The 72,089-nt window shown below is 41.4% G+C and overlaps 2 protein-coding genes and 3 pseudogenes across 2 annotated transcripts; 4 read left to right on the plus strand and 1 right to left on the minus strand.

The window, feature by feature from the left end:
* Positions 1-6,655: 6,655 nt before the first annotated feature.
* LOC112180429 lies at positions 6,656-7,357 on the minus strand (annotated as a pseudogene).
* Positions 7,358-7,483: 126 nt separating this feature from the next.
* On the plus strand, positions 7,484-12,781 carry LOC121050623 (annotated as a pseudogene).
* Positions 12,782-12,972: 191 nt separating this feature from the next.
* Positions 12,973-13,960, plus strand: LOC112177556 (annotated as a pseudogene).
* An 11,185-nt stretch (positions 13,961-25,145) lies between these two features.
* On the plus strand, positions 25,146-29,067 carry LOC112179853 (cytochrome P450 716B1). Its single transcript, XM_024318343.2, has 9 exons — positions 25,146-25,399; positions 25,865-26,189; positions 26,285-26,434; positions 26,751-27,008; positions 28,030-28,116; positions 28,241-28,319; positions 28,436-28,542; positions 28,690-28,814; positions 28,887-29,067. Exons 1-9 carry the CDS (start codon positions 25,146-25,148, stop codon positions 28,984-28,986), a joined length of 1,485 nt encoding a protein of 494 aa, XP_024174111.1. The 3' UTR covers positions 28,987-29,067.
* Positions 29,068-30,148: 1,081 nt separating this feature from the next.
* Positions 30,149-31,398, plus strand: LOC112179661 (60S ribosomal protein L23). The gene is made up of 2 exons (XM_024318117.2): positions 30,149-30,744; positions 30,835-31,398. The coding sequence occupies exon 2, from the start codon at positions 30,838-30,840 to the stop codon at positions 31,318-31,320; it is 483 nt and encodes a 160-aa protein (XP_024173885.2). The 5' UTR covers positions 30,149-30,744; positions 30,835-30,837; the 3' UTR covers positions 31,321-31,398.
* The last annotated feature ends 40,691 nt before the right edge of the window (positions 31,399-72,089 follow it).

The raw sequence follows: 72,089 nt of genomic DNA on the forward strand, positions 1-72,089 counted from the left end.
TAGCATAGATGGAAGAGGAACTCCCGCTCACCATCTGTCATGAACGCCGCATACTCGGCAAACGAGTCCAGCTCACTAACGGCGGGCGCCTCTCCCTCCACCGCAACAGTTTTCAACGGAGCCTGTCGGGCCTTCTTCTATCGGCGGGCCCCGACCACCTCCACGTCCTCCCCCTCTTCCTCGGCTGGAGAGTCAACCTGCTGACGTTTTCTCTCCAGCGCCCTTTGGTTCCCGGCGGCGGTCCTTGTCACCCTCACCGGCGGTTCCTCCCTTGGCACAATGACAGTCTCCGCCGGTTGCACCACCTCCTTTTGAGGGCCACGCCTGTTGGCAGGCATCCGCTCCTTCTGCTGCCCAGCTGCAACACTTTCCCTCTCCCTGCCAGCCACTTGAGCCACCGCCTGCACTACTGGCAGACCATCCTCACCAAGATGGGAGTGGTGCGGCATTGGCAGCACCACCGGAACCTCTGACTGGCTCAGCACCAATGTCTCGGGGTTTACCAGTGTCTGTTGGGCCGCCAGCCCCTCGGCGTACATGCTCTCCAGAAAGTTGTCTATCTCCGCGCGGTCCATTGCTTTTTCAAAAGCGACACGACTCGATTTGTTACCCGGCGGGATTTCTAAAAAAATATATACCAGTCAGTCCGGATCACTTATTACAAAAAAAAAAAAAAAAAAAAAAACGGTCCGGCGGAGATTTCTCACCAACAGAGCGAGTTAGCCGCTGTTCGACCAGTAACTCCCAACCAGTCAGAAGTCGGAAGTCCAGCAAATTGCGGTTCCGCCAGCAACCTCTGATCCTCGCTACGCGACACTCCTCTTCGCGCATTAGCGTATACCGCAGTCCCGCTGCACAAACACAGTAATCGTTAGTAAGAATACAAGTCTGCAAATACGTGAACCCGCCAACTACGTTCAGCGGAAACCGGTTACCAACCTCGGATGGGTTGGAACTCCGACTTAATCTTAAATGTCGGCCCTTCTTCGTTCGATCTGGCATGGTACTCCCAACCCTCTGTGGCGACGCAGAAGGTCCCCCGCCAGTAGGACATTGAGTCCCTTAGATTCTCGATCAGCTTGGGCGCTCCCTGATGGCGGCTCAGGTTCACTTGCCCTCTGCAACCTCAGGGCTTCACATACACCAGCTCGTAGAAGTGAAGCACTTCCGCCACAGTAGGCCCCTCGCACCCGGACAACCGCCACAGTGAGTTCATCGCCAACATCAACCGCCACATGTTGGGGCAAATCTGACCGAAGGCAAGGCCAAATTCGCACACCAGGATTTGGAGATTTGGCACAAGCGGGAGTGTCACTCCTTGGAGGAATATCGCCTCATGAACGGCCGCAAATCCCACTGGGAGAATCGATGCCTTCTCATCCGCCGTCGGCGGGCGCAGCTTCACCGAGCCCGGCAACCGGAACGTCTGCTTCATTCGAGTGACAGCGGCGGCGTTCATCCGCCCTCCTGCCTCGTCGACGGCAGTGCTATCCTGGAGGAACCACGCCGACTCAGCATTCTGCCCCGCTGCTTCTTCTTCCCCAGCGGAGCCACTGGCAGCACTATTGCTCGCCAAACGCTCGTCGCGCCTAGCTTTGGCAGCAGCGGCCTCACCCGCCCTAGAGCTCTCTGGACGCGAACCACGACCCATAGCTACTTCCCAAGGGATGGTCTGTAGCGGCTCAACTTCTAGCGGTTCTGGCAGTGAGGTTCCTCCATGGGCAGACGGACGCAACGAATCATTAAAAATCCTATCCGCCGCGCTGAACGACACGTCAGACCCGGAATCCTCACTGCTCGAAATCTCTATGACGTTAGCCATCCCAAACCCTAAAACCCACACCAGTTAGCACAAACACAGATCTAGCCTATTCTTACATCAGTTATAGCCAAGGGCATCAAGAACAAAACCCAGAAAATGCCAAAATAGGAACAAACACACTCAACCCAGATTCGACCATCTAACAAATCCCTAAACACTAACTCTTTGCCAAACACCATAATCCAACCCCCCCCCCCCCCCCCCCCCCCCCCCCCCCCAAAAAAAATATCATTCTACACCTCAGAACAGGCCAAAGAAAAACAGGAATCACCCCAGAAAGACAAAAACAACAAAACCCAGAAAATAGCAGATCCAATGAAACAGGAAATAGGGAATCCAGATACCAACCTCGATGGTGGAGCCTACGATACGATGGTGCACAGTAATCTTAGGGGGATGCGATCGTCGTTTCTCCGGGAACGGTATCTCAAAACTCCGGCAACTTCCTCAAAACTCCGGAAACTTCTTTCTTCAGTCTCGGACAGGCAGAGCGAGAAGAACACGACTGTGGGTTTGAAGCTTTTACCAAAGTGTCAAATCTCGCTGGGTTTCCCCCCTTTTTATGTCAACATCAGTGCGCTCTCCGCCGTCCGCTAAAAAACGACATCACACGACAGCCGTACACGTGTCACAGATCTCCACTTACTACCCGGATTAACTGAGGCGTCGCTTCGGTTACGAAATCCATAATTACTATCATTTATGGCGAGAAGACGGCCAGGCTTAGGGGGCAAGCCTCCCCACGCTAACCCCCTGCGGGTTCGACGCGTGTCAACCACCACTAGACGAAGCGTCTGGTGGAAATAACCACTGGGATGACTTCACCAACCTTCCAAAGTCTCCGCTGAGCGAAGCCCCGCCAGCGGAACTTCTCCCTTGTCATCTTCCAAGTGACGAAGTCTCCGCTGAGCGAAGCCCCGCCAGCGGAACTTCTCCCTTGTCATCCTCCAAGTGACGAAGTCTCCGCTGAGCGAAGCCCCGCCAGCGGAACTTCTCCCTTGTCATCCTCCAAGTGACGAAGGCTCCGCTGAGCGAAGCCCCGCCCTTGTCATCCTCCAAGTGACGAAGTCTCCGCTGAGCGAAACCCCGCCAGCAGAACTTCTCCTTTGCTATCCCACAAGCGGGGTGTCTTCCTTTATACACCTCTGGCGGAACCCCCTTTTTCATATTGCAAACTGCGTGCTTTGGTCAACGCAATATCGTTCAGCAAAATACCGCCAGGCACGTCTACCGGACGCTGCTTCCTGCTGCATCCAGCGGGGGGATATCCGCCAAACGGCGAATCCCGAGGCCACGCCTCACTCTGACAATGACCGCCACGCGGCGTTACTGTCAGACCGTCCCTACGGGACATGGGGACTAGTCAGCAGTCTACGACGGCCCTGATCAGGCACGTTGACCCCCGTCATTTGGGTGCTAAACATTGGGCTCGCTACCCAACACCCTCTGCTCCGTGCAGCTCCCCCTCAACAAACAATTTGCGAACCATCCGGAGGTCTATCTTCGCCGGGGAGTGGGGGACTCCCTGGGGGGCCCAGCAGGGGCCCACCCGAAAGGGTATAAAGCGTTTGCTCAGTAAAACCAACGGTTGACAACGCACTGACGCTAATTATGCTCTTGCAAGTCTAGCGGAGGAAAACGCTTTAAACCGCCGAACAACTCCCCAACCAAGATTGCCCTCCTTGACTGGGGACTTGGGGGACTTGTACATACATGTACATTTGCAAGCATAATTAGCTATAATGGGCCATGCTCATTGTACCGCCAAAGGTACTAATTCCAACCAAAGGAATGACATGCAGACACACCGCCAGACGGGCTACAACCTCAGCGTCGGACCACCTCCAGATTGCCGCCGACGCGCCGCCACGCGCCGCGCCAAGATGGCATCAGAAGCTTCTGAAACTGGGAACTGAAGCATGTCAGTCCCACATCGAAAACTAGGTGAAGATCAACCTGTTCCTCACCTATAAAAGGTTCTCTCCTCTCTCCTCATTAATGACGCATTCAATACCTACCTACTGTTACTTTGTCAACATAAATACATTGACTAACTTAGGCATCGGAGAGTTGAAGACCGCCCGGCGCGGTCTCCCTCTGACGCCCATCGTATTTTACTTGACAGGTAGCGGGAGCTTCGAAAACAACACTAGTATCGATCCGCCCACCAGATCAGCGTTAACTAAGGTCCAGCTACCGCCGGAGTTTTAGACATTAACACAGTCTTTTAACTAATTGAAACTTATTTCATTGTTAACTAGTAAGAGCTTTGTCCTTTAACGGAAAACTCAAAATATCTGCGACAGATCGAAAAAAATCATCAACAACAAACAAGCAAACATATTATTTTATTTTTGTTAGCGTACAAAGACAGAAACTGAATCTATTAATTTCACCACTGTGTCCATCGTCACTTTTGCTTAAGGTGTGCCAAGGGTTCAAACAGGTTGCTCATTTGTAAATTAATCAGAAGAGTCCAATTAAGGCCGCTCCAAGATCAACCATTGAAAATTCCTTATCATCGGACATTTAGCCGGCATACCTCCTCTGGCGATATGCATGCATAAATGCCGGCGACATAAGATTCAGATGATATTGCCAACTGCAATCATACACCACTTGTTAATATTTTTTAGGAAAATGATTTGTGGCCTTAATCTTAGGTGTCATGCCATGTCACTTACACACATCATCAATTTGTCAAATCATGACATGTAATTCTTGAGAAAAAGACTATCTTATCCTTCCAAAATCTAATGAATATAAGTTACTTTGGCTTTCTTCTAAACAAAAATTATTTTGGTTTTTTTTTTCTTTTCATTACTCTCATGATTAGATTTAAACAACAATTTTTTTTCTTTAAGAATAGAAAAAAATTCATGTAATTCAGTCAATAGATTTGCACATACACTCGATCAATAGATTTGCATAACACATGTATATGAATTCAATCTTTGTTGGGTTCCTGTAAATTTTGAAAATATAATGTGAAAAATACATATTCGTATGATTATATATATTCTTATGTTCATTTTTTTTTCTCTTTATGTAGCTAGAGTTTACACGTTATATTTTGAGTTTATTATTTTTCCCTTATATTTAGATTTGTAGATGAAAATTAATGACTGGAATTTTTTCTTACCTATTAAGTTAGACATATGTATTTTTCAAATTCAATTTAATAATGCTATTTTTTTGGATGAAATTAATCAATATTTGAAAAGAAAAGTTAATGCCTATTTCTTGACTAATGCTATTTGAAAAGAAAAATTATAGAAATGAATTTAATTAAATGAAGAAAAATATTTGTCAAAGAATTTGTAGACATATCTCTTAAATTAATACATATTAATTAATAGCTTATCTTTTTTTCCGTCACCTAATTTAATTCATTAATGTAATTGATTCATCTCCTAACATTTAAAAGGAAATTTAAAAGGGTAAAGTTGATATTGCAATAGTATGATGTGACAAGATTTATTATGTGGAATTGAAAATAAAATTTGAATTCGCTTACATGACATGACACCTAGGATTTGAGGCCACAAATCTTAGGCCTCATTGAGGCCCTATATCATTGCCCTTTTATATTAGCAGAACTCTTTCTACTTCACTACTACTTCTACTTCACTACTACTTGTGCATAAGATTCGTGTACAGTGTATTGAATGACATTACTTCTGTATGACATCAGACACGCACACGTGAAAATTGAGAAAATTTTATTAATATTTATCTTGCTAATCTCTCGTAGTATTGAATGACATTACTTCTGTATGTCACTAGACAGTAGACACGCACAGATGAAAACTAAGAAATTATTTACTAATGGTTATCTTGCTGAAATATATTATCGATCTATTAATGTTTATCTTTTTTTCTTTTAGTCGGTAAAATAAGTTTCATCAAATTCGTTAATTTCTTTTATAGGGAAAGACGACAATATATCACACTCATATTAGAAAACAATAATAAGAGATTTCATTTAAGTAACCTGATTACCAATACATACAATGCAGCTCTTGAAACCAACAATTAAAAATCAAGTCTTGAACTTTCTATATTATACAATCATCATCATCTTCTTCTTCTTCTTAAAGTAAGACTAGTTGCTAACAACCCCTCACCCTCCCCTCCCCCCGGGCCGTCTGTCCCCTGTTGCGAGGTTGATTTTTGCCTTAATTGTTTGGCTTGGCTGGGATTACAATCATAGTGGTTAAGAACGAAATGGTTTTTTCCCCGAGAGAGAGAGAGAGAGAGAGAGAGAGAGAGAGAGAGAGAGAGAGAGAGAGAGAGAGAGAGAGAGAGAGAGAGAGAGAGAGAGAGAGAGAGAGAGAGAGAGAGAGAGAGAGAGAGAGAGAGAGAGAGAGAGAATTTGAACGGAAGTTTTTAAGTTTTGGTAGCTCTTGATGGACTACGAAGTAGAGAAGTCATGGGAAACAATGTTTGTAACTCACTAAGTATTTCTTTTCTGCAAGAGTGGGAAATGTACAGAGGAAAATTGCATATAGCTTGAAGATTGACTACAACACTTGCTACAAATACAAGATAAAAACGTAAATCTTGCAAATCATCCTATTTATTGAATATTATTAGTAAACAGTGTTTTAGGATTTGCCTTTTAGTATAGAGTATAATTAGGGGATAGATTACCGTAGTTATACACATAAACCACTTATTGCTTTGGCATGACCTGATGCTACGTAGGAAGTCTTAAGACCTCGCAGCAATGCGGGGTAGAGAAAAAGATAGAGCTAAATCTTGCAACATACATGGGAAGAATCATCCAATCAGTATTTATTAAGTATTAATGAACAGTGATTTAGAATTTGCTTTTTAGTATAAAGTATAATTTGCTCCAATCACCAAAGTAGATTCAGTACATCATGAGTAGAAATATGTAAGGTCTTAGGCCCAAATTAACCCTAACAGTGAAGCACTTTGTCGGCTACTCATAGAGTGCTGGATCGGATAACCTTGGAGTTGGGATGCCAACCAAAGATATCTTCTTCTTCAATACAATACCAAACTTCTCCGAAAGATCCAACTTCTCACCCTGTGGCAATTTCCAATCAAAAGAATGCAGCAGTGTAGCAAGCGAATGCTTCACCATCCGGTCAGCCAATGCTATCCCTGCACATATTCTTCTCCCGGACCCAAAAGGAAAATACTTGAAGTCACTCCCACTGTAATCCCATTTACTATCCAATTAAGAATCTAGTTGGATCAAACTCCAATGGGTTTTCCCAACTAGAAGGGTCTCTATGTATAGCCCAAACATTAACAAAAATCCTAGACCCCTTTGGAATGGTATAACCCCCACAGTACATGTCTCACTTGGGCAATGTGGGACTAATAGACGCAGGGCTGGGTGCAAACGCAGTGTTTCTTTCATCACAGCATATAAGTACGGTAGCTTGTGAATGTGAGACTCTTCTACAACGCTGTTTTTGCCAACTACTGCTTCTAATTCTTGCTGGAATTTTTGTAACACTTCTGGTTTGTTCAGAACTTCCGACATTGCAAATTCAATTGTGTTGGGGATGTGTACGTCCCGCCCACAACCATATCCTGTACACAACAATGTTAAAGCGTTGATTGATGCAAAAAGGAAAAAAAAAAAAAAAAGGATGGTTGAGGCCACTGAAACAACTGGCAACCATGGCCAGGTTAATTTGTTGTTAGGTACTTAGGTTATTAGTTACAACTTACAAGCATGAGCATTAACAATTAGTTTTTTCAGCTCACTCCCAAAATGCAACCCAACCATATGCAAGTTTTAGTGAAAACCTTTTAAAAAAAAATTATGTTAATTTACATTACGAACTATCTTTCAAACTATAACTACTTCTTATGTTTTGTTGTTTTTAAGAAGCATAAAGAAGAGTAACATCATATCGAAGATCAGAGTCCTCCAACCATGCCATGAAGAAATGAGAACAATATGTGCCAACAGATACCATATTGCTCTTAGAATAAACTTTTGTACAACGATTACTCTAAACAACGATTTATATTGATTTTGCGACTTTAGAGACGGGTCGGGTTCAAAATCTCAATCATGTGCCCAACCTAAAAGGACAATACTAGTGACATCACTTGTTTTCGATTCCTCACTTCTTTTGTCGAAATGTTATGAGGATGATATTGCAAAATTATATTTTTCACAAGCAAATAGTACTTGGCTTTGTGTCTCGCAATAATTTATTTTTCTTTTTATATAAAAATTAAAAAATCTGAATCATGCATCATGCATCATGTGCTATAAAAGTAAAAAAAAAAAAAGAGAAATGATGGAAAAGGTCACATTAGAGTGTGAAATGATAAAAAAAGTCATCTAGTTTCCCTCTTGATAAAAAGGTCCCGTATGAATTGTTAGTAATATTAATTTAGTCCTTATTAATAATAGAATGATGTTAAAAAATGTCAGTTTTTAATTTTTTTGATTCCTATTCTGCCCTTACATGCTTGGATTCCTATTCCTATTATTAGTAATACATGCTTGGAGAAGCTCTGTGAGAGAATCTTAATATCTACTTCCTCGTGATCTTTCTTCTATTTCCTCTCTGTTAATCTCACTGCATTATCTTCTACACTTTTCTCAGGTTGAACCAGAGATCGGAGATAAAATTCCTCAGAGAAAAAGGTCACGGTTCTTTTCTCTTTCGCTCTCTCGAGATCTCAAACAATTTTGATCGGTTTCTTCTGCCGTGATCCGCCAAAACATGTCGTCGTCGGCAAGGTTGGAAGGACTAACGTCTCTGGGAACGAGGCCTTCGCCGCGATCTGCAACAAGTACGACCGATACGACATCTACAAGTAGAAAGACTCTAACGTCTCCGGTGCCGATGTAAGACCCCGGAAATTCGTTATTAATGTCTTGGAATTTCGTTGAATTAATAAAGTGTTCGTTAGTATGATTTCATGGTTCGAGGGTGGAGTGAAGTTATTTTCGGGCGATTAATTATTCGAAATGCACATTTTAGGGGGGGTTACGAAGTTGACTTTTTATACGTATGGAATTTGAGGAAACTTCCTTCATGGAAGTTGTAGAGCTCATCGATACGAGTTCGGGCATATCCAGAACGCAAAAATCAGAGTTCGTATGAAGAAGTTATCGTGTTTGGAAAAGTTTCCATTTCGGGTATAAATACCTAACTATTTTTGGAAATTTTCCAAAAGTGCCAGTTTCCATTTTTGGCAGCCGGCCCTAATCTCTCTCTCTCCTCTCCCCCGAAACCGAAAACAGAGCATAACTTCTGCGGCCATTTTCTCACAGCTCCAGCCATCGTTTAAGGTGAAACCAAGCCCAGATAGACTCGCCTCCTTCCTGTGAGTCGACTGGTGGTCACTGTTTACTTTCTCGAGGCGGCTACGCAGCGGTGGAGCTCGAAACCGATCCGAGCCCGAAAACGAACCAGCTGCGATTTCTCCAAGCTCAGGCCACCAAAACTCGAGGTTCTTCGCTTGTTGAACTCGCCTCAACTTTCTGAAAAAGCACCAAGAAGGACTGGACCTGAAGCGATCGATTTCACGTTGAACGGAGCCTCATCGGAAAACTGGAGAAATTCTGGCCAAACCGGACTGTTTTAGGTAATTCGACCACTTCCACTCATTTTCTGACTTCGTGCTAGTTATGAAAGTTTCTCAGATCGATGAAACGAAGAGGAGTAGCCTAGACCCGACGCTTTTGGCGGTGGTCGACGGCGGCTCTGCCTCTAACTCCGGCGGCCTTTTCCGGCCACTTCCGGGGGCCCAAGGGCAGTTTCTGCCCATTTTTATGTTCTACATGTTTATACGATCATTACGATATATATCATGTGAATTTTGGAGATCATATGATTAAATTATGAATTTTTACATTTCGATCGATTTTGATCGTTCGATTTGTGATCTGTGAAGATTAGACCGTCTGATGGACTTGTAGTTTTATTATGTTGATCGTATGACTGTCCCGATGACTTTGTGTGGTCATGGGCGAAGATCCGACCGTTGGATCATCATTTAAATTTGATCCGTCCGTTGGATCATCTTTATTTTAGAAGCCGACCGTTGGATAGTCGTTTAAGTTTATTTCGTGTTTCGTTTGCTAAGCAAAGACCGTACTCGATTAGGTACTTGACAATTTGAGTTGACGAGCATGTTTATTATTGTGATTTTGATTGATAGAAGACGCAGCTGGATTGGAGGTGAGTAATCTCACGATGTTCATTCACGAAAGGGTTCACCATATTGTTTTGAGAGTTATTTAGTTAACTGCAAACTATAGTTGGTATTAGTATGCATTCCTGAGCGGATGACTACGTATATATATATTTACGTGAAATATATATGTTTTGGTGGTTTGTGAATTTTGAAACAATATGCATGAAATGATGCTTTTTATTGTTTTAAGTTGTGGCTTTTGGAAAACAAATGATTGTGGAAATGTTGATTTCGATTTGTTTTGAAAAGCGTTGTGATTTGTGTATTTGAGGAACATTTTAGTTCGCGGGTGGTTTGTTTAAATATGGGTCTTGTACCGGGAGTAATTGATAGGGATCAATTACGGAGAATCTTTCATTTTGGATTCGTGTAACATTTTGGGTCCATTGTGACTCCTTTAATGTTTTGGTATTTATACCGCGGGTCCAAAGACTTACGAGTCGAGAATCGTGGGTCACGAAATGTGATCATGGGTGGAAAAATCGGGACTTCACGCCTTTGGCCGGGTTTGTGGATACGATCAGTTAGAGCTCTAGTCTGTCCGCCATTGTATGTCATGATGGGTAACAAGTAGGTTACTTGCAACTCATGAGTACTTGTTTTAAAAGAGAATTTGGGGTGTATTCTTCTTTTAATTGTCCAAGGAGGGACTTGAATTTCATATTAAATTGTGATTTGAAAATAATATGATTTTGTCACTTGGTGACGCATGTTAACCTTATGAGGTAAGGTTGTCGGGTTTGAAAATGAGTCATTGTGAGATGATTTATTGGGAGTTGATGGGTGATCATCGACTTTAGAGTGAGTTGTTTGACTTCTTTATCTATTTTCACTATGCATTCTTTTGTTTAATTTTAATGTAAATTCTTGAGCTAATTATATGCAGGGATTTATATAATTTCTTTGTTTGTTTTAATGTAAATTCCTGAACTAATTCTATGTAGGGATTTATATGATTTCTTTTGGTTGTTTTAGTGTGATCTCCTGAACTAAGTTTATATGCAGGGATTACTGATTTTACTTAATGATTGTTGTGAGTACAGTGGTGTTGTGAGATTTGGAGTGAGGTAAACTGAGTTGTGATGCCCTAAGGTTGGTAGTTGGTTGTTATTGTGAGACAATTAGTATGATTTCGTGGTTGTGCCGTTGAGGCAAATGAATGGTGATCTGTTAGATTGTGGGGACGTAAAATGTTAACATATTTGGAGTTATTTGTGTAATTGGAGTTTGTGGGAAAAGAGATAAAATGATTTGAGAGACAGAGTATGTGGGTGTTAGTGGGTTGAAATGATTGAGCATGATATTGATTATTATGCACTTGACGTTTGTGTTCTGATGATTGCTTATTGATTTTGTTAGACTGAGATAGTGAAAGCATGTTTTTGTGGAATTAAATGTTAATGCTTTAATTGTCTCACGAATTAAGGAACTATAAGCATGAGTGACGTGAGTCACTTTAATTGAGTTTACTCATACGGGCTGAAAAGCTTACCGGGTTTGTTTTGTTCATTCCCAGTGCACTATTTCTATGGTGTAGGGGTTTTTGTGTAGGTTAGATTATTGATTAATCGTCGTCGAAGCTGAGGTGATGTTGCTACTGTAGCTTGGACGTAGTATGATGCTTTGGTTTTAGTCTTCCGCTGTGTACTGAGTTGTGGTAGGTGTGTTTACTTATTGAATTGTCATTCAGTTTGATTTGTAAACTATCTGTAATATAATATGTGACTCTAAAGAACGAGTTGGTATTGACATTGTGAGCTCAATTTGTGTAGTTGCTTAATTTATTTGAAAATTTTTCTAAAAGTCTTCTTGTGATTGTTTGTTCTCGCGTTTCGGATTTGAATTCCTTTATTCAAAATTTGGGGAGTGACAGCCGATGCCTTCGCTCGCCTCTACTCCGCCGTCGAGTCCGACATTGAAGCTGCTCTTCAGGTTCGGTCTCTTTCTCAGTCTCTCTCGATTCTCTTTATTTGATCTCTGTTTGGTTTCCGGAAAAGTTCGTGAAGTTGAAACGCGATAATGTCATATCTGGATGTAGGTGGATGAAATTGAGTAGAATTTTAGTTATTATTTGGTCCTATTTTTCAAATTGAGACTGAAATTTGAGTAATCTTAATCTGCAGAAAGAGGAGATTGCTTCAAAAGAAAAAAGTATGGCATCTGCAGGTGCTCTGACTGCCAAGATTCGCCGGACCAAGGCTCCATTGCTTGAAGAGGTTCCCAAGTTGCATAGATTGGCTGTAAAGAAGGTTGGCCTCCACTGTTTGAATCAATTCTATTTCCATGCTTCTTCGTAATTGTGCATTTCACAAAATTGTTTGATAAATTGATGTTTAGTGCAGTCCTCTGCATATATGCTAGAACTTGTTTAGCGCTGGAAGGTGATTTTGGATGGGTATTGATTGGACAAAAGATGATTGCTTTTGAAGAGAATTCTTGGCAGGTAAATGAATATACATATGCCTATTGATTTCTCCGCTTGTATGCATCACATATCTACATCCTGCTAATTAGCTCATGAATGGTGTGGCCTTCGATTTCTGATGGTCTCCATAGGAAATGGAATTTGTGAAATAACCTACCATGTTTTGTGTTCTAGTTATTAAGGTTGCTGATTAAGAATGTGAATAACTCATCTTATATGGGTAAAATTGTTTGAACTTTGAGTAGTCTGCATATTGGTGGATATTAAGAATGTAAGAGACAAACTGTGGCTTCCAGTTTATCTATTTTCCTGTTCATGTATTATCAATTAGCCATAATTATTATTTGATAATTATTATATCTCCTGGAATTAAGAGGAAGGTTGTGAAATTTTGCTTAGTAAATCATTTTTTTTGTTGTTGTCTTCTGGATTACTAGTTTTGTAAATGTTCTTGTGGTCTTTGAGTTGGTCGTGTTTGGTAGCTGATTTGCAACATCATGTTTATTTCTTCTTGCAGTGAATACTAGTAATGAGTCGTCCACAGGTCCCGCACCGACCTTTCTTCCATTTTGTAAATCCTTTCCAGATGATTTCGCCGAAGGGTTCTCAAATGACTCCGAACCTTTCTGCACTGCTGAACACTTTTGAGGAAACATTGGCTGGGAGGTTGAGAAAGCTCAACCCAAAAGATAACAATGATGTCCTTAGCATGGATGAAATTGGCAATGGAGTCGCTTTGTGGAACTCGTAATGACATAAAAACTCTTATAGCTGAGATTGATCTTCCCGTGAGTGCTTGGGATGAGAAGTGGATTGATGTGTACTTGGAGATCAGTGTAAAGTTGCTCGATATATGCATTGTCTTCAGCTCTGAGATCGCACACTTAAACCAGGGGCATTTGTTTCTTCAGTTTGTGTTGCATAATTTGAATTCAGCCTCTTCGAAGCAATTTATTCGTGCCCGTTCTTCAGTTGATGACTGGAAGAATCATATTGCTTCAAAGAACCCCAGGGTTGAGAACTGTAGCACCATTTTGGACAAGCTTGTGGAATCACTGGATCTACCAAAGGTTAAGAACTCAGCAAAAGGGAAACTTTTAATGCGTGCTATGTATGGAGTGAAGGTGTTGACAGTATCTGTTTGTAGTGTCTTTGCCGCAGCCTTTTCTGGTTCTGCAAGCAAGTTGTTAGATTTGAATGTTGTCGAGACATATATGTGGGCACAAGCATTTAATGACTTACAGAGTAATGTAAATGGGGAAATTAGAAATGTACTTTCTAGTGGTAGAGTTACGGTACTGAAAGAGCTGGAAGCAGTTGATGGTATTGTGAAGCACTTGTATCCTATGATCCAAGATGACGTGGCCCTCGCAGAAGAAGAAGCATTCAAGAATTCTACTTCAGATTTAGAAAGGAAGGCACATAATCTTTCCCAAGGACTTGATCTTCTGACCAAGGAAGCGGATGGGTTTTTCCAAATCCTTTTGACTGGACATGTCACTAACTAAGTAACTGACCATGTCACTAACCAAGTAACTGTCAGTAGCCAAGTCATAAGTTAATAGCCAAGTCACTGTTAATCACATGTCACTAACCAAGTAACTGACCATGTCACTAACTAAGTAACTGACCATGTCACTAACTAAGTAACTGACCATGTCACTAACCGAGTAACTGTCAGTAGTCAAGTCACAAGTTAATAGCCAAGTCACTGTTAATCACATGTCACTAACCAAGTAACTGACCATGTCACTAACCAAGTAACTGTCAGTAGCCAAGTCACACGTTAATAGCCATGTCACAATCATGAACATGTCACTAACTAAGTAACTGACCATGTCACTAACCAAGTAACTGTCAGTAGCCAAGTCACAAGTTAACAGCCAAGTCACTGTTAATCACATGTCACTAACTAAGTCACTGACCATGTCACTGTCAATCCATGGACAAGTCACTGTTAACCTCAAGTCACTGGCAAAGCCACTGGCCAAGTCACTGTTAACCTTTAGTCATCGGCAAAGTCACTGGCCAAATCATTGTTAACCTGGTCAGCTCAAGTAAGTGACACAGCCAAATCACTGTTAACCTCAAGTCACTGGCTATGTCACAGTCATAAACATGTCACTGATCATGTAACTGTCAATCGCATGTCACTGGCCAGGTCATATTGCATGTCAATGACCATGTCGTTGTTATATACGTCACTGACTAAGAAAGAGAATCCCATCGTTTTGGTCTTAATAGTTTTGTGCTTTTAGTCTATGTTGTTTGGTTATGTGGGAGTGCATTTAGGCTTCAGCAAGCAAAACTGCATTTAGATTGTGCTCAATTTTTGGTTCACAAAAACAAAAACCATTCTGATCAGTTTTTGCTTCACAAAAACATAATCAATATATCTTAAACTTGATGCTAATGCATCAAATCAAAAGGCTACTTTATCTGCCAAGCAACCCTAATCAAAATGGAAACACCAACCAAAATAAAAATTATCCATTTCCATTGCATATGCATACCATACGATCCTCAAACACAAAGTACCAAGCAGTCAAATGGAATCAATAGATAACTAGACATTCAGCATTAATCCACCAAAACTTAAGTTGACTTGAGTAAACTAGAATGTATTTTTAAAAGTAACACAAAAAGAGCAACTATATGACATCCTCCCAAACAGCCAAAATATGTTCTTCAACGCTTCTTGGACACTCCAACAATCTTCCCCCTATGACCAATGGTCTTGCTATGCTGTCCACGCACACGAAGGCCCTAGTAGTGTCGAAGACCACGGTGATTCCTGCGCAAACAGAAAATAGCATCAGTCATGATATTCATAGAAACTCACCATGTAGATACCACAAAATAAAGTAAAACATGATGAGAAACCAGCAAGACTTGACTCAAACATTCAATGTTCAAAGCATGTAGCATGTAGTCATAGAATCTGCGTTCTCAATAGCATGTAAAAACTTTAAATCAACATAAACAACTGATGATTTATAACAATAAAATGATAAAACCCACATATTCTTCTTATTAGGTAAAGAGCTTTGAACCAGTTTAGGTATAAAAAAAAAAAGGGTCTTTACATAGCTAAGAAGGCTAACAAGCCAAAATATATGACTAGCATAACAAACTGTAATAGGCATCTAAATTTCTTCAAGTCAAAAGCTGTTTGAGACTTTTAGAACAGCCATAACATACAATTGAATAGTAACCCTTACATCTCTCTCTCTGTGAAGTTGTAATACTCAGGTCAATGCACCTACATGGTTCCCAAATACTAAACAAAGGATAATAGACAAAAGCCTTTGTATAATCTAGGGCAGCCTTTCTGAAGCCATTATTTCACATCTTACAATATTGTAAACCAATTACAGAATACACTAAACTCTAAGCTTTTAAAACAAAGCCCAAATCAACACTGACACAATTTTTAGAACACAGATGACCAACATGATAAGAAAAAAGAAAGCAGGAGGTCAATTTTAAAAAAAATTGTTTAAAGACCTAACAATTGCCAGAATCATTCAGCAAAACAATTAATAATACCAACAACAATATCAAACTCATAGCAATAAGTGAAGCGAAAGGAAAGGAAAACGAAAGGAAAGAATCGAGAAGAGTACCTTCCTAAACTTCCTCGCAGGCGGTCTGTTCTCCAAAAACCTGAGAAAACTTCCAGTCTAGCGGCACCATCGCCTCTCCAGGCGTCGCCGGAGCCATGAGCCCCTCTCCGCCGCCGTTCATTTCTCTCACCACTACTTATAATCGCTAAAAAGTTTGCCGAATCGTGAATAGCATGAATCGGAAATCATGCATCGATCTGAACACCAAAGCGTGAATCTCACGACGAGATTAGGGAACAATCAAGTGGACAAGCACGGCGATGAGTTCGTAAATCTCGACCAGAAAGAGAAGGAACTTGAAGCCGGATACGTCCCCGGAGCCGAGCCTCGGCGCCATTGTCACTGATTTCGAGCAGATAGCTCCCGAAAACTCAAACCCTAACCTAGCCTCCTCCTCCTTCGCCACCGCGATGTCATAAACTCCTAGTCCGATCAAACCCCAACGAATTCAGAAACAGTGACTCAGATCGCGGCGATTGCAATCGATTTATCAAATTGGGAGCGAAATTGAGAGAGAGAGATATTGGTAAGGGTCGAGAAGAGTTTAGACGGGATTGGATAACGGGAGAGAGGGAGAGGTGCCAGTGGCAGTTTTTGTAATTATTGTTACTTTTAGAGGCATGTTGTAAAGATATGACCTTAATTATCATGGAGACATTTGTGTGTTCTGGATTATAATAAGGCACTTCAAAATGACCTCTTTTTATTATTATTATTATTATTATTATTATTATTATTATTATTATTGTTATTATCAGTTGAGATTTAATTTATGATTTGAATTATTGAGTCTTATGAGCTTAATTTTCTTGAGATTTATTTATGCTTTATGAATTACGAGACTAGTGAATTTCCTTCCCAAGCGCTTTCAGTAGATTGTTGGGGAATGATTTTCGGGAAGTGATTGATTAAGAAAATACTATGAGAATTATTGATTTTGATTATCGATTTATACGATGATATATGAATACAAATGATTTATCAAATATTAGAGCACAATGGAATTATCGAGATTTCTTAAGTTTTGAGCTCCGCACTTATCAGCTTTTTGAGATTTCTTTCTGAAAGCAATTACTGATTTACCGAGTATTTGATTTATGCTTTCAAGGATTTATTGAGATATTGATCTTTGGCTTTGAGTTATCGAGATATTCTTAAGTTATGCTTTCGGTGAATTATTGATGATTTATTGAATTAATATCGAGTTTCTTTCCGAAAGCAATTATTTGAAAGATGTTGATTCCAGTTTATTGAGGAGGTAAACAAGTTAGCGCATGCATGCATTACCTGGTCGGCAGTCCCCTCCAGGTAAGTCTGGTCAGCAGTCCCCTCCGATGCGTCATTTGGTCAGCAGTCCCCTCCAGATGACATGAGGTAGTTAGTCGGCAGTCCCCTCTAACTACTTATGGTTAGTCGGCAGTTCCCTCTAACCATCACCTCTTCTTCCGATCGGCAGTCCCCTTCGATGCGTCATTGGTCGGCAGTCCCCTTCGGGTGGCATGAGATGACTAATTGGCAGTCCCCCTTAATCATCATCTGTTTTGAGATATGAGTAATTTAACGAGATGTTTGAAGTATCCTTATGTATTTGAGGGATTTGAGATTTTAAAGAGATTTCGAGATGTTCTATTTTATGTGATTGAGATTTCAGTAAAGATGATGATTAAGAGTGTTTTCAAGATTTTCACTGCATGCGAGGTTTTAGAGAATATCTTGGGAAAGCATTAAGTTTTACTTGTTTATTCGAAATTACTTATTTTTCGTCCACTCACTCTAACGGTTTTCAAATGCTTTTCCCCTGAATCCTTCGGTTTCAAATGCCCAGTTTGCAGGTCAGATTAGCTTGAGGTCGAGCGTACATGGGGTTGAGGCATTGCTATCATAGTTTTCGAATTATAAAAATATCGATCCTGTATCTTGTATTCTATTCTTTTTTACAGCTGGTGCATGAGATTGCTCTGATAACCCATGAGATTGATGTTTTTAAGTTCAGAATTGTTTTTGTGAAATAGGAGATGTTGTGTTTTAGGGAGCATGGTGTCTCCAAAAGAATAAGGTTAGATTATTATAGAAGTGTAAATATCTTTCTACAGGTTTTGGATAGTCTACTTTTAGATGAAGTTCCGCCAAAATTTTTGGTAGAATTTCTTCTAAGGTGGGCCTCGCATGGCCACTTCAGATTTTAGGGTGAAATCTGGGGCGGGTTCTGTTAGTTGGTATCAGAGCGTTAGGTTGACAGATTCTGTAGACTTGTTTTGATCTAGTTACCTTATATGCTTGATGTTACTCAGTACTTCCCGAGTGATGGGCCCACTACAGCGGTTCCCATCAATTACTGTTCGGTGCTGAAGTACTCATCAAGTGTGTAAGGTACATGGTTAGTTGATTTTCCTTCAGGTGCTATGCCTCTTTTACGCCAACCTCATAGGGATTTCTCTGCGTATCAGATTATTTACGTGTATTGCACCTTTTCCTGGTGATGGTAATGTTAGATTACTTTACAAGTTTGAGTTATGTACGAAATGTGATCCGAGGGAATGTGGTGATTATCTCTCCCTCAATGTTAACAAGTTTGTTGGGGCAAGGTTTAAGGTGCAAGACTGGAGTTCGATTTTGTGTTTGATTGTTAGAGATGAGTGGACATAGCTTTAGGCTATCTCTAACTGCTATAATTGCTTTAGAATTAGAATTGTTGATGGAAATGGAACTAGTTATATTAGTGGTTCTGACGTTGAACCAAGTTTCAGGAGTTGTGTTACATGATGTGGTGTGTTATGTAAGCAACATTTTGGGATATCATTGATAGTTATTGGAGATTACTTGGAAATCATGACTGGTTATCTTGGGCCTTTGACCTGACCATGATATTTGGATTTAGTTTTGTTCGGACAGGAAGAAATTGATTCTAGATACATTGACTTATAATTGATGGTTAAGCATGTTGAGGTAGATACTCGATCATTTCACCAGATAAAATGTAGCTGAGGGTGAACTATCTCTTTAGTTTTGCTTCTTTTGAACAACTTACTGACATTTTAACAAAAGGCTTAGACTCTTCTCCAGTTTAAATACTTGTGTAACAACTTTATGCTTGGTCGATCCCCAGCATAAGGTTGAGGGGCGATGTAAGCTATATCAAGAAAGAAGCCAAGCTAAAAAAGTCAATGGCAAGCGCAAGGTCAACAAATTCTGTAATAGTTTGCGACACGTGTCCAATAATGATTGGTCAGTAAGAAAGGGTTGTTAGAAGGCAGTGCACAATAGAAAGTTGTTAAGTTTGTTAAGCACCTACTTAGGCCCTAAGCAATCTTCTAGTTTCAAATAGAAAAGCAATGTAATGATAAATGTAACGATCGAGTACAAGCAATACAAGTTCATCTTCCTTCTTCAATCTCTCTCTCTTTCTCCTTTTCTGCTCTCAATCCCTATACCTTAGAATTACCTTCCGCATAAGGAGACTCTAAGTTGCTTAGTGACTATATGTTGGGGAGAGTTTCATTTCCATGGAAAATCAAAGCCTTAGTAGTTGATATTAAGACTATTACGGCTTCTTTTTCTTTTATAAGATTTAGACATTTTTTTTTTTTAAAGGGCTGGTACAGCTGACCTCAAACTTCTATTAATGAAACAGCAGAATACATGGTAGGGGAACATGGTGCCGTAACCCCAAATTACAATTAGCATCAAGAGAATGTCCCGCAATAATTGTAGGAATCCCTACAAAATCAATGTATTCTAACATGCACAAATTAGAAATGGTTGCACTTCTGACAATTTCATTTGCTTTACAAGATTCGTGACATGCCGGAAATATCACACTCATGAAGAGCATCAGTAACAAATAAAAATAGTTTTCCCATTATGTTGCCAGTCAGAAATAAGATTGATGACACTTTGTTTCATTATGACACTATAAGGTTGCGTCCATTTAGCAACGACTCGCCACCTGTCTAGGCCAAACAAGGCACATCAAGTACGCAAGCCGGGACTAAGCCCACTGAGCCCTACTGCAGATTGGTAGGGACTTATTGTAATAAAAACCTACGTAACCAAAATAACTATAATATGTAACAAATAAATAAAGAAAGCCCACCAAGAAAAGCCCAGCAGCCTAGGAGAGACTCAGATTACATCTACCCCAGCAACGTGGTTGCGGACAACGGTGTTGACAAATCTGCATCTCCACTAGAACTCCACAACCCCAATGATAGGGAAAATGCCACCGCCGCTAGCGCTCCACCCTTGCGCACATTCACCGCCCCTGCTCTGATCGGATACAGACAAATAGGCATAGTTGTACTTGACATACCCTCTCTGGAATCAAGCCAGATGACACTTCCGGGCTCTTATTTAAGCTTCGACTCCACCTTTATCCCTCACCAATGGATTACAGAACAGATTTGCCCATCCGATGATGACGTCCTGAAGACGAGCTGCCGAACGGGGCTGTGAAAACGCTGACCTCCAAGCAAACTCAAACTGTTTCACAAACGCTCCAAAAAACAGGGAGTAACTCCTAATTTAGACATGTGTTTAGAGAAACTAATTTTGTGGCAGATTGATAAACTTGCTAGCTTTGATATGAGGGATAGGGTTTTAGCTATGGGTTCTTAACCCAAAGCACAAAAATAGACTAAAACTATTCCACTTACCCCAGCAACAAAATTTTATTCCCACTACCACAATTTAAGATAAAATGACCGTTTTAACCTCGATTTAATTAATAAATTACAAATACCCTCTCTCCTATCTCTCTCCCTCCCTCACCGGCGATTTCTTTTGCCTTATCTCTCTCTCTCTCGGCCAGCGCACGGCCTTCAGCTCAATCTCTGGTCTAGATGGCTGGCGGTGAGACGAGGCCGACGATCACGTCGACAGAGGTGATACATCGGTGAAGGTGCAGATCCAATGGACGACCTCAAAAGCCGCTTTGTCGTTTCGCAGCAAAACGAACCTGAATCACACGGCGACGACGGCCTGGCCTTTATGGTTGACGAGCTCCGCAGGATACGAGTCGAGGAACTCCGGCGTGAGGTCCCCGTTGCGACGTTTCAATGGTGTTATCGTTGGTTGACGAGCTCCGCAGGCTACGCCGAGAAGCCGCTGGAGGCCTTGAAGGAGATTCAGTCACTTGTGCTGCCGGTGAGCTTTGGCCTTCTGCTATCGCTTTGATCTTCAAATGGGCTTTCTGGGCCTTTGTTGTTGATCGTGCTCGTGTCGCCGGAGGAGTTGAATTGGAGGAAGAGTGCGTCGTAGTGATATGAAAATGAGGTGTTGTGACGTGTCTGCAATTGGATTCGAAGGATATGAAAAAGAGACTCAGGGGCTGTTTCTTCGAGCTAGGTGGTCAACTGGTCATGATGCAAATTAAGTGCAGAACCAAAAAGAGAAGAAAGTTGAAAGTCTAGCAGAACTGCAAAAGAAAAAGACGGGCTTGAAAGTTGAAACTCTAAAAAAGGTTACGTATAAGACAAAATGGCAAGGTGGAGCACAACAATACCAATTTGGTGCCCAGAGCATTTCTGGGTGCCTAAATCAACTTCTTTGTTTTGTTTTGGTTTTTTTAAGACTCTTGGCAGAAGGCTAAGAAGGCGAGAAGGAAAGAAAAGAAACAAAATGTTATTATCTCGTAATAATAAAGGTCTATTGGGGGGTAATAGACGTCTATTGAGGGGCAATAGACGTTTTAAATTGATGTAATATTCTCATTTTTTTCCTTTAATCAAAGTTTTATTTGTCTAAATCTAGAAAGATTTGTTCATATTCTGGTGACTGAAAGTCCTATTGGGGGACAATAGACGTCTATTGGGGGGCAATACATGGTTGATGGTCTTCTATTGGGGGGCAATACATGGCTAATAGACGTCTATTAGGGGCAATAGATGTCTATTGGGGTAATAAACATTTTCGGTGAGGTTTTTTGAAAGGTCCGATGGGTGGCGGCTGGTGACCGGAATCCGGCGAAAGTTGGCAAGATTCCGGTGACCGGATTCCGGTTGCCGGTGACCGGCTCCGTCGAAGTCTCATATGGTTTCTCTCTCTACCATTCTCTCTCTCTAAGTAACAAAGGGCAAGGGTAAAATGGTATTAAAAAAAATTAAAAACAAAAAAAAAATTCTTAATGGGGTGTTAAGGAAGACTTCCTTAGAGTGTTTTGGGTAAGAGAGAATTAAAAAAACTTAATGGGGTAAGTGGGAAAAAAATCCCTAAAAATAGGGTAAATAGACAAAAACCCTTTAGCTATTTACATAACTGCCTTTCCCTTTCTGTATCCCAAGAATTTTAGTTGGATTAGCTACATAGGAGAGCTGTTAGAGACTTTGTTTTGTAGTCTGTTTTTTGTTTTCCTTTCTTCCATCAAAAACAAAAATAATAGTATTGTGTGGTATCCAACGAAACAAACCAGGTAACTGGAGTTGTTGGCATGAGTAAATAAGTCGACTCTAATGTTACTTTTTCATTAGCTTACCGACATGGAACTGCAATGTTCACTTTCTTTGTATACAGTTTTGGACAGCTATGTGATGGTGGTCATTGGCATTCCTTCTTGACCATATCTACAGATCAGACAATACTCCCAAGAGATTAATTAACTTAAGTAATAGTACGTGACAGAGAATCTTCAAAATTTTCAGGGACATAAAGACTTCCTGAATCATTCAAGTTCACAGGGCTTCGCTTATTGCGAAACACAGCTGTCTAGTATCTCATGTATTGCATCAAGTATCTTACGAATACGATTGATTAGTTAAATGATTCACTGTATGCAAGAAAGAATCATTTCATGCAAGAAAGAATAGTTTCATGCATATATAGTCCAAAATGTGGTTGCTAGGAATACAACGAACCAATGAGAATATTTCTGCATTACAAATTATATTTGAGAGCTTAGTTGAAACCACTACATAGCTTAATACTCCAACTTTGAGACTGTCCATTGATATCATAACTTAGTTATAAAGTAATCGATTATTAAATTCATAGACAGATATTATGATAAACTAATATGAGATTCACATTTAAAACGAATTGGCAATGGATGAAGTGGCCCAAACTCTTATAAACCCATAGATAATGTCTCAATTTTTTTTATATGAGATCTATACTCTCAACATTAATAAGCTTAGGAATGTCTAGCACTTAGCAACAATTTGTCTTATGTTGAGGATAGCATCTTCTACATAATTAAAAGGCATATTTAGGATCATGCATGGTTCTTCACAACCTCAATATCTAAATTCAATGTCTTATGTTGAGGAAGCATCTTCTAAATAATTAAAAGGCATATTTAGGATCATGATTCTTCACAACCTCAATATCTAAATTCAATATATCTGTGTGTGTAGGGAGGATTTAGAGAGGACCTCCTTAAACCTAAAAAGTGAGGATGTTTTTATTTTTAACTTATAGTTTAATAATCTAAACCACTCATCCTCTAGTTACATACACACATATGAATCCTACTAAATAATTAGCCAAATCGAAAACGTTTAACCATTTAATTAGCACAATATATATTTTAATTTTATCTAATTGACCACATTTGTTTACACAATTTTGAATGACCAAATGATTATTCATTTGGTTGATTTTTGTGGACACAATTCTTGCATAGGATTCTAAAGGATCAACGGTTGAGATCATTAAATTAGGTTACATACTAGTGTAAAACAGTGAAAATCATTCTCTCTAGAACGGGCCACTATATATATATATATATATATAGGGCCCTTCTAGTGAGGGATCCTTTTTTTTGGTATTTTATAGGGATAGAGCATTAGATCAACTTTTCGATCATATTTTCACATCTCAACCATTCCGTTTTTAGGTCCTAATGTATATATCACTTCTGCAAATGTTCAGCCAATTTGATGATCGTTAAGGCATCCAAAACTGCAATTTACCATTATAAACACGAACGGTTCCGGTTCGACAGATTCGGTCCGTTCGTGTAAATTGCAGTTTTGGATGCCTTAACGATCACCAATTTGGCTGAAAATTTGCAGAAGTGATCTATACATTAAGACCTAAAAACTGAACGGTTAAGATGTGAAAATATGATCGAAAAATTGGTCTAATGCCTATCCCTATAAAAGACAAAAAAAGGGATCCCATAGTGGAAGCCCTCTATATCGATATATATATATATATATATATATATATATATATAGCCTTTCTAATGAGTGATCTTTGTTTTTTTGTTGCCATTTTAAGGGATCCCTTATTAGATCACTTTTCGATCACATATCTATATTTCAACTATTCAGTTTTTAGGTCTATACGAGTAGATCATCTCTGCAAATTTTGAGCTTAACTAATAATCGTTAAGGCATTCAAAATTGTGATTTACAATTATAAACATAAACAATTCAATTTTGACAGATTTAGTTCGCCCATTGATCTAATCTAGTTCGATACCTAAACGGTCACCAATTTGGCTGAAAATTTGCAGAGATAATCTACTGAAATAGACCAAAGAAGTGAACTGTCGAGATGCCGATATGTGATCGAAAAGTGAGTCTCACAAAGAATCCCTAAAATGACTAAAAAAATGAATCTCTTAGTAGAACGACCCTTTATATTTATATACAGGGCCCTTCTAGTGAGAGACCCTTTTTTTTGCTCATTTAAAGAGATAGCTTATTAGACCCATTTTTCGATCACATATCCAAATCTCAACAGTTTAGTTTTTAGGTCTACATGAGTAGATCACCTCTGCAAATTTTTAGGTCTACATGAGTAGACCACCTCTGTAAATTTTCAGCCAAATTGATAGTCGTTAACCCATTCATAACTGCGATGTATAATTATAAACATGAATAGTTCAGGTTGGACAGATTCGGTTCGTTTATTGATTTAATCTAGTTCGATACCTTAACGATCATCAACTTGGCTACAAATTTGCAGAAGTGATTTATGCATTAAGACCTAAAAACTAAATGGTCGAGATGCTGAAATATGATTGAAAGGGGGTCTCACAAGAGATCCTTTAAATGACCAAAAAAAAAAGGATCAGTTAGTATATATATGTATCATGAGAGTACTGGTTCAACAAAGCTAAGTTAAGATGCTGAGTGCAATATCAAGAGCAGAGTTCCTCTTCCTTGTTAAGAAGTATTATGATGTTCTCATAGTTGCACTACTGTTTTCTATAGGAGTTGCATTTTTCGTCTCTAAATTAGCATGGAGAAAGGTCACAAGTTCCAGAGGTCACATCCCTGGCCGGTTGGGGTTACCCTTTATAGGTGAAACCATTTCTTTTCTGTCAGCAATGAACAGCACAAGAGGATGCTATGATTTTGTCAGACGCCGGCGAATATGGTTAGTTGATATTTATTTTATTTCATGAAATATACTACAAAATGAGTGTCTTTCATCTCCAAGAAAATTACAACATATATTACAAACTCAAAAACAAGGGTGGTCGGCTATTTAAACAAACTTTCTATTTAAAGTTTCTCTCAAGTAATCTCTGCTTCTATAACAACATTTGACCAGAAGATATTAACCATTGAGAACGGAATTAATGCATATGCATCAACATCACAGCTGGTAGTAAGTTGTAGAAACCTGCATCTGAAGGGTCCATGCCATTTTTTTCCCTTCTACTTATGTCAGGCTAGGCATCATGCTTATCCTATACGAACCCCTTGATGTTAATGCAATTATTAAAAGAAAAAAAAACTTTTAATTTCATCGATGCAGTAATGGTATTGTTGGATCCGGTATTGTTTGATTATTCATTTTTCCAATATTAACTTAGAATTGATAATTGTGTTAAACTAGGTACGGGAAGTGGTTCAAGACGAGAATTTTTGGCAAGATCCATGTGTTCGTTCCAAGTACCGAGGGTGCAAAAATGATTTTTTCTAATGATTTTGTTAAGTTCAACAAAGGGTATGTGAAATCATTGGCAGATTGTATTGGAGATAAAAGCGTGTTCTGTGTACCACATGAGGACCATCAAAGGATAAGGCGCTTATTATCAGATCCTTTCTCCATGAATTCTTTATCTTCATATATTGAGAAATTTGATAAAATGCTGAGTCAGAAACTGAAGAAACTAGAACAAGGTGGGAAAAGCTTTGCAGTGCTTGACTTCAGTATGAGGGTAAGGCTTCTTTGCTACTTAATTTAGTATATATAGCAGCTAGGGTATTCAATTAACTTACTGTTCTCTAAAATCCGAATATATCTGATATGCAGATGACGTTTGATGCAATGTGCTGCATGCTAATGAGTGTCACGGATGAGCCCTTGCTAAGGCAGCTTGACAAAGACTGCATTGCAGTCTCGAATGGACTGATATCTGTTCCTGTCATGATTCCAGGCACTAGATATTACAAAGGCATCAAGGTAATGTAAGCTGCCTAGTCGTAGAGGAAAGGAAATATAAGCTAGCCAAGAACTCAATAGCGTGGTCCTCCAAAATATGTGTGTCGGTCCACAAATATACCTACACTATTGGCCAATTCCCAAACAGATTAAACTTGTACAGTCAGAGTGTTTGTCACTTACAGCCATGGACAAACTAGTGTGGCTGGATATCAACAATCAGTTACTGATAATAAAATTAATTCATCAATTTTAAATTAGTACTAGTGTTTTGTAATATCTGAATAGTGCCTCTTGTAACTTAACCAGTGCACACTAAGAGTGGTTAACGCTGCAGGCACGCAGACGTCTTTTGGAAACCTTTAAAGACATGATTGCCAAAAGACGGAGTGGGAAGGAGTGGCCAGAACCAGAAGATTTCCTACAGTCCATGTTACGAAGAGATTCATACCCTCCCAATGAAAAGCTGCAAGACTCGGAAATCATGGACAACCTAATGACACTTCTGATTTCAGGGCAAATCAGCTCTTCAGCTGCAATGATGTGGAGTGTCAAGTTTCTGGATGAGAACCAACAAGTCCAAGACAAACTTAGGGTAAGCCTCCGTCTCAGGCAGTCAGGCCTATCTACATGTCCGCCATTGGTTAAAGGGATTAGTTTTTCTAACCCACATGAACATCTAGTAGATGTTTACTTATTATATCAGTTATAACTGGCATCTGTTAATTATTAGGGATTGAAATTCACGCACTCTATTTTAGAAACCACACCCCCTCCATGAGTAGATGTGTTAATTATTGGGGATTTGAAATTAACATCCTCTATTTTACACACCCCTCTTTACGAGTAATTTTTTAAAAGATATATATGTTTAGGGTTGTCGGTGAGCTGTAATCTGTTGGTAATTATTACCAACATTATAAAGGTCATGAGTTCAATTCTCATTTACATATGAAATTGTGAGGTGAGCTAAGGGGTTTTTAAAAAAAAAAAAAAATATATATATATATATATACACACACAGGGCCCTTCTAGTAAGGAATCCTTTTTTTTTTTGTCGTTTTTAGAGATAGGGCATTAGACTAACTTTCGATCATATTTTGGCAATTTTTAGGAGGGCCCTATATATATATATATATGTGTGTGTGTGTGTGTAGGGTTTATGTGGCTTGTAAAACAGGGGATACCCTCTTTATTATTTAATTAGTTAGTTGTATCATATGGTGTCCTAAGTTATTTATTTTGGTCAGAAATGTGATACCTTGTCACATTAGTTGTGACTGGTGGAGGATCTGGGAATTTGTGTCTATTGACGTTAGATATGATCATGTGAAAATTAATTTGAGTATTACATCTAAAATCAATTGATAATTAATAGAGTGACTCAAATATTTATAAATTCACAGACAAAGTCCTTATTTTCTCATGTGAGATCCATACTCTCAACACGTCCCCACATATGCAGCGAATTTTCAAGTCATACACATAAACAATTTATATTGGGTGATGATGATCACGTGTGACCATGCATGCACAATAAAATAACCTGACTATGATATTATGATAAAATAATTAGATTTCATGAAAAACTGAACAAGAATTATATGAATGTGCAGGAGGAACAATTGTCCATAGCCAGATCCAAGCCCCAAGGAGCATCAGTTACCCTCGAAGATGTTAATAATATGTCATACTGTTGGAAGGTAATGAGCTCGGACGTAGCATATATTCCAATCAGGTTGAATCATTCTACATATACACCGAAATCAGAGCTATTTTACTATTTTAATTATTCCGCGTGTTTTTGTTTTTGTTTTTTTTTTCCAGGTCGTTAAAGAAACACTGAGGATGTCTAATGTGGTTTTGTGGTATCCTCGCGTTGCACTCGGTGACTGTAATATAGAAGGCAAGCTTAAGTATTTCAAATATCTTTCAACTATATACACTAATTAAGCTAATAGCTATTGCTAAAAAGTTGTATGATGGATCAATTAAGTTGTGATTGCATATCTATTTTTGCAGGTATTGAAATAAAGAAAGGGTGGCATGTGAACATTGACGCGACATGCATACACAACGACCCGGATTTGTACCCAGACCCTTTCAAATTCAATCCTTCTAGATTTGATGTACGTAACCAACTTGATCTCTCGATCCATCTCCTACTCTTCATTCGATTTCCATGAATCCTCTAGTTTGGTGGGATTGATTTCCATTGGCTACCTTGGCATTCAGAGAGTCATTAATTATCATTAATTAACCAATGTATATTGCAGGAAATGCAAAAGCCTTACAGTTTCGTACCATTTGGGTCGGGACCCAGGACATGCATGGGAATCAACATGGGCAAGACGACAATGATGGTCTTTCTTCACCGTCTCACTACTGACGTAAATACAAAGCTGATTATTCTCATCTTTATTTCTATTACTGGTTCTCAATTTCATCATCTTCTTCCGTTACTATTTTGCAGGTGGACGGTCGACGATCCTGATACCGGTCTAGAAAAGAATACACATTTGCCTAGACTAAGAAGTGGTTGTCCCATTACCTTGACGGCCTTAAATTGTTAAGTTGTTAGGATTTGCTTTGGCAGATTACTGTTTTGTTAATAATTCCTATTGTTCAAGGAGTGTTTGCTTATTTGACTTATTCCTTCGCCAATTACCACGTTATTAGCTAGGTTGTGTAAAATGTGGGTTGCATCTTTTCAGTTTCAGTTTCTTTGTAAAGGTTATTTTAAAACCAACTCGTTATGTTTAATTAAACTAGCAGGGCCCTCCACCTACTATGTGTGTGAAGATAAGTTAAAAATAGTAGAAAAACTTCCCGTACAACTACCACATTTTCTACTTTTTCAATTTTTTTGTATTTTATAATTTACCATATTATCCTTATTGATTAATTGTATTTCATAGTTTTTTAATATATAAAGGTTAAATTGATAAAAAATTTCAATTTTGGAGAGCAAGCTCTCTTCTCTTAATAATAGTATAGATAAGATCAATTATTCCAACTTTTTACATACTGTGCATAAGAGTTCTTGTTCCTAACATCTAGTGATCAAAGCTCCATTCACTACTAGAAAAACCCCCCAATGCACACAGATATTCACACAGATAGAAATCTGTGTGAGAAACACTGCAATGCACACAAATATCTATGTGAAAATCATATTCACACGGACATTCGTGTGAAATAAATTTTAAAAGTGGAGTTGGAAAATTTCACACGGATTTCCGTGTAAAAACTTATTTCTGCGTCAGAGAATACTGTACATATCAGAACTTCACACTAATTTTCGTATAAATTAAAGTTATACACGAAAATCCGTGTGAGTTTTATTTCAAAATTTAGAGGAAAATAAATTAACTACACTCAAATTTAATAACCATATTTATATCTGACACACTATTCATTGCAGACTTTTGGTTTCACATGAACATCCGTGTATATCAATAATTCTAATATTCACACACAGAAATCTGTATGAATCATATTTTAAAATAGATAAATAAATAAATTAATTACATAATTATTATGGACGTATTTATTTTTAGTACACTATTCCGTGCAGACTTCTAGTTCCACACGGACATCCGTGTGGATTTCTTATCAATAACTTTATCTGTATTTCCATTTTATCTTAATTGAGGTTTTTTTTTTTCATCCCTTAACCTTTCGCTCACCGATCTCCCTTCTATTTGATTGCTCTCCTCAAAATTACCTAACTTCGTCCCTCATGATCCCTTGTCCACATACCATTCTCCATCTTCTAAATCTAAATCAAAAACCACCCATTCCTGACTCATCCCTGTAACATTGGTTTTCTTGTCAAAAAATTCAAAGATTTCATCTGCGTTGGATCATCTTTGTTCTTCCACCTGGAGTCCATTGAAATGATCGGAAGATTTTTTTCTTCCTTGATTTCAACCCTTTTCACAACAGCGCCGTCAATGATCACAAGTCCTGGACTTGGGATGCTTCTTCCTCCGTCTCCGCTTGCAGGTTTCAGAAGCTGGGTCGATTCGGGTCTCCGATTTGCTTAACAGATATTGGGTGGACCATAAATTCTTTGCACACATTCCTTTATTTTTTGTGAGTTTTTCTTGAAACCATTATTTACCGATTTCTTTGCACCATAAAGGAAATTCTGGAACTTGCAGCACCGTTGCTGTTGTACAGATTCGCGAACCCCTCCTTCTCTGGTCCCAGTCGCAGTCAAAGCATGATTTTGGTTCCTCAATTCAAAGCAGATCTTGCCAAGAAGGAGATGTTCTTAAATTCAACTTCTTACCTCAGCTTGTTCTTCATCAATCTTAGATCTGCAGGTAATTAAAGGCATCTCTGTGGATGTTGAACACATCAATTTGTGTTAATCTGATTTTGATTTGCTAATCTTTCTGTTATTTTCTTTGTAGGAAATGATATCATGCAAACAAAGACTCAATTTTGACATATGCCATCAAGTTGGATCTCAGACCATGTCGAAGCGAGGGCGCGGAGGGTCTGCCGGAAACAAGTTCCGGATGTCGCTGGGTCTGCCCGTGGCGGATACGGTGAACTGCGCCGACAACACCGGTGCCAAGAATCTCTACATTATCTCTGTGAAGGGAATCAAGGGTCGTCTGAACCGGTTGCCGTCGGCTTGTGTGGGTGACATGGTCATGGCCACTGTGAAGAAAGGAAAGCCGGACCTCAGGAAGAAGGTGCTGCCAGCTGTCATTGTGAGGCAGCGCAAGCCGTGGCGCCGAAAGGATGGTGTTTTCATGTACTTCGAAGATAATGCTGGTGTCATTGTGAATCCAAAGGGTGAAATGAAAGGATCTGCTATCACTGGGCCTATTGGGAAGGAATGCGCTGATCTGTGGCCAAGAATTGCTAGTGCAGCTAATGCCATAGTTTAAGTGTTTCAAGCCTTACTTTAGATTGGTTTTTTATGATGTTTTCGAATCTGGATATTGGCGTAATCAGTTGTTGTTTAACTCTAGATGAGTATGAAAATTTCCTGGATTTTTACCCGTGTGGTGTTTGAACTTACTATCGTACTACCATGTAGACTCTGATAGTTAAAGGGGGCTTTTGTTCTTAAAAAAAAAAAAAAAAAATCAAGTTGGATCTCAGATATTGTTCCTTCAAGATCAGCAGAATCATCGTGAAGAACATGAAGAACAATTATGACTATAATTTAAATTAAAAGGAGAAATTTAAAAACAAAAATTTAATTTGAATAATCTTAATCCCTTTCTTGTGATATATATAAAAATAATTAGTGGATGGGATAGGAGAACAGCAGCTCCACTGCCGGTAGGACCCATCAAATGCATTCACACGGACAGTCAATTCTGTGTGTAAATAGCATTAGCAACGCCAGTAATACATACCGATTTTTAATCCATCGTTGTACAGTGTGTATTGACGTCTTCACACGGATTTCCGTGTGCAATACTATAATTTCACACGGATTCTCATCCGTGTGTGATGGGTACTTTTTCTAGTAGTGATTGTACGGGGCTGTTGTGAAATTTTAATTAAAACTCGCAAGTGCACGAATCATCGTTAGTATAGTGTGCAAGTACGAGGTCGTTTCAACTGAGGATTGATAATCAATTTAAATCCTAACCTAATTAATCCAAACACAAAAACACATAAACAATCAAACTGAAGAAAATGGTTTTAAGGTTTTCGAATAAAGAAATAATGTGAAACAAACAAGCAAACAAAATAAAGTTGAAAACCAAAGATGATGGAACCTAGGGTATCAGAATTAACCACTAACAATCATATTTATGTTTCGATGCAATTAATAGATTCTTTTGTTTCTTTTGAAGACAATTCCCGTATCTAAGTCCAAGTACGGCACTTAGACCAGAGTTTTCCTTAAGTGTATGATTCTCTCCAGGTACGGCAGAGGCCGTATATCCTAACATGCAGTTTATCCAGGTACGACATAAATTTAACACTTATGACTCATTACGTACTAGAAAACAAGAGAATCATGCAAACCATTACTTTAGGTACGACAATAATGTAATTCACAACTCTTAATCACAAGAAGCTAGTTTGAATTATATTGCAAGTACGCCTCCAATTCATCTTCTAATTACTAGATGCAATGCCCTAAGGCGATCAATCAAAGAACTTAAAGATAAAGCATCAATTCAAATAGTGACTAAGAATTCATCATAATGAAACTATAAATCCATCAATATAACATCAAAGTACATAAACAATCATGCTAAGGCATCATCCTAACCCTAGAAAAATGTTTAGTAAAATATATTTAAATAAAACATAGGAAAGAATGGAAGGGGAAAGATGGGGAAGATGGATGAGTTGTCTCTGCTCCTTAGGCGTCTACATTATGCTCCTGAGACTTTTTTTCATGTAAATTCGTGCTCCCTTATATAGGGAAAATTTTTGCTCATCTCTGGCTTCAAGTTTCCTTGTAAAACTTGGGTTTAGATTCATTTTTTCATTTGGAATGGGAAAACCTTGAAATATCTCTTGTAGAAGTAGGAATACATGTGCTCTTTGAATCCTAATCTGAATTAACTTCCTTGAAATATTAAGATTGACGATCTAGTGCCACGAAACTTGAGTTCTCCACGAATGGTTGTAAATTCCAGAGCAGATTTCCTGTTTGACCTATCTTCACTCAAATAATCATAACTTTCTCCAGAAGTATCAAAATTGAGATCCGTAAAATTCAACAGAAAGTAGACATCCGTAGCTTTCTATGAATAGAAGGCTCATTGTCTGATTCGATCTGGGTTACTCCCAGTAATTCGGGGAAGTTGAATGTTCTGCACAGACAGATTCCCAGTCTCAGATTGCACATTGCCTTTCAATCCTACTTAGCTCATTTTGGCTTATTTTCTTCTTTCTATGGAACAAACCACAAAAACACTAAAAGATGTAAATGAATCATGATAAGGAGAACTAAACATAAAAACCAAGATTAAGAGACATAGAAATATAGGATAATATGAGCACATCAAATACCCCCACACTTAGACTTAATTGCTAGTCCTCAAGCAAAGCAACGAAAACTAAAAACTCAAAGACACAAAACAAAACAAACAAAAACACACTAAGCCTTTCAACGTTAGTTTCAAAAATCTCTTACTTTTATGGCATCAAGATTAGCACAACAACTAAGAATCAATCCAACATTTATTTGAGAGTTAACAAAAACATATAACTCAACATATATATAAACATGTAGGACATGGGGGCAACATTGGTGATATTAATCTCAACATGCTTCAAACAAGTTATGACTCAAATCCTCACAGGTTTACCCTGTTTTTTCTCTCAGATTCATTGGCTCATGCAAAAGCATATATTCACTCAAGTTATATGTGAGAGAGATAATATATAAGACAAACAAATAGCTCACATGTATAGAAAGAAAAAGCTTTTTCTGAAAATATTTTTTTCAAGTGTGATCTCATGAAGGATACCAACTACTTGCACAAATGGACCCAAGCCATATGTTCAACTCTTATAACTCATCTCCACAAATCAAAGGTTGCTCTTTTTAAGGATAAAAGAGGTCTTATAATTAAGGTTGTAATGGGGCCAAGGCTTAGGGTTTATAGAAACAAAGGGATAGGAAAATTACAAAGTATCCTAAAAACCTAGTAGAGCTCTTGTTGATGTAGAGAGACAATCTTGAAATTCCACCAAGTAGAAACGTTATAGAGGTCCTTCAAAGTCTTTATAAAGGGCTAAACTTCCTTTGAACACTTGTGAATTAGACAAAGACCAAATTTTTCTTGAATGGGCCTTCACTTCAAAGCAAACTCCAAATCCACAATGGGGGGACTAAAATCCATAGACACTTATCATTTTTTTTCCCTCACATATAATTTTTCCACTTTCTTTGTTTCTTCTTCTCTTCTTCAATTTTTTTTTTTTACACTTTTCACGGCATATACATACATGCATTTTTTTTTCTATGGACATGTCTTACCCCCACACTTGAACTTCCTTCTCTTCTCCATCTTCATTCTTGATGCCAAAAACCTCTTGTATGTCTAAAAAATTAGCTCCACTAAGTCTTTAGAACAAAAGCTAAAGTTGTAACTATACTAAGGTTTAGGGGTTAAGGACTATGAGGGTGATGAAAGAAAAGGCTCAATGTAGGCTCAAAGGGATTTATCTATGGGGGTTGCACATCTTGTGCACACAAATAGGGACAAAGACTTATTTGGCAATGATGATAATTTCCTAGGGTGCCTTTATCCTTTCCAAGGTCCAAGCATATATTGATAAAAGTCTCAACAAGTATAAGAGTGAATTCTAGCATTCTATAGTCCATTAAACTTAATCTATGGCAAGCAATCATTCAAGATGAAAGAATGATGAGATCAACAAAATCATCGCCAATAAAATAAGATGACATATATTTTTTTTCATTTAACACTCAACAAAGAAAATGCAAATAGGCTGAAATATCTCACATAAGTTATGTATGAATCAAAAACTTATCTTAACATGCTCTTTTCTGTACCATGTAAGCAAGACCACATCCACTACACATACATATGACAATCATACATTCTTATTAACCAAAGAATAAAGTCAAACATCATCTCAATTTTATGATCCTCTTAAGCCATGATTTCTAAAATATATACTCATCATAGTTGTTGAAAGGCCTAAGACTCAAGAAAATCAAAAACAAAAAACAAAGACGCAAAAACAACAAAGAAAACGAAAAAAAAAATATTTCATTTTTTTTTATAAACCCACAAAAATAACAACCTAATAGAAACAAAAATCAAAATCCCTTCCCCCACACTTAAATCTAACATTGTCCTCAATGTTGAAAGAATTAAAGCATGCAATGCACATAAAAGCATGGAAAAGAGATAGGTGAAAAATAAAAACAAGAAAAGTAAAGAGAAGAGTTTAGTGCTCCCTGGGATTTATTGAAGAATAGCACAAAGCCGATGTTGAAGTCAAAAAGATCGCCCAAGTTGTCGGAGAAAAATTTCCACACAGATTGAGCACTGTTTGGTATTTCTCAAATATCTCTTAGCTCACATCTCCGAATGATGATCTGCTTTTTTCATTGGAAACTAGACTCCTGCAGCTTTCCGGCGATATACAATAAGCCTATTAAAACTTCCAGTAAGATGTCCAGAATCTACCTCACAAAGAAGGTACAGAACTTGAAACAAAAAAAAAAACATTTAGTAAACTTAAAACGAAAAATTGTAGAAACTAAATAAACAAAGTATAAAATCAGATTAGTAATCAAGTTAGAATCAAAATCATTAAGCACTGTTAAAAAAGAAGGAAAAACTTCTTAGGGCTGAACGTGCCTCACGGGCCAAAGGAAAAAGCAAACCAGATCTCGTGCTCTCTCGGCCAGCCGTAGCCAGCGAATCTGCCGCTGCGTCTCGATCCAGAAGGGGTTTGTTTCTTTCTCTTCTTCTTAGGTTTCTTAGAAAGAGTCAGATTGCAGATCTTCAAAGCCGGATTAGAAGGATCCAGTTCGATGGAGGGTGGTTGGAGCATGTTGGGTGGTGGCCTATTGTTTCGGGTATTTGCAGGACTCGTCGGGGTGAGATAGACGAGGCCTGAGGGATGGATGGTGTTGTCGGGATCGATCCGCCTTAGATCAGAGAGTGAATGGCAAGTAGGGTGGTCGTCTGTAGGTAAGGAATGGTTGCCGGAAAGTTCGAGATTGGTTGTGAGCGATCGTATCGGATCTTTCTGATCTGATTTGGTTTGTTTGTTGCCTTCCTGAGGAGGGGGATGGTCTGGAGGGGTTGCATTGTTTACGGTGGTCGAAGGAGGGTGGATGCCAATGGGCTGTTGGGCGGTGGGTGTGGTGGCATGCAATATGGATGTCCCTTGCTGGGACGATGGGGGTTGGGCCAGGTTTAATGTTTGTTAGGCCCTTGGTGGTGGGCAGTTTTTACTAGTTTTTAGGGTTTGGTTTCTTTTATTTTGTTTTTCAGCAATAAGTCACTAACGAGGTTCTGTTTTAAGTTTTAGCTGTTGGGTCGGGTGCACTACAATTTTTGGCATAGACAATCTTCTATTCGGCGTCTAGAGGTTGTTCCTGTTCTGGAGTTAGGTCAACAGCGGTGGCGAAATGTTTGGCGGTGGCATACTGGCATAGAAAATCATCCTTGGCCTTCTAGTGAGATTGTTCCTGTCTGATATCGGGTCGGAGGTGATGGCGATTTGGAGTATTTGTGGATCGACGACGTTGACATTCAGGTGGCAATGGTGAGGGGTTTAATTTAGTCTCAGGTCTGACGGTCCAGCATTTCATTTTGGTCAGGTTCGAAGTCACAACAAGTGTAGACTTGGTCGATCGAAGGCAGGTCAGGAGGACTCTGGGTGGCCAGTTAGTGTTGACAAAGTTGTGTGTCAAGGATTCACTGCTCCTGCTCATATTGTCTTTGCTTTTTAATTGTAGTGCAAGTTAAGTTTGTAGTTGAGTCGGGGTTTTTTTGGCTCCGTCAATCTGTCATTTTGGAGTTCCAGTGTGTAGTCCAGTGGCCATTTCTATGTATGAGATGATGCCAAAACTCATTGCATCCAGTTCATTATTAATGAAGTTTCTTCTTGATCAAGAAAAAGTTAGAATCAAAATCAATCATCGAGCCCTGGCTGTCGGCGCCAAAAACTTGTTGTGAAATTTTAATTAAAACTCGCAAGCGCACGAATCATCGTTAGTATAGTGTGCAAGTACTAGATCATTCCAACTGTGAATTAATAATCAATTTAAATCCTAACCTAATTAATGCAAACACCCAAACAATCAAACTAAAGAAGAGATGGTTTTAAGGTTTTCAAATAAAGAAATAATGTGAAACAAACAAGCAAACAAAATAAAGTTGAAAACCAAAGATGATGGAACCTAGGGTATCAGAATTAACTACTAACAATCCTATTTATGTTTCGATGCAATTAATAGATTCTTTTGTTTCCTTTGAAGACAATTCCCGTATCTAAGTCCAGGTACGGCACTTAGACCATAGTTTTCCTTAAGTGTATGATTCTTTCCAAGTACGGCAGAGGTCGTATATCCTAACATGAAGTTTATCTAGGTACGACATAAATTTAACACTTAGGACTCATTACGTACTAGAAAACAAGAGAATCATGCAAACCATTACTTCAGGTACGACAATAATGTAATTTACAACTCTTAATCATAAGAAGCTAAATTGAATTATGTTGCAGGTAAGCCTCAAATTCATCTTCTAATTACTAAATGCAAAGCCCTAAGGTGATCAATCAAATCACTTAAACATAAAGCATCAATTCAAATAGTGACTAAGAATTCATCATAAAGAAACTATAAATCCATCAATATAACATCAAAGTACATAATCAATCATGCCAAGGCATCATCCTAACCCTAGAAAAAGGTTTAGTAAAATATATTTAAATAAATCATAGGAAAGAATGGAAGTGGGAAGATGGGGAAGATGGATGAGTCGTCTCTGCTCCTTAGGCATCTACATTATGCACCTAAGACTTTTTTTTCATGTAAATTCATGCTCCCTTATATAGGGAAAATTTCTGCTCGTCTTTGGCTTCAAGTTTCCTTGTAAAACTTGGCTTTAGATTCATTTTTTCATTTGGAATGGGAAAACCTTGAAATATCTCTTGTAGAAGTAGGTATACATGTGCTCTTTGAATCCTCATCTGAATTAACTTTCTTAAAATATTAGGATTGACGATCTTGTGCCACGAAACTTGAGTTCTCCATGAATGGTTGTAAATTCCCGAGCAGGTTTCCTGTTTGACCTATCTTCACTCAAATAATCATAACTTTCTCCAGAAGTATCGAAATAAAGATCCGTAAAATTCAACAGAAAGTAGACATCCGTAGCTTTCCATAAATATAACGTTCATTGTCTTATTAGATCTGAGTAACTCCCAGTAATTCGGGGAAGTTGAATGTTCTGTACAGACTGATTCCCAGTCTCAAATTGCACATTTCCTTTCAATCCTACTTAGCTCATTTTGGCTTCTTTTCTTGTTTCTATGGAACAAACCTACAAAAGTACTAAAAGATGTAAATGAATCATAAATAAGGAGAACTAAACATAAAAACTAAGATTAAGAGACATAGAAATATAGGAGAATATGAGCACATCAGGGGCCTAATTGAAAATTGAGAAGCAACAGTCTTTTTACTGTGGAGCAATAAGAATATGGCATAGAAAGCAGCTATGTGCAACCCGCAATAATTCCAAAGTTTGATGACACTATGATCATTGGTCTATGCTCATGAAAAACTTCTTGTGTTCAAAAGAATATTGAAGCCTGGTGAAGAATGGGATTACTGCAACAGCAGAAGGAGTCGATCTCACTGAAGCGCAAAATAAGGTGATTGAAGAACAGAAGTTAAAGGACTTGAAAAATAAGATCGAATTACCTTTTTCAAGCAATCGATCGATCATTTCTAGAGACTATCTTGTAGAAAGACATATCAAATAACATATGAGATTCTTGGAAGCAGAAATACCAAGGCACGCGTGCATAATTACCAACACTTTGGAAGGAGTTCAAAGTTCTTCACATGAAGGCAGGAGAATCAGTGGATGAGTACTTTTCTTAGACTCTTACCATAACCACACTACTACATAAATTGAAACAGACAACACTATTCAAAAGACGCCACACGCTTTTCTGTCATCTGAATGATTTTTAATTTTTGGGATGATGTTTCTTGATTAACTGTCTTCTGATATTGATTCAACCAACGCCTCTTTCCATAAATATAGAAGGGCAAATTTTCCACAATTTGGTACCACTTGAATGTCTCCCCAAACTCCAAATTCTTCCCAGCATGTATTGGTTATACGACAAGTTAGTTTTAAAATGTGGTTTGAATGGATAGGTTTGCAAGATAGAAACATACCACCATAACATTTCCCTCAAACTCTTTCCCTCCATCCTCTCCCCCTAACCAATTTCCCTCCACCCAATTTAAGCAGAAGGCAAACTCCAAATTTTAAAATTAGCATTCAGACTAAATTTTTATGTTAAATGTACCCTTGTATGATGGCTTGTCCATGAATCAAATGAGGGCTTCTCCATGTGTCCAAATGAAACAAAATCTTGTCCTTTACATCAAGCCACATTTGGTTTGCGGAAAGTAAGCATTAGGAAAAAAACTTGTTCATTTCTTGCATTTGAGATGCAAAATGAAAGGAAATCTTTGCCTGAAGGAAGGGAAAATAAGCGGGAAAATGGTTCATTCCAAACCCCAAAGGAATCACTTTCCCCCATTATTTCCTTATATTTATTAATCGCAACATAATATTTTATTACATTATTTATAGAACATTTACTTACTTGGAATTAAAATAATATATCATGAATGGGAAACAAGTGAAATGAGAAAAGAAAGGAATCAGTATTGATTCAGAAGAATTTGATTCCTGAACTCATCTCCCCCTTCGTAATCAAATTCCTAAATATTCAGTAATAGATTTCTGATACCTGATAAGGAGGTGGGACATACACATATTCTGATTCCTTTATGTTTTAGTAAACGCATGAATACTTTTACACGGAATCATTCTGATTTTTTTATGTGTTAGTAAACGCAGAAATATATTTACCCCATAACCATTCCCTCCCATTCCAAGTAAGTAAACGTGCCCTTACAAATTTTTTAACAACTTTTCTAATAACTTTCCTAAGTATTCAGGAATCGATTCCTGATAAGGAGGTAAGACCTACACTTATTCCAATTCCTTCATGTTTTACTCTATGTGATTTGAGAACAACCTCTCCCCGTGGTATTGACCTTGCAAGGTTGAAGAGTTTCTGCTTGTAGGGCTAGAATGTCACTTATTCTAGATGGCATCATGTTTATAACTCTCCAACCAAGAAGCTCTTCTTACTTGAGGACTTCCGGAACTTGTACATACCTCCACTGATATGGAGGATTTGCTATGTCACTAAGCATAATTGACACCCTCTTAGTGTGTGGGTCCACGAGTTTTGGTAGGATTCAACCATGACATGCATCCCATAGCCCGACATTCAAGCTGCCTGTGGTGGTCAGAGGTGGCCAAGACCTTGCCGGGAGGCTAACTTCCCGACCTTACCAATAAGACGCCTCCATGATAAGCATTTCAATACTAGAAAGGTGACTTCTTGATCCACCTTGAAGAAAATATAAAAGGAGGTTTCATTCCTTATAAAAATGGGACTCCTTCCCACTTATTCATCATCCCATTACATCTTGTAATCAACTTGGAGCGCAAGGCCCAACTCATACCACCCTTTGGGTATCATACTCCGGGTTATTTAGGAATCGATTCCTGACAATGAGGTGGAACCCACAACTATTTCAACACCTATATCAGTTAGTAAACGTAGGAATCACTCCCTTCATTTCCATTTTCATTCCAAATAAGTAAACGCGTCATTTCTAGCTAGGTTCTAAGTCGGCAGCTTCATTTATGGTCACAAAGAGATGAGAAGAAAATGCTAAAGTGGGATAGATAATCCAAGCTTCCAACTATATTTTAACTTTAATCTAGAGAAATGTACTCATAAAATCAATTTTCACCATCATTTTGCAATAAGCTAGGCACGAGCAATTGGATTTGAGAAAACTTATTCTCTCTCAAAAAACCCTAGTGGCTGTATGAGTTTTTCTATCAAGGGTGCATGCTTGGTATGACGGCACGCCCTTTCTGTGGGGTCGTCAGACGGGCCAGATGAGACTCTGTGTCCAAAAGTGGGTGGTCCGGCCAGAGTAAAGGTTGCAGGTGAACGATATAGCAGTCCTAGGGGCTTGGATTTTTTTGACGGGAAAGAGCAGCAACAAGATGGCACAATGGCGTTTGTTGGTGTCACCTGGACCTAGAGTAAAGCAAGAATGGCTTAGTTGGTCGCTCCTGGAAGTGTGGTGGATCTGAGTGGGTTTGGATGGTTTGGTTTCGTTATGGGGAAGGGTTCCGCGTCTAGCCAGTGTGAAGTAGGTGGAGGAGGCACTGCTGATGGTGGTGAGACGGCATGGGAGAAGCAAGCAGGGCGGTGGCATCAAAGATTGGTCAACCTGCGAATTAGGCTTGGACCATGTGGTTTTATGGGGCTTTGGGTGGCTTTTGGGCTACATTGGGCTATTAGGGTTTTAAATAGTCTTTTTACTATTTATTTCCAATAATTCCCTATATTTTAAGGGAGCTATGCTTGTTAGTTCCTTAATGAGCACTAATGGGTGTAGTTAGGTAGTCTTTTAGCTTGCAGATGATGATATTTCTTTTTACATCTTGATAATGGAAGCTTCTGGAGCACCTCAATTGAGGGCATTGGCAAAGGAAGTTTTTAGACAAAATTATCTCTTTGTAGGGTAATGTTGTAGTTTGTTAGGCTCCTTGATTAAGCGAGCTTCGATGTCTTAAGTGAATGGTGCATGATTCTCATTTATGGGAAATTTGTAAATGTCGTTCTTAGAGCGTCATGCTTGGACAACTCCAACATGCGTTGGGTCTATATCAATGCCAACTCCGATTCGCTCCAAATCGACATAAGATAAGTAACTTCATCTTATCTTTTACGCTCTTTCAAATTGAGCTAGTGCCATGCCAATCACATGCTTTTACTACTTTAAGCATGCCTACACATATATCACACTTGATATGCATTTACATGTCTTCATGATCTCTAAGCATGTTTACAACAATGCAAAAATGTTATTAGCAATTTTACTACAAGTACATGCTATACACATATGCCATGCTACTACTTAATTGCAACTCAATTAAATAAATATGTGACACTCATCTAGAAGCTTGTGACACTTACGACTTAATTAAACATGCTCGGATAAACGACTTGTTCGGGTTACGACTCGCTTGGGTATCGAGTATGGCCGCGACTTGCGCTTGGGCCACGCCTCGCATGCTCGCACAACGCCTACACACTCAACTACACCCAACTTGCTCGAACAACCCAACTTGCTCGATCATGTCCAACATACTTTACTTAAGCCCCAAGTTCACAAACGCTTCATACGATGTCACCGGGACTACTTCCACAAAATTACTTTGGACACCCATTACACTTGCCACTATCTATTATGCGTGTTATATGGCCATAAGATCCACATATACAAGTACCAATATTTTACATGTTCATACACATTAATGGAATATTGAGTTCTTCTACCATTTGTTGTTCACAACAAAACGAATTCTTTTCGCATTCCATTAATACGAGCGGTAACCAATACAACAAGCATTCTACATATGCGCGTTTTTGTCTCATTGTGTAGGTTAAAAGAGTCCCTTCTTGCTTGCGGAGCTCGGGGACTTGTAGGGGCTAGGCGCCTCTCGGACATTGTTTATGCTTGATGACTTCATGATTATAACTCCCCAACCAAGAAGCTCCTCTTACTCGGGGACTTCGGGGACTTGTAGATACCTCTACTAGCAAGGCTAGTTTGCTACCTCACCAAGCATAAACAACACCCTCATGGGATCCAACCGCTACTTGCATCTTGTAGCCCTATGTTCAAGCTACGCTACGGTATCCGGAAGTCGCAAATCCGTCGCCGGGAAGCCACCTTTCCGGCCTTGCCAACATGCCCTCACAAATAGGCTTTCTAGACTAGAAATGGTGGTTGCTTGTCCCACATCGAAAACCATGTAAAGGAGAAGCATTCCTTCACCTATAAAAGGAATGCCTCCTCCCACAACTCAAACGATCCCATTACATCTTTTGTAATCCCCTTGGGCCGCAAGACTCAACACACTAGTGTAACATTCAAGTGGACGTAGTTTCCCGCCAAGGCGGGAGACGAACCACTATACATCTCGTGTCACTCTCTCTCTCTCTCTCTCTCTGTCTCTCTCTCTCTAAAGCTAACTAGAGATCCCACGGATCACTAACGTTAACATTGGCGCCGTCTGTGGGAAGCCAACACATTGGCTTCGTCACCTACCATGAGCTAAGTCTGCTTAGCGGAACTCAAAGGAATTCTTCCCTCCTTCTTTGAGCCATTTCAAATTCATTGGTCACCCGTTTCTCTTTAGTCATTCTTGAGTCTTCATTGGTTCCCAGTGAGTTCATGTTTGAATTTGTGTTTCTTGGCGGCAACTTTTGCCAAGGCATGATCAAACACTACTCCAGCGGTACAATTAGAGCAGAAATGTGCAGAAACTTGCACCTTGAGGGCTGGTCAACGCCAACAACAAAAAGTCAACGCTGGCCTTACTAACCCAAAAGTAGTCAACGCTAGCTCAAGTAGTCAACGCTACACCAAAAAAAAAAAAAAAAAAAATTTCCGCTCACTACTCTGGACACCCAGAAAACTTCTCTGGGCACCCATGTTCATTCTTCAAATCATGCATCAGCAGTACATTTCCCGCCAGCTACTCCTAGCAGAAGCAACATCCACTAGCTTCCTACTCGCCAAAAGGAGCTCCGTCAGTCAAGGCTTCACCGCCAGCAAGCTCGACTGCTACCTCCAATAGGCCATCCTTCGCCTGAAACGGATCGCTAGCCAACCTCCGACGGAAAATCTTCCGCCACACTGTACACCTCTAACAAGCGGTAAGTGTCCACCAAATCTCCCTGACACAACGCCAAGAGCTCCGCCACCACTAGCCCCGCTAGCACCAGCTGCAGCAATCGCAGGAACTACCAGCGGCAACCAGCCCCGCTAGCCTCAGCGGCTCCGCTCGTATCCATCAGCGGAACCTCTCTTCCGCTAAGCAAGCTTCTGAGCTTCAGTCGGCGGCACATTCTCCCGCCAAACTCCGTCAGCGACCCTCCTCCTTTGAAGCTCCGCTCGGCCACACTTCTTCAGCGGCCAAAGCTCCGCTAGGAACCGCCAAAACTTCACTGGCACCGCCAGCAAGCTTCACCGCCAGGAAGCTTCCGCGGGGCTGCACCGACCGGACAGTGGCGGAGTTCCTCCGCTGGGCATCACCACTGCTCCGCTGCTGAAACAAAGTTCCGCCAGCCACCGCTCCACTGGGCAACCTCGTCCGAGCTGCACCCCTGGAAGTGCACCGCCGAACTTCCCCTTCGAGCTGCACCGCTGACAAAAATTACCGCTGGTCTGCACCGCCGGACTGTACACCGCTAGCAAACCTCCGCCAACCACCAGACCTTAATTTTTCGTCTCCGGCTTCCGGCTTCGAAATTCTGTGACGGACGAAATCTCCGCCAAATTCTTTGGTCGGTTATAGCTCCGCCAGATCCCCTTGACGTCCGCACCCTTCTGCTTGCCGCTCTGCCAGGCTGTAGCACCAACGTCAACAACCACCACCGCTGGTAAAAACCACGCTCTGCCGGCACTTCTCCGCCGAACTCAAGCTCCGTCGAACTCGAGCTCCGCTGTGCCGCTGGCCAAATGCTCTGCTTAACTCGGCGTCTCCGCCGCACTTTGAGCATCCGCCACTGCTCAGCGCCATGTCTCCGCCCCACTACAAACCTCCGCTGGGTGCATCCGCTTAACCCATCCTCCGCTGCCATTCACCAAAGAATTCGACATCTGAGTCCATGATCCTCATCTCGGAGCTGCGCCCACTGCTGCCCAATGAGCTAAGTTTTGCACACCCATAAATTGCTCCTTGTTTCTCTGGTCCGCCTTATAGAAGCATCTGTGGACTATATGAACCCACGCCAATTATGCTTACTTCTATACACGTGCTATGCTAGCTGCCATATTACCTGATTATGCACATCTACAGCACGCTAGTCGCTCCTTTTTATGTGTTCCATATGCATGACCTGACACACACCTACATAACACACTTCATTGATAGGTTGGTCGGTTATACAAGCTAGTTTCTTTAACTTATTTTGCTTGTTTCCAATTATTTAATTCTAGCTGCACTTAGCGTCAAGTATTACGCTACCTAGCCTTGCTTAAAGGTTCACACGTACTTAGACATCCAAATTATGTATATGTATATGTATCTGTTTAATAGGCCATGCCAATTAAACCATGTTCACATATCAGTTTGCCACACTTATCTGCTACTATAAATGAAGAGAGAGATATATATATTTCATATCCTGCACATGCACATGAACATGTCGGCTACCACACTAGTACACATGCATGTATGTTCATTTAGTTGCTGCCTTGCAGTTTATGTGACATGCCATCTCTACTTCACATACATATCCCTGCATGGAATCTACAGTACCCAATACGAGGCTCATGATGCAGGTATGTACTTCCACAGTTCCACCGCCAAAGTTCCACTGGGCCTCATCTAAAATCATCAATTACAATGGCTGCATATATACATAGCTTTACAAATTTATATGCTAATCATCTATCTTTTGCCAAGAACTTCACCGAAACAATATTGGAGCGTCATGCTTGGACAACTCCAACATGCGTTGGGTCTATATCAATGCCAACTCCAATTCGCTCCAAATCGACATAAGATAAGTAACTTCATCTTATCTTTTACTCTCTTTCAAATTGAGCTAGTGCCATGCCAATCACATGCTTTTACTACTTTAAGCATGCCTACACATATATCACACTTGATATGCATTTACATGTCTTCATGATCTCTAAGCATGTTTACAACAATGCAAAAATGTTATTAGCAATTTTACTACAAGTACATGCTATACACATATGCCATGCTACTACTTAATTGCAACTCAATTAAATAAATATGTGACACTCATCTAGAAGCTTGTGACACTTACGACTTAATTAAACATGCTCGGATAAACGACTTGTTCGGGTTACGACTCGCTTGGGTATCGAGTATGGCCGCGACTTGTGCTTGGGCCACGCCTCGCATGCTCGCACAACGCCTACACACTCAACTACACCCAACTTGCTCGAACAACCCAACTTGCTCGATCATGTCCAACATACTTTACTTAAGCCCCAAGTTCACAAACGCTTCATACGATGTCACCGGGACTACTTCCACAAAATTACTTTGGACACCCATTACACTTGCCACTATCTATTGTGCGTGTTATATGGCCATAAGATCCACATATACAAGTACCAATATTTTACATGTTCATACACATTAATGGAATATTGAGTTCTTCTACCATTTGTTGTTCACAACAAAACGAATTCTTTTCGCATTCCATTAATACGAGCGGTAACCAATACAACAAGCATTCTACATATGCGCGTTTTTGTCTCATTGTGTAGGTTAAAAGAGTCCCTTCTTGCTTGCGGAGCTCGGGGACTTGTAGGGGCTAGGCGCCTCTCGGACATTGTTTATGCTTGATGACTTCATGATTATAACTCCCCAACCAAGAAGCTCCTCTTACTCGGGGACTTCGGGGACTTGTAGATACCTCTACTAGCAAGGCTAGTTTGCTACCTCACCAAGCATAAACAACACCCTCATGGGATCCAACCGCTACTTGCATCTTGTAGCCCTATGTTCAAGCTACGCTACGGTATCCGGAAGTCGCAAATCCGTCGCCGGGAAGCCACCTTTCCGGCCTTGCCAACATGCCCTCACAAATAGGCTTTCTAGACTAGAAATGGTGGTTGCTTGTCCCACATCGAAAACCATGTAAAGGAGAAGCATTCCTTCACCTATAAAAGGAATGCCTCCTCCCACAACTCAAACGATCCAATTACATCTTTTGTAATCCCCTTGGGCCGCAAGACTCAACATACTAGTGTAACATTCAAGTGGACGTAGTTTCCCGCCAAGGCGGGAGACGAACCACTATACATCCCGTGTCACTCTCTCTCTCTCTCTCTCTCTCTCTCTCTGTCTCTCTAAAGCTAACTAGAGATCCCACGGATCACTAACGTTAACAGATGTGTATGAATAAAATTTCTCCTTCCTATTGTCTTCCAATCGTATTGTACTATAGGTTTTATTACTTTTTCTTAATTTCTTCCACTCATACCTATTAACTGATAGGTCCCATTTGGATGGCAGGAAATCATGATATGGAATGGGAATTAATTTCATTTTTCATTTGGATATGCCGTTTGGTTGTAATTTGAGATTGGAAAGGAAATAAAAAAAATGAGATCTGACTGGAAATTGACTCCCTCGTAGTCAAAGGCAAAATTACATAAATTATCCCTCTAAAAATTTATATTCCCCCGCCAATATTTCTTGTAAGTTGATGTCATATTTATACTTTAATTAGTAAAAGGGTATTAATGAAAATTAAAATTTTATATTTCATTCTTATGACTTACCAAACACTATAATAGGAATGGAAAATTAATTCTGGAATTTAATTTCCAGTAATGTTCCAAACACGTACATGAAAATACCAAAACCTAATCCATTCCATATCGATCTGGAAAGAAAACTAAATAAATCATTTTCCTATTTTGACATTCCTGCTAACCAAACGGGGCCATAGGTTTAATTACTTTTTCCAATTTTCTTCCACTCGTACGTATTAAATAGGTTTAATGTCCTTTCAAAAAAAAAAAAGGTTTAATGTTTTTCTTTTAATATTATTTCTCCCAGTATGATCTTGTTTCATTTTCTTTTTTCTTTTATCTATTTGGCTAGTCAATCATGAATCAAATATCATTATGCAATAAATCAATTTTCTTTTACCTATAAATGAAGGAAAAATGATACGTTCATTAACTGGAATGACCTATATTATTAGATAAGGAATATGCTTCCCAAGTAATTATGTTCATTCAATAGAATCTAAATTGCAAAGTTTGTCCTCATGCAAGTAGGAGGGGTAAGACACATGTTTTACTCCTTTGTTGTCTCAAGTTACAATATTGCACCTAGCTTACTAGAGTTTCTCGTCTCTTATAGATTGGCAATAAGCCATTTTCAGATGCAGTTTGCAAATTTGAGAAATTTGTAGGTTCAAAAAAAAAAGGAGTATAGTTCAAAATTAATTGTTTGTATAAGATTAATCTGAGGGGCTAAACAAATGTAGACACATGCATAATCAATGGTATGAACTCTTAATATAATGTATTTTAGATAACTATACTAAAAGAACACTCACCCATAAATAATAAGAATGTATTATGCAAGGTTGAGGACAAAATTTGCAATTTAGATTCAGTTGGATGAAGGTAATTACCTGTAAAACATATTCATTGTCTAATAATAGAGGTTATTCCACTTAACGTGTAATTTTTCCTTCATTTATAGGTAAAAAAAAAATGTTAAAGGAAAAACACATTATGTGCCTTCGTCAGTCTTCGTCAAAGAAACTGACGAAAGAGAGAATCAAGGAATCGCAATCACATCACAATCAACATTTACTACCATTATTGTAATTGATGTTAATCGATGTTTCCATTGTAATTATATCCCTATATAAAGGGGCTATGAAATGAAATGAGTAGACCAATTCCAATTTCATTTTTATTTTTACATGTTATCAGTACGCTCAGAGCCAATAGCCTTCTAGTTTCTTTCTTCTTCCCGTTGAAAAAAAAAAAAAAAACCTAGAAGAAAAAAAACTTTTTCTTCTTTTCTGCCGCCACCAAAAAAAAAAAACCTCTTCCCTGTCCACCTCACCGACCAGACCGGCCTGCAGCTCAGTCACAACCCACAGCCCGCCTGAAGATCCTAGCACAGACTCACCCCACCTGCAGATCCTAGCTCAACCAAGCACCCGTATTAGCCCACCCCACTACCCAGCACCCGTGCGCACACCCACTGCCCCCGCGTGCACACTGATCCCCTGTTGTGAGCCCTCGCTGCCCATACTGCGCGCTCTAGCCTTCATCAGCCTGCCCTGCAGCCACGCACACAATGTCCTCGCGCCAGCAACCCACCCACCCCCATCTATCGCTGCTGCAACAGCCCACTAGGCCCGCTTGCCCACCATCGTAGCCCAGCCATTTGAACGTCGACAGCCAGACCTCTCGTAAGAGAGTTAGACGACGAAAATAACCCAGAAGGAAGACGAAGAAGAGGACAAGAAAAAAAAAGAAGAAGAGAAAAAAGAGCTAACCCGACCCAAAGAAAAGAGCTAGCCCAATTTAAAAAAAAAAAAAAACAGGCAGCAAGCCTGAGGCCCAAAGAAGAAAAAAATTAAGAAAAATGTTTAAGGATATCTCTATTTGTGTTTGGCCCAAACTCTAGGTTACTTGACCTAGTGGTAATAGAGTTTAATTAGAAGAATCTAGAGATTATCTTTCCTTGTATGATTCTAACTCTATGCATTGTAATCCTCTATATTAAGAGGCCCCTATTATCATGAGAATACACAACGATTATCTCTCAATTTCTGATTCCCTAAAACACGTTATCAGCACGAGCCCTAACCCTAGTTTCAAGAAGCCAAAAACCCAAAAATCTTTTTTCCATTCGCTGCCATTCGCCTTGCAACTCTCCTGCGCGCCCATGCGCATGTTCCTGCTGCAAGCCTCTACCACTACTAGCCTACGTACAAGTTCAATCGCTTGCCTTTGCAGCACCGCATCCACCTAGCACCTGCTTCACCATCTGCCTCGACCAGGATTGCAAACCAGTTTCAATCCACCTTATGATCGAAGTTCGACTGCAATCGACGTACCTGGTTCGCCATCAGCCTCGACCAGGATTGCAAACCAGTTTCAATCCTAGCTTATGATCGAAGTTCGACTGCAATCGACGTACCTGCTTCGCCATCTGCCTCGACCAGGATTACAAACCAGTTTCAATCCTAGCTTATGATCGAAGTTCGACTGCAATCCTACGTCGAAAAAGCACCTGCAAAACCAAAAATCCCTCACTAGCCCACGCTAGCCTTGCCTGTCCCTAGCTCGCGCTAGCCTCTCCGTCGCTGCAGCCTTACCTCCCCTTGCGTTCGTCACAGACCCTCTAGCGAGTAGCCCACAGCGCCTTCCTAGCGCGCACCTACCCATAGCAGCCCATCACGCAGTTAACCTTGCCATCTACAGAGCCCTCGCCTTCGTCAGCCAATGCCTGCAACTAGGTTTAATTGCAGTCTGCAATCCTATAACAAGGATCAAAACCACGCTGCAATCCTACAAATCGGTTCGCCTACACTAGGACTGAAGTTCGTCTGCAATCCTACAACGAGGATCGAATACGCTCTGCAATCCTAAGAGGTATGGTTTACTAAAAGTTCCCGTTTTTGAAGTTTTCCTCTTTTTCTCTTCTTTTTCTCGGGGACTTGTAACCTCCCTTCTTCTACCCCCCTTTCTTCCTTATAGGGGAGACCAAATTAAGCCGAACTGTGGGGGTTCGTGCTCACTCCAAGCTTAGAGCTTGTTGAGATCTCCAAACTTAGAGTTTGTAGAGAATTTATGATCGACCACTTACATCATTGTTTTGATCTAATCTAATATCTCTTGGAATCGAATTTCTTGGAAGCGACTACGCTCAGAAATTTCATATGTTTTCGTGGTAGCCTATTTCGCTCCGAAACTAACCCTAATTTCTTCTTCTCTTTCAGGATGAGTAACCTGAACAAATTGGACTTTGCTCCATTGGGAACGACTAGCTCTGGATATCACAGGTGGGTTCGTGATATCTGCCAGCATCTCAAGGCTGATGGAATCCTAGATACGATTCTTGAGCCTAGCCAGGACATGCTAACTGTTGAGCAAACTCAAGCTTTGGAAGAAAATAGAGCAGCCTTAGAGGCAAATAAGGTGAAAGCCATCATCCTAATGACTCGTCATATGGATGATTCGCTCCAGTACGAGTATATGAACGAAGAAGACCCTAGAAGGCTGCAGGTCTCACTCAAAGAAAGATTTGGCAACGTCCGTGACTCCTTGCTTCCTGACCTAGAAGTGAGATGGCATAGCCTCCGCTTCTGTGATTTCAAGTCAGTTCTTGACTATAACTCAGAAGCACTTCTCATTAAATCCTTAATGGAATTCTGTGGTAAACAGATCACAGATGAGATGTTGATTGAGAAGACTCTCTCTACCTTCCCCGTCTCTGCATTGATGGTTGCTAAGAACCATCGAATCGATGTTAATACAAGACGGATCACAAGGTTTCATAAGCTCATTGGAGCTATGAATGTCGCTGAAAAGCATGACAATATCCTTGTGAAGAACTATAATTCGAGATTCGTGGAAACAGAGCATATTCCGGAATCCAATTATAGTCGCACCTCTAAAAGAGGGCGCCAAGAGCGAAACCCTAATCTAAGGGATACTTCTGGACATTCTGGTCCATATAATCGCTCTACTTAGGAAGGTAACCGCCAAAATAGGCGAACACGGAACCGAAGAGGTAAACGTGGAAAGCGAGAGGGAGGCAAAGCCTCTGGCCATATTGGTGGCGCCACCAATACTAAGAGCCATCTAAATGACGCTTTCAAAGTGCCTCAATCAATGGAGTTCGAGCAAAGAGATATATGTTCTCGATGTGGAGTGTCTGATCATTGGGAGCATATTTGTAGAGCTCGTGAAGAACTTGTCACAGCCTACAAAGCATATTGTGAAGCAAGAGAAGCTCACTATGTGGAACAAGAAGATCAATAAGATGCTCTAGAGTAAAGGGTTGAAGACTACAAATCTGGCTGGGATCAATAGATCTCCAATTCTGTTTAAGTCTTTATTTTTCCAAGAGATGTAATATGCAATTGCCATATACTTTGTAGTAAATGCCAATGGTTTAGTCTTTCTTCAAAGTAGGCTCACCCAAAGTAAGTGTGATGTCTAGGAAGGTTCTGAGATTAGTGGTACTTAAGCGAGCCTTGCTCCACCGACATCTCTCTCTACTCACTTGGTCATATTTATTTTGGAATTACTGAAAGAAGTTAGACGACTACCATTGTTTTACATTAGCTAGCATTTGGATTAGATTTTCCTAACGGTTAAGAGACAATGATGTACTTTGTTGGCTTATGAATAAAATTTCGAGTTCTTTTCATTATGACTCAATTTTGATTCTGAGCATATGACTTTGTGACTACGATGGCTGAGCCGTCAGTATTAATTCAAGGACATGGAATAGCCCAAGTTCCACTTGCCAAATGGCACCTTGATTACAGCTGTCACAGAAACTCTCTACACTCTTAGGGCAAATCGTACCCTATGAATAACCAACGAATTCCATGCAAAAATGCATGTAGAGAACGGAAATGAGTTCCTTTACAATACCTTTAATTATTACGAACCAAGACGCTTCTTAGAGAAGTTTATGTGGCTCTCTAGTGGACCCTATGTCACTATTCGAGCTATCCAATAAAAGTTATGAGAGAAGATCTCTTGGATTTAGACACATATTGGCTTTGTCACGACAGGATAGGTCATCTTGGTCATGATATGATGATCCGTCTACTAAAGACTTCACATGGACATATTTTCTCTCGAGCGAAATGAAGCATGAATCAAAAGTTGATTCTTGGACTAAGTGTGACCGACGCTGCTGCCTAGGGCACCGCCTCCGTCCATCATCAGTCTAGGGCTAGCGTAGTCCCTATCCATGATGCCATGGATGGTGTTCCATGGCGTCTGTTAACGTTAGAATCCGAGGGGACTCTAGTTAGCATCAAAGAGAGAGAGATAGAGAGAGAGAAAGAGTTGACACGAGATGTATAGTGGTTCGCCTCCGCATGAGCGGGAGACTACGTCCACTTGAATGTTTATACTAGTGTGTCGAGCCTTGCGGCCTAACATGATTACAAAGTGTGTTGTAATGGAGTGCATGAATGAATGTTTGAGTGGGAGGAGAGTTCCTTTTATAGATGAAGGAATGCTTCTCATTTACTTGTTCTTCGATGTGGGACAAGCAAAGTTACTATTCTAGTCTATTAAGCCTAGAAGCATGTAGAAAGCTATGTTGTGGTGGCATCTTGGCAAGGGCGGAAAGGTGGCCTCCCGACGTCGGATTTGAGACTTCCGGATACCGTGGCATAGCTTGAACATAGGGCTACACGATGCATGTCTCGGTTGGGCCTTGCCATGGTTCGTGGATGTCCCAAAGTGGGTGTTACTTATGCTTGGTGATGGAGAGAACTAGCTTGCTAGTGTAGGTATAAACAAGTCCCCGAAGTCCCCGAGTAAGAGTAGCTTCTTGGTTGGGGAGTTCAAATCATGAAGTCATCAAGCATAAGTAATATCCGAGAGGCGCACGGCCCCTACAAGTCCCCGAGCTCCGCAAGCAAGAAGGGACTGGCCATCCTGCATCACAAAAGACCAAAAAATCGCATATGTAGTTACATCGGGGGTGCACAACCATAGATTCGTGGAGCCCGGAGGCTAGACCACATGTGAGAAAACGTGAAACAATGTGGTGCCCGGAGGCTAGACCATAGATAAGAAAATGTGAACAAGTGTAGTGCCCGGAGGCTAGACCACATGTAAGAAGCATTGAGAACAAAGAGTGTAATTAAAGCATGTTGGATAAGTGTAGCGAGTTAGGTGTTCGAGCAAGTTAGGTGTAGGCGCTATATGAGCGTGCGGGGTGTAGCCCAAGCGAGTCACGGCCATGCTTTGATACCTAAGCGAGTCATAACCGTTTCGCAAGCATTTATCCGAGCATGTTTAATTGAGCTATAAGTGTCACAAGGTTCTAGATGAATGTCACATGAAAGTGAAATTGAAGCATGTATGTGTGCAGCATGAACTTGTAGGAAAGTTGCTAATAACATATTGTAGACATGCTTAAAGGTATAGAGACATGTATAGTCATAGCATCGGTGGTAGCTCAAAGTGCAAGAGCGTAAGAGATAAGAAAATGCGACTTATCTGGCGGATGAGGTGTTTTCAAGCATGCAGCAACTCGTAATGGAGGTGGAATGATTGAAGAAAAGAGCTCAAGGTTCGGTGCTGACCAAAGTCAACAGTCAACATTGACCAAAGTCAACTGGAAGCATTGACCAGGTCAACGCCAACCATATATTCAGAACGAGCGCAGCGAGCTAGCGGAGGATTGTAGCGAGCTAGCGGAGAGGCCAAGTGGAGCTGCCTTTGCTTGGCCGAGGTTTGCCGCTGGTGCTCAAGAGTGGCGAAGTCGGGCGGAACGGATCCGCTGGCCATGGCTGCTGGCATAGCGAAGGTGAAGCGCAGCGGGGGAATCTGGTCCAGTGGGCGGTGGTGTGCCGCCGGTGATTTCCAGCGGGGGAGCCTGGTCCAGTGGGCGGCGGTGTGCCGCCGCTGGGCATAGCTAGCGGTGGTGTTCCGCTTATGAAGATTGGTGGAGGTGGAGCTGCAGGCTCAAGGTTCGGCGGCGCTGCTGGATGTAGAAGGGCGAAGGTGATGCTACCATGACCGGAGTCGCCGTGGAGCGCCGCCGGACTTGAGGTGATGCCAGCGGAGGTAGCGCAGGTGGGCGGAACGTCGAGGTGGGCGGAACCCGGAGCTCAGCGGGTATTCGCAGCAGGCCTAAGTGCAGCGGGGAATGGGCTCTGTCGCTGACGGAGTTCGGCGGAACTCGGAGCTGGCGAAGGATCCGATCTCGGCGGAGGATCCGAGCGCGGCGGAGCCTGGAGCTGGCGGAGGTGGTTTGGCCAGGAAGTAGCTGCCAGGGAGAAGGGCCGCTGAAGAAGTGTGGCGCTGGAGCCTTGCCGGTGGTGAATTGGGCGGAAGAAGCCATGTCCGGCGGTGATATGCAGATATGCAGAGCTGCAGAGGGAGACTAGCAGGGGTAAGTTAGCGGAGCTGCAGGGGCTGGGTGCTTGACTGGCGGAGCAGAGGATGCAGCGAAGAAGGAGAGCTGGCGGAGCAATTGTCTGGCGGGAAATTTAAGAACTGGATGGGTGCCCAGAGAAGCTTTCTGGGTGTCCAGAGCAAATTTGCCGCCACTCTTTTTTTTTTTTTTTTTTTTTGAGTTGAGTTGGGCGTTGACCAACCTTGACTGGCGTTGACCAACCCCGCTGGGCGTTGACCGACCCCGCCGGGCGTTGACCGGCTCCGCTGGGCGTTGACCAAGCATTGACCGGCCCCTATTTGATGTTGAACGAGTGTTGACTCGACACTTTCGGGTCAAAGTTCGTGGTAGGTGACGAAGCCTTTGTGTTGGCTTCCCACAGACGGCGCCAAATGTTAACCTTAGAATCCGAGGGGACTCTAGTTAGCATCAAAGAGAGAGAGATAGAGAGAGAGAAAGAGTTGACACGAGATGTATAGTGGTTCGCCTCCGCATGAGCGGGAGACTACGTCCACTTGAATGTTTATACTAGTGTGTCGAGCCTTGCGGCCTAACATGATTACAAAGTGTGTTGTAATGGAGTGCATGAATGAATGTTTGAGTGGGAGGAGAGTTCCTTTTATAGATGAAGGAATGCTTCTCATTTACTTGTTCTTCGATGTGGGACAAGCAAAGTTACTATTCTAGTCTATTAAGCCTAGAAGCATGTAGAAAGCTATGTTGTGGTGGCATCTTGGCAAGGGCGGAAAGGTGGCCTCCCGACGTCGGATTTGCGACTTCCGGATACCGTGGCGTAGCTTGAACATAGGGCTACACGATGCATGTCTCGGTTGGGCCTTGCCATGGTTCGTGGATGTCCCAAAGTGGGTGTTACTTATGCTTGGTGATGGAGAGAACTAGCTTGCTAGTGTAGGTATAAACAGCGTCCATCATGGTGATGGCGCCCCAAGTGATGCTGCAATCACCAACTTGCTTCAAATAGCGTTTTAGACGCTCATGCCCAACCAAAATCTTCATTGGTTGCTTCTAAAGCCTCTCGCTCGTTTTTACAAAGCCCGTTCCTTAGGGAACTTAGGACTGAGACTGTCCTCTACAAAGGTTATGAAAATACTCATTATGTTCTTACATAGAATCCTTAGGGATTCTGTGGACTAGTTCAACCAACTTGCGGACGTTTAAATATCTCATGATGTTGGTTGACACGCAAACACGCTGGTCACGTGTTGTGCCATTATCCACTTGAAATGCTGCTTATGCTACACTCCTAGCATATATCATATGACAATAGGCTCACTCCCCAGATCATCCTATTCAGTCAATTGGATTTGACTGTGCTAGAGTATTCACATCGAAGACTTTCGATGGTTATTGCATTAGGACTAATGTTGGCCATTATATTCCCATGAACACACCCAATTGGTCTCGTGGAAACTTCTACGATGGTAGTCCGAACATTGGTAATGCGCACCAATCTTCTTACATCCGATTGAGGTGATGCAATATCGCATGCAGCTATGCTAATTCGTCTATGACCTACCGCCACTCAATGTACCTCTGCGTTATAGCTAGTGACTGGGTACACGTATTTTGTACTTACGCACATTTGAGTGAGCCATTTATGTGCCCATTGCGCTGCCACAATGCACTCAAATAGGTCCTTACAGACGAATGGGCCACTCAGTTGGATTTGAGACTCCAACAATCGTCCGCCACTTAATGCCCTTGCAAGGCGATCTCATTATCGCTAGATTTGCGGGTTGTCACTTTCATGAGACAGTCTTCCTGTCGTTAAGGGGAGATAAGAACACGGATGTTCAATAGGGACGACAGAAATTGTCGTGGCTTGTCCCCACTATGTCTCATCTCGATCCCTATTACAGTGACGAGATCACACAAATATGCTGCAAACATGCCTGCAAGGAAGGACATCCTTACGAGAGGACGTAGCGCCACCCTACACGGAGGTAGGCATGGCGCCAACACCAAATAGAGTGGCACTCTGGCGTTACAGGCCATGGCCCCAGCTAGGATGCGTGGGAGGCCAGTGGGTTCGAAGGATACTTTGGCACATTCCAATCCTTTGATCATCAAGACTCAAAATCTGTCTCATGAGTATCTTCCGGGTTATGGTTATCGTTGGGGGACGCCTCAACGTCAGAACCTATTCCTGAGAATATAGAGCTCTATGAAACTTACACTAGTGTACATGATACGTGGGATAGAAACTTCATCTTAATTGATGATGTAGTTGCTCATTTCGTTGCGCATGAGTTTGTTGAGTCTAATGATATCGAACCATTCTCCGTTGATGAATGAATGCCAACGTAGAGAGATTTGGCCTAAATGAAAAGATGCGATCCAAGTTAAGTTAGATTCTCTAACGAAGAGGACGATTTTTGAGCCAGTGATGGCAACACCTCCTAACATAAAACATGTTGACTAATGGGTCATCGTTAGAAAGCGTAGTGAGAAAAAGAGATGGTAATCTCGCCTTATAGCGCAAGGCTTCTCACAAAACTCCCTGGAATTGACTACGATGAGACATATTCTCTCGTAATGGATATCATTGCACTCCACTACCCTGTCAGTTTGGTAGTTTCCAAATAACTGAACATGCAGCTTACAAATGTGGTCACTACGTATCGCTATAGGGATCTAGATACGGAATATACATGAAGGTTCATGGTGAACTTCATTTACCCAAGTCAAATGGCTCTAGACCATGGAGCGCATTTACAAAGAGGTTGAAACGCTCGCTAAAATGACTACTTGATTGGGAGGGGATCTGCCCACGCGTTTCCATAACAAGTTTCGGATTCTATCGCGGTTCATGTTGGACATGATCTTCATTAGAAGCCCTTAAAGAGTTAAGGGAAACTGCTAAACACTTGAAATCTGAAAGTTTGAGATGAAGGATTTTGGGAGAACACGATTATGTCTCGGTTTAGAACTTGAGCATCGTGCCTATAGATGCTTAGGCATTTTGACAAGGTCAAGCCTTCAAGCACCCCCATGATCGTCCATAGTCTTGATCCTGAAAAAGGATCCTCTTCGTCGAAAGGATGATGACGAAGATGTGCTAGAGGCAGAAGTGCCTTACTTAGTACAATAGGCGCATTATTGTACTTGTACTAATGCACAAGACTGGACATCTCATATGTTGTAAACTTGTTAGCTAGATATAGCTCTGCACCAATGCGACGCCGTTGGATTGGTGTAAAAGATATCTTTCGATATTTGAGATGTATGATTGATATGGGCTTGTTTTATCCCTACAAAGAGATGATGGATTCGGACCCATCACACACCAGGTACGCTGCCAACACTGGTCTGCGTCCACTATCCCCATCCCAAAACGACATGTGTTTTGGAAGGTTTTGCTGATGTTAGCTATCTCTTTGACCCACACAAAGGTCATTCCCAATCCGGTAAGTGTTCACCATGGGAAAAGACCGTGACATCTTGTAGGTCTACAGAATAGACTCTAATCGCTATATCTTCAAACAATGCAGAGATCATTGCTCTTCATGTAGTGGTTCGTGAATGAATATGGATTGGATTCATAACTACGCATGTTCGAACAATTGTGGTTTGAAGTCTACCATAGATGAGCCTACGAGCATTTAGGATAATGCTGCTTGTTTTGAACAAATGAGGCAAGACTACATCAAAAGCGATAACACCAAGCATAATCAGCAACAACAGACTCTCCTCGAGATCAAAGTGGACTAGGTTCTATCTGAGGACAGTGAGGCAGACTTATTTACTAAGTCATTGCCCAAATCCACGTTCGAGAAACATGTGGCAAGAATTGACTTGCGGAAATTATCTGAACTCCCATGATCGTAGTCATCAGGGGGAGGTGTAGACATCAGGGGGAGATGTCTACATGTTCACCTCGAAACATGAAGGGTGTGTTGTGCTCTTTTTCCCCTTCGATCGAGGTTATTTTTGTCCCACTAGGTTTTTGTTACTCGGCAAGGTTTTTAACGAGGCAACGAGAGAAGCACCGTGTTTGGACAACACAAGGGGGAGTGTTTAAGGATATCTCTATTTGTGTTTGGCCCAAACTCTAGGTTACTTGACCTAGTGGTAATATGGTTTAATTAGAAGAATCTAGAGATTATCTTTCCTTGTATGATTCTAACTCTATGCATTGTAATCCTCTATATAAAGAGACCCCTATTATCAATGAGAATACACAGCGATTATCTCTCAATTTCTGATTCCCTAAAACAAAAAAAAAAACAAAAAAGGGTGATCAGGCCCAAAGTAACGACCCGGCCCGAAAGAAAAAAAAAAGGCCCTGCGGCCTAGAAAGAAAAAAAGGGAAAAGAAAAAGAAAAAGAAAAAAAAAAGAACATAGCTCACTGCTGAAAAGAAAGAAGAAGCGGGCCAATTTTTCTCAAGCAAAAAAAATCGCTACGCACGCCTGCATCAACACACGTTTGCACTAGGATTGTTTTATTTTCTCCAAACCAAGTATGTTCTCTTTTATTTATTTAATTTCATACTTTGGTATAATTAATTGTTTATAATTAGAACTTTTAAGCATGTTTAATTAGATAATATTGATTTATTTTTTTTAAGCATGCCTGTTATTTATGTCTTATGTAATTATCTTTAAGCATGATTATATATTTTTTGTTATATATTATTTATGAAATTTTGAGCATGTTTTGTAATTTTTATTTACCTTTATATAATTATTCCTAAGCATGCTTTTATATTATGCTATTGTTTACATTTTTACGCATGATATATTATGTGTAACATATATTTTGTTGTATATTTGTGAAATTTGAGCATGCCATGTAATTTATTTTTATATATGCTATGTTTAAATGTGCTATGGTTATTCCTTATTTAGCATGCTACATATAAATTGCATCTTGCCATGACAATGAAAATTCATGCGCATTATAAATAAACACATAATTACCGTGATAAAGTATTTTCACATAGCATCGGAAAAAAAAAGTGACCATTACGAATCTTGGTCTTGAAATCTAATTCATATTTTTGGAAAATAATTCACGTGGATGTCTTTATGACTGCGTAATTTATATATTCCATCTTGTTTATGTAGATGGCTGATCCAACTCGACCTGAATTTGACATCTTGGACTCAGAAGGACTTGAGTACCATCGTTGGGTTTCCGATGTGGAAACTGCCTTTGTGGCAAAGACTACACTGCCACCATTACTGACCCCAAAGATGATGAACCATCTAATACGGTGAAAGCAAATGCCTTAATGTTTCTGAGGCGACATATTGATCCTAGCCTACGCTAGGAGTACCTTCAATTGAAGACACCCAAAGAACTGTGGGGTGCCATTAAGGGACGTTTTGGGAACATTCATGACACCTTGCTCCCAGAATTGACCGTTTAGTGGAATGAAATCCGCTTGCTTGACTACAAAAGGGTCAATGACTTCAACAAGGACATGTTGCACCTAAAGGCACATCTCAGTTTATGTGGAAATGAACTCACAGAAGATGATATGATCTAGAAGTCTCTTTCTACTTTTCCTACTTCAGCACTTACATTAGCGAACCAGTATAGGCTGAAATATGACAACAAAAGAATCACAACATTCAATAAGCTGATCAGCTTACTGCAAGTGGCGGAGAGGCATAATGAGGTTCTCTTGACCAACAATGCCAAACCCACTGGGACAAAGAAAACTCCCGAGGCTAATTATGGAAAAATGAAAGGTGGAAAGAACTCCAAAGCAAAGGGGTTTAGACGTGCTAATCCCTACCCATGTGGTAACAATGCACCTCGTGGAAAGGGATGTGGGGGTAGTGGAAACAAGGTGCAAAAGGCACCTAAGAATCCTTTTGTCAAAAATGAAAGAGTTGACAATGAACCATGCTATAGGTGTGGAGTCATTGGGCATTGGTACAAGAACTATCAAGCAAGCAACATAGTAGCAGCCAATTACAAGAGGTATATGGAGTCTAAAGAACAAGAGGCTCACTATATGGAAGAAGGAGGCCATGACCTAGATGTCGACCTCACAATTGCAGACTTCAATGGCAACGAGGAACTTGCTGTCAATGGATGCTCTCAATCTTGACTGATCTGCTTTATTTATTTTATTTTCCAAAGACAGATGTGAAGGCATAATGCCTTATTTTTTTAATTAGACTATTGCTTGGTCTTAAAGTTTATTTCAATAGTGGTTTGATGAATTAGATTTCTAAACAAGACCTTGATTTGATTATCGTTGGCTTATTAATAAATTTCGGATTTTATTCTGAAGCATTGAATTTATTCGATTTTATTTACTACACATATTTACATGGTTAGAAATAGCACTATAAAGATGTAAAGCAATACATCTAGAAAAAAAGAAAAAATTTAGAATGAAAAGATTATCATTCTACCTAAATAGAAATACTCTAAAGAATATGAGATATGCTCTGTATGCACCAAGAGCTAATTGAACCTTATTAAGTTTCAAAGATATTCGTGTCAATGGTTATCATGTATAATGGAACTGAATACCTTTATATTACCTCTAATGAATGCGGAAGGAAACGCATTTTAGATAAACTTACGAGTCAATCTAATGGACTGTACCTCACTACGATTCATATCATTGAATCTTATGCTGTCACCAACAATGAAATGTGGGACACTGACTCATACAGGTTTTGGCATGACCTCCTAGAGCACCCCGGTCATGACATGATGATCCGTATTTTAAAGAACTCACATGGACATCCATTCTTTCGAGTGAAAAATAAAATGGGAGAAAAATCCGCCATAATGCAAGGTGTCGGTCCTAGTACTGCTCAAATGCAGCCATTGCCTTCTGAAGTACCAGAAGCACTACCTCCCTCCCAGTATGCCTTATTGACTATTTCAAAGGAACATCACTCATTTTTCAAAGCCTGCTCTTTAGCAAAAACAGGATCGAGACATTCCTATGCTAAAGACATAAAACAAAACATTCAATTCTTACAAAGGATACAAGGAGATATCTGTGGACCTATCCATCCAGAATGCGGACCATTCAAGTAGTTTATTGTTCTGGTGGATGCTTCGATACGCTGGTCATATGTCGCTTTATTGTCCACAAGAAATGCTGCATTTGCAAAACTCCTAGCACAGATTATACGTTTAAGGGCTCACCGCCCTGATCACCCTCTCAAGTCTATAAGGCTTGATAATACTGGAGAGTTTATGTCAAAAACATTTGATGATTATTGCATGTCTATTAGGATCGATGTAAAGCATCCTGTACCCCATGTGCATACACAAAATGGTCTCGCAGAAGCCACCATCAAAAGGCTATAGATGGTGGATAGGGCACAGGTTATGCGCACCAACCTTCCTATATCTGCTAGGGGTTATGCAATATTGCAAGCAGCTTTACTTATTTGTTTCAGACCCACTGTTAGCCAACCATTTTTTGTGTACCAGTTGGTAATTGGATATGAGCCTGACATTTCACACTTACGCATATTTGGTTGTGCAGTATATGTTCCTATTGCGCCCACACAGCACATCAAAATGGGTCCTTATATATGATTAAGTATTTATGTTGGATAAGAATCTCCAACAATTATCCGCTACTTAGAACCCTTAACAGGCGATCTCTTCACTGCTAGATTCGCGGATTGTCACTTTGATGAGAAAATCTTCCCGTCATTAGGGGGAGATAGGAAAAAGGATTTTCCAAGGAAACGACAGGAATTGTCGTGGTTTGTCCCCACTCTGTCTCATTTTGATCCCCGCATTTCACAATCTGAAAGTGAAGTGAGAAGAATAATCGATCTTCAGAGTGTAACAGATTCAATGCCTGATACGTGTACCGATATTGCAAAAGTGACGAGATCACACATACCATCTGCAAATGTGATTGCAAGGTTAGAAGTCCCCAACAAGGGGCACAGTGTTGCAGATAGAGGCACTGCAACCACACTTAGTGGAGGTGTGGTTAAGACGATGGCACCCCAAAGGAAGAGGGGGAGGCCACTTGGTTCGATTGACACTCACCCAAGTAAGAAGAGGGTGAGTAAGGCACAAACCGATCCATTAATCATCAATGTAGAGAATCCCTCTCATGAGATTGTCTCTGATTATAGTTATGTCCATGAATCAATATTGGAGGACATTCTAATGTTTGAAATGATTCCAGGGAACAAAAAAATCTCAATGGATTATGAGATTGTGTATGAGTTGATGGAAAGATCTTCCATACACATTGATTATATATTTGCATACACTGTTGCTCAAGATCGAAATCATAGAGCACGATGATATCGAACCACGCTCTGTTGTAGAATGTCAACAAAGAGCATATTGGCCCAAATGGAAAAAAACAATCCAGGTAGAATTAGATTCTCTGACAAAGAGATAGGTATTTGGTTCGGTAGTGCTAACCCCACCAAGTGTAAAGCATGTAGGACATAAATGGGGTCTTTGTCAGAAAATGTAATGAGAAGAATGAAGTCCTGAGGTACAAGGCTCGCTTGTGGAGCAAGGTTTCTCACAAAGCCCTGGAATTGACTATGAGGAGACATGCTCTTCCGTAATGGATGTTATAACGTTCCGCTACTTAGTTAGCTTGGTAGTTTTCAAAGGATTGGAAATGCAGCTCATCGATGTGGTTACTGCATATCTCTATGGGGATCTAGATTCAGATATATATATATATATATATATATATATATATATATATATATGAAAGTGCCTGATGGCCTTACATTACCCAACTCAAGTGACTCTAAACCATGGAGTGCGTTTGCAATTAGGTTGAAACACTCACTTTACAGATTGAAACAATCCAGAAGGATGTAGTATATCCGTCTAAGTGACTACTTGATTGGGAAGGGATATAAGAACAATGAATTGTGCCCTTGCGTATTCATAAACAAAACAAGTTTCGGATTTACAATTTTAGATGTATATGTCGATGATATAAACATAATAGGTACTCTTGATGAAATAAGAGAAACCGCGAGCTACTTGAAATCCGAATTTGAAATGAAGGATCTTGGGAAAACTCGATTCTGTTTAGGCCTTGAGCTAGAACACCGAGTTTGTGGAATACTATTCCACCAGTCTGCGTATGTCCAAAAGTCAAGCGATTTAACATGGACAATGCGCATCCTGGTAGCTCTCCCAGATTGGTCGAAGTTGATGCAAAGAAGATCCATTTCGTCCAAAGGAAGATGACAAAGAGGTGTTGGGAGCTTAAATTCCCTATCTAAGTGCAATAGGCGCATTATTCTACTTAGCCCAATGTACTCGACCAGACATTGCATTCTAAGTGAACTTGTTAGCTAGATTTAGCTTAGCGCCAATGCAGCGACACTGGAATGGTATCAAGAATATTTTTCGATACCTAAAGAGAACCATTGACTTGGAACTATTCTTTCCCTATAGAGAAACAAGAGGGACCGCAGATCGAACTGCAATCCCTAAAGGAAATGTTGATGGCGAAAACGCCACTCACTACACTGAAACTCCAAATGACGTTTTGGTCGGTTTTGCTGATGCTGGGTACCTCTCTGACCCACATAAAGGTTGTTCCCAAACTGGTTATATATTGACCATTGGGAACATGGTGATTTCTTGGAGATCAACCAAGCAAACCCTTGTGGCTACCTCCTCGAACCACTCAGAGATCATTGCTCTACATGAGGTGGTTCGTGAGTGCATATGGTTAAGAGCTATCATTACACATATTCGAGGGACTAGTGGTTTGAGTTCTACCACTGAATAGCCTATTTGCATTTATGAAGATAATGCAACTTGCATCGAACAGATGAAGCTAGATTATATCAAGGGTGATATATAATACAAAACACATATCACCAAAATTTTTCTACAATCAGAAACAACATGCTCTCCTCAAGATTCAAGTGGATCAAGTCAGGTCTAAGGAGAATGTGGCAGATTTAATTTGTTCACCAAATCATTGCCTAAGGCCACATTTGAGAAACATGTGAAAAACATAGGAATGCGAAGACTTTCCAAACTCCCTTGATTAATGTAAGGATCAAGGAGAGGTGTAGACGTCAGGGGGAGTCTAACACACACATGTCATCCTCAAATGTAAAAGGTGCGTTGTGCTCTTTTCCTTCAACCAAGGTGTATTTTTTGTCCCACAGGGTTTTTATTGTTACTTGGCAAGGTTTTTAGTGAGCCAACAACTCATGCACCATTTCGTCTTTGACTTGGCACAAGGGGGAGTGTAAAAGGAAAAGCACATTATGTGCCTTCGTCAAAGAAACTGACGAAAGAGAGAATCAAAGAATTGCAATCACATCACAATCAACATTTACTATCATTACTGTAATTGATGTTAATCGATGTTTCCATTGTAATTCTATCCCTATATAGAGGGGCTATGAAATGAAATGAGTAGACCAATTCCGATTTCATTTTTATTTTTACAAAAAAAAAAGATTTATTGTCTAGTGATGTATTGATGTTTGATTCATGATTGACAAGCTAAATAAAAAAAAGAAAAAAACAAAAAAAACTGAATTGCAAGGGAGGGTAGTTAGGGCAATTTGTAAAAAATAATTGAATTGAAGTAATACAAAAATAGAAGGGTGTGTGAATAACACCACTCTATACTTTAGTTAAATATTGACGCTGTGTTAAATTCACTTAATGTTCAAGTAAATCCAGAATATGTGTCTGGCCCAAACTCTAAGTTACTTGACCTAGTGGTAATAGGGTTTTTGAATTAGAGATATTCACAGAGATATTCATAGATATCCGATTAATTGTACAATTATCTTTCCTTGTACAACTCTGATTCTATGTCTTGTAATCCTCTATATAAAGAAGCCCTTATTATCAATGAAAGAACGACTCAATTCTCTCTCAAATATTGTTTCCCTAAAACACGTTATCAACACGAAGCCCTAACCCTAAAACTCTAAAATCGTAGCCTTCAAACCCTAGCAATCACCGCCGCATAAATTGAAGCCCTCAATCCTAGGAGTTCAGAACCAGTGGAGCCACAATGCACTATAATGGGTCCTTACAGACTGTACATACATGTACATTTGCAAGCATAATTAGCTATAATGGGCCATGCTCATTGTACCGCTAAAGGTACTAATTCCAACCAAATGAATGACATGCAGGCACACCGCCAGACGAGCTACAACCTCAGCATCGGACCACCTCCAGATCGCCACCGACGCGCCGCCACGCGCCGCGCCAAGATGGCATCAGAAGCTTCTGAAACTGAGAACTGAAGCATATCAGTCCCACATCGAAAACAAAGACAAGATCAGTCTCTTCCTCACCTATAAAAGGTTCTCTCCTCTCTCCTCATTAATTACGCATTCAATACTCACCTACTGTTACTTTGTCAACATAAATACATTGACTAACTTAGGCATCGGAGAGTTGAGGACCGCCCAGCGCGGTCTCCCTCTGACGCCCATTGTATTTTATTTGACAAGTAACGGGAACTACAATAACAACACAAGTATCGATCCGCCCACCGGATCAGCGTTAACTAAAGTCCAGCTACCGCTAGACTTTCAGACATTAACATTGGCGCCGTCTGTGGGAATTCTTGAACTAAAGATCATCCCACTACAATCACCATGACTAACGGTAGCGGGGGAAACGCTGAAGAGCAGGCGGAGCTCCCCGCCATTCCCCAACCCTCCGACCCCGCTATCGGCGTTAACCGCGCACTATTCACAACCCCGGCCAATCCCGGCGGTGAGGCAAATCCAGGCAGCAGCCGCCCGTCAGGCCAGGATCTCGTCACCATGTACGAGATAGCACTGGCGGATCTTCATAAGGCAAACAGGGAGCGTGAGGAGGAGCGCAAGGAGAAGGCTGAAGCCCAAGGACAGATGGCTGCGCTCATGGCATGTTTCGAGGAACTAAAAAACACCTTGGCGGCCACCAACCGCCCGGCACAAAGCGAGCAGTCACGCAGCACCAGGCGTAGTCGACCCAGCGCCGGCACAACGGCGCCACGGCCGGTCATACAAATGCACGTACCGCTGAACCCACCTGGGTTGTCGGGAATGGGACCACCGCCCATACCCCAACTAATGTTAGAACAGGTGGCGGAATCCCTTCCACACGCCAACCGCTTGAATGTCAGGGCAAGGACTGAGGGTGATCCGCCCATACCTAGGCGCAAGCCAACTCGGCAGGTCAGTCAGGCCGATTCCGCCGGCGATACAACCGCCCAGTTATTGGAAAGGATGCACCAACTGGAGCAGAGGTTGATCCGGGCGGAGACGGGCGTCCCGACGTCAGCTCGGAACCCACTATTCACTTCCAGACCCGGCCCCTTTTCCGCCGCAATCCTGCAGGCTGTCAGACCGACATATGCAAAAACCCCAAAGATGTCACAGTATGGCGGAATGACCGATCCCTTTGTCCACATGGACACCTTCAAGAAGGTCACCAACAACAAGGGGTTCGACGACGCCACCTTATGCCATCTGTTCAGCGAAACGCTGGACGGCGAGGCAATGAACTGGTTTTTTGAATGTCCGCCAGGATCTGTCGGCTCATTCCATGCACTGTCGCATGCTTTCCTCTCCCGCTTCATCTTACTGTCCGCCGGACATCACAATACAAGTCAGCTTTTCAGCGTTAAACAGGGGGAGGACGAATCACTGAATGCCTTTGTCACAAGGTGGCGGGCGGCAGCATCTCAATGCCGCGACCTAGACAAGACTATGGCATCGGCGGCCTTCAGGAAGGGACTCCTCAAGGGACCGTTCCTCTATCACCTCAATTACAACCATCCCAATGCAACGTACGACCACGTCATGAGTGAGGCGGTCATTCACGCCCAGGCGGAATTCATTACATATGGAGAGACCCCACCGCCAGCAACGGCAGCAAGGTCAGCACAACCATCTGCCAGTCACCAGGAAACCGCTGACAAGCCCTCCTCAGCACCGCCAACTGACAAGAAAAGAGAATGGCAGCAGGGCCACCACCAAACCAAGCGGCAGAAGGGGCAGCATTATTACAAGGGAAACCGCCCAACTCATGAGAATAACCACAACAAGCAGACGGAATCCTCGCAGCGGTACGCAGTTTTCACGGTCCTAACGGCCTCATATGAAGATATCTATAATCAGTGCAAGGATCAGATCCCACCACCACCCCCTCCAAAGTACACAAAAACAGGCAAACCCATAAACACTGGCAAGTGGTGCAAATACCACGCGGACAGCGGCCACAATACAAACAGCTGCAATGCTCTCAAAACGGCCATTGAGACTTTGTACCGTGACGGCAAGTTGGAGCAGTTCAAGGTGCGCCAACCACCACCAGTGATTGCCAACGTTGAGACCTTGGGCCGCATCAACACCATCGATGGCGGTGCTCCAATCACCAACATGTCTCACAGGGCCAGAAAGCGCTATGAACGCGCCAACCACCCGAAGGAAGTTTGCAACATCCGCTACGAAAGATCCGCCAAACTACCGAGGTCAGGTTGGGAGCCTATTACCTTTTCAGAGGAGGAGGAGCGCGGAGTACATTTACCCCATGACGACCCATTCTTGGTCGATGCCATTCTTGGCAAATTCTCGGTGGGGAGAATCTTGGTGGATAGCGGGTCCGCTGTCAACGTCATCTTCAGCGGTTGCTACGACCATCTCAAGCGGAACAGGAAACTACTCCAGGATCACGAGCCACTGCTCAGCTTCTCCGGTGACATCACACAACCACTAGGGTCGGATTACATGGTACTAGTTATTGGCACTAGTCCCTGTATGGCGGAGGTGCACACGGAGTTCATCATTGTCGACTGTGTCAGTTCGTACAACGCCATCATTGGTCGACCAGCGCTTAATAAGCTCAAGTGTATCATTGCCGGATACATGCTTCTCATGAAGTTCCCCACGCCCAACGGCACAGGCTGTGTGAGGGGAAGCCAACAGCTGGCACGAGAATGCTATTCAACAACTGTAGCGCGGTCAACGCGCCGCCATGAAATCCTGACAGTGAGTAATGACCCACCACCACCGAATATCTTTGAGGATCCTAGAGATGAGGAGAAGAAATATGTAATGAAGGAGCCGGTGAACCCGGACACGTCGCTGAAGGTTGTCTGCATCTCAGACGAGCATCCTGAGAGGACAGTCCGCATAGGCGCCCACCTAGACCCAGAAGTGGAGGCAGAACTCACTCAGTTCTTACGTGACAACGCCACCGTCTTTGCATGGTCCTATGCGGACATGCCTGGCATCTCCACTGAAATAATCACCCATAAGCTGACCATCAAACCTTCCTTCTATCCCATCAAGCAGAAGCGGAGGGCTTTTGATGAGGAAAAATACCGGGCAATCGGACAGGAGGTCGCCAAACTACGGGACATTGGATTCATCCGCCAGGTCATCTACCCTCAGTGGATCTCAAATCTGGTAATGGTGAAAAAGCCCAGCGGTAAGTGGCGGATGTGCGTCGACTTCAAAAATCTAAACAAGGCATGCCCAAAGGATAGTTTCCCGCTACCTCGTATCGACCAGCTGGTCGATGCAACCGCCGGACACGAACTCCTCAGCATGATGGATGCCTTCTCCGGATACAATCAGATCAAAATGCACCCCAGTGACCAAGAATGCACCACTTTCACCACCGACAAAGGCCTCTACTGCTACAATGTCATGCCTTTTGGTCTGAAGAACGCCGGTGCAACTTATCAGCGGTTGATGAACGCCATGTTCGCTGAGCATCTGGGAAAAATTATCGAGGTCTATGTGGATGACATGCTAGTTAAGAGCATAAAGGCCAGTGGACATGTGGCAAACCTCAGGATCATAGTAACCATCCTCCTGGCCTATGGTATGCGCCTCAACCCAGAAAAATGTTTCTTTGCAGTCACCGCTAGCAAATTTCTGGGTTACATCGTCAGCGAGCGAGGTATCGAGGCTAACCCAGACAAGGTACAGGCCATCCTTAACCTGTCGGACCCGAAGTATAAGGTAGACGTCCAGTGTCTCCAAGGCAAATTAACCGCCCTTTCTCAATTCATCTCTCGACTTACTGACAAGTGCGCCCCATTCTTCAAACTCCTCAAAACAACTCACAAGAAGGTCATCGACTAGAACCCAGAGTGTCAGGCGGCGTTCCAGAGCCTAAAAGAATATCTAGCGGCGATCCCTCTCCTTTCTGTCCCTGTGCAAGGAGAGACACTATTCATATACCTGGCGGTCTCGGCAACGGCAATAAGTTGCGCCATTGTTCGGCGGGAAGGCCAGGATGAACTCCCAGTATTCTACGCCGGCAGAGGCATGAACGGAGCAGAAACAAGATATTCACCGTTGGAACAACTGGCCCTCGCACTTATCGTTGCCGCCAGACGCCTCAGGCAATATTTCCAGGCTCACACGATCCATGTGTTAACCAATCAACCGCTGAGGCAGGTGATGCAGAACCCTGAACACTCAGGGCGCCTCAGTAAGTGGGCGATTGAACTCAGCGAATTTGACATAGAGTACAAGCCAAGAACAGCCATGAAGGGCCAAGCAGTAGCGGACTTCATCGCTGAACTTACTGAGCGTCAGCCGGAACCCGATACTCAAACAAAGCCCGGAACAGAAATAGTAACCAGTACAGAGACAACTCCCCCACAGTCAGATTGGGACCTACATGTGGACGGCTCCGCCTGTGCCAAGGCCAGCGGCGCCGGAGTCATCTTAGCCGGACCCGGGGGACTGAACGCAGAGTACGCATTGAAATTCAACTTCAAAGCTTCAAACAATATGGCGGAGTACGAGGCGCTCATCGCCGGCCTACTCCTCGCCATTGACTCAGGAGCTGACAGCGTCAACATATTCAGCGACTCCCAACTAGTCGTCAACCAGGTCAACGACAGCTTCCAAGCCAAGGACCAGCAGTTAGCAGCATATTTGGGGTATGTCAAAACATTGCTAAAAAAGTTCAAATTCCATACAATCACACAGATCCCCAGGGAAAAGAACGCTAAGGCTGATTCACTGGCGAGACTGGCAACCGCCCAACCACATCAGAGTCCAGCGGACACAAGGGTGGAGTGCCTGGACAAGCCAAGTATCACAAAGACCCTGGCGGAAATCTTCAACGTTCAAGTCAACCCCAGCTGGATGGACGAGATCATTACATATAAGCGCAACGGAACGTTGCCAGAAGATAAGGTCCAGGCAAGACAGCTCCAGCGAAGAGCAACCCGCTACAACATCCAGCACGGCAAGCTCTACCGCCAGGGATTCACCCATCCTAACCTCCGCTGTCTAACCCCAGAGGAAGGAAGGGTTGTCCTAACTGAAATCCATGGCGGGGAATGCGGAAACCACTCGGGCGCCAGATCCCTGACCAACCGCACAATGCGACAAGGCTACTTCTGGCCCACACTTGGCGATGACGCCCGGCGGATTTCGAGGTCTTGCCACAAATGCCAACAGTTTGCAGATCACCCACACGCACCAGCGGAACCACTATCAATCATCGTGGGCCCATGGATTCATTCCACGTGGGGCCTTGACCTGATGGGAAAGTTCCAAACTGCCAAGGGTCAGTTCAAATACATCATTGTTGCCATTGATTACAACAGCAAGTGGATAGAGGCGGAGCCACTGACGGCAATAACTACCGCCAAGGTAATTCGCTTCCTTTGGAAGAATATCTATTGCCGCTACGGTGTCCCACACACAATCATCACAGACAACGGCACACAGTTCAACAATGACGAGCTCATCTCCTTCACCACCAACTTAGGCACCAAGTTGAGGTTTGCATCTGTCGCCCATCCCCAGACCAACGGCCAGGTCGAAGCGGCAAACAAGATAATCAAAAAGTTGTTAAAAAAGAAGCTCGACGACGCCAAGGGTTTATGGGCGGAAAGGCTCCCAGAAGTCCTGTGGGCCATCCGAACAACTCCAACCTCCGCCACCGGAGAAACTCCTTTTGTATGATGTTCGGCACCGAGGCTGTCTTACCCATTGAAGTTACTCAGCCTACCGCTAGAGTCGAAGGCTACTGCCCAGAGACCAACAGCGCCGGCGTCAACTTGGACAGGGACCTCCTAGAAGAGAAGAGACTCAAGGCCCATTTACACAATCTACAAAACAAGCAACGGGTATCACGTTTTTACAACGCCAGAGTCAGGGCCCGGAACCTCCAACTGGGGGACTCGGT

This window comes from Rosa chinensis, chromosome 7, assembly GCF_002994745.2.
Source record: "Rosa chinensis cultivar Old Blush chromosome 7, RchiOBHm-V2, whole genome shotgun sequence".
Taxonomy (NCBI): Eukaryota; Viridiplantae; Streptophyta; class Magnoliopsida; order Rosales; family Rosaceae; genus Rosa; species Rosa chinensis.

What these genes read in the sequence shown, in the direction of transcription:
- LOC112179853 (XM_024318343.2), top strand. Translation starts at nt 25,146, where the DNA reads ATGCTGAGTGCAATATCAAGAGCAGAGTTCCTCTTCCTTGTTAAGAAG. An exon ending in TGCTTGACTTCAGTATGAGG is followed by an intron (nt 26,190 to 26,284) that starts GTAAGGCTTCTT and finishes TCTGATATGCAG; the next exon opens with ATGACGTTTGATGCAATGTG. An exon ending in TCAATCCTTCTAGATTTGAT is followed by an intron (nt 28,543 to 28,689) that starts GTACGTAACCAA and finishes TGTATATTGCAG; the next exon opens with GAAATGCAAAAGCCTTACAG.
- LOC112179661 (XM_024318117.2), top strand. Translation starts at nt 30,838, where the DNA reads ATGATATCATGCAAACAAAGACTCAATTTTGACATATGCCATCAAGTT.